The following is a 71,807-nucleotide window of genomic DNA, read 5'->3' on the forward strand; positions in this document are numbered from 1 at the left end:
TCTTTCTGCCCTTTTTTTCATGCAGAACAAAATAAGGAAGCGTGTGAGCCAAACAGTGTAGCTTTGGCTGTCGCACAGCTGGAGGTCAGGTCTTCTCTAGCTGTGTGGCCTCCAGCAAGTGACCTGGCTTTGTGGGAGCTCAGTGTGCTTATCTTCAAAACAGGCACTGTAATAATGACATTTTGGGATGACTGTCAAATCAGGGATGATGTATAGAGATGACAGACTGGCTATGTGCTTGCATATAGACCTACAAATACCACTCTTTTGAAAGGAGAGGGAGGAGCACGGGCCCAGCCCAGGGTGTGGGAAAGCCCACGGAGGGTTTAAGGTGTTTTATATTTTGGCAATGGAGAGCAAGGCAGTGGCAGATGGTATTACTCAACGCTGGCCCCAGCAATATTTCTGGCCCCACGTGCCCCTCTTGAACCTCGCCACCACCCATCATAAGCAGAGACTGTGTCCCCTCCCTTCATACCCCCGGAGGACTTTCGGGCTGCTTCAATGAACAAACTGTGGTGGAAGGGATGCTGCATGACGTCCAAGGCCAGGCCGTCGAGGGCATGGAACTTCTGCCCGATCCCTCGGGGCATGGGCTGCGGGTGACGGTGTTGAGCTGACGGTCAGAGGTCCAGCACCCTGAGGCTGCCATGCTGGAGAGAGCACGTGTCGAGACCACAGGGAGATGGAGAGAGATGCCTGAGGAGCCCTGGCTGCTCCAGCCCACATGCCGGGTGAGGGATCCAGGAGCTTGCATGAGCCCTGCCCAGATGGCATATTTGTGAGTAAAGCAGATGTTGTTGGATGTGTGTCTGAGGACTGTGGAGGTTTGCTACACAGCAACACCTGACAACAAAAGGTTCTTGGTCAGAGGCTCGGTCATGAGTGGGTTTCTAACATCTCTTCCCAAAGCCAGCTTCTCCCCTAGGGTCTGTGAGTGATTTGAGGGCCAAGCTTCCTGGCATCAAACTCTTCTCCCCACTGGTCTTTGCTGATGCATTCATCATGACTTATAGAATTTCATTCACTGGGCTGGGGCATTTTACTCTTTACCTAGAAAGTCATTTAAACTCTAGTGTGACTGACTGTGGGGTGATTTTTCCAAAGCAGGGGGCCCTGGGTGCCTGAGAAGAGAGTGAAGAGCCTGAGGGACACCTTTTGGAGCTCCTTCCTGCCCAGACCCCAGCCACAGTTGTTCTGAGAAAAGCCTCTGGCAGCTTGGGCTCAGGGACTGCCCCTCCTGCGGCATCCCCCTGCTGTCCTCTCACGGACATTTCCCCATGGGCCTGCTCAGGTTAGAGCTCTAGCTCTCTGCTGGTCGCCTTCAGACTGACAATATATTCACTCCAGGCTTCTTGCTTGTAATTTCTCAAGTGAGTTGCCATTCACACCAGCCCCTCATCTGCCTCACCAGACTTCCCACCTAATGCAGCCAGAGTGCCCTCTGCTTTGCCCACCACTCCAACAGAGGATGTCTGCCCTAAAGCCTGCAGGCCCTGTGCCAGGGCAAGGCAGGCCCTTTCTTCCACCAGGTACAATACAGAGTAGCATGCAGCCACTGCTAGGGAATATTTTTTGTTAAATTGTAGCCCAAGGGAGATCTGGGCAGGGCTTGAATACTCCATTCAGAAGTTTTGGCTGATGTGCCCTGGTAGGCATGAGTGTGGCCATGCTGGCGGGAAGCAGCTGCTGCTCGCTGTCCCAGAGTGTCCCCTGCCTCCTGACCCCTCCCCAGGGTTCCCATTCCTCCAGGGCTCTCTACAACCCAGCAAGGGCTTGGAGCCAGCTCCAGACTCCGTTCTGAGGGGCGGGCGCTCGTGTCCAGTCGGTGGTGAGTATTTTTCATAAGACCCCCGGATACAAACAAAGCCATGTCTGTGAAACACCATATCCCTTGATGGAAAGTCCCTTGAACTTGCTGCGGCCTGCTCCGTCCTAGCATGTGCAGCCCAGCCATTTCCACTTTGCTCCTGTAAGATGCCTGATCACGAGCCTTCACTTGTAGTTTCAGCGACATTCCTAGGATCATCACTAAAATTATTCATGTTCTCTTCAAATGCCAGCACAAAATAAGGTCACAGGCCCCTCACCTTTAGGGACTCTGAGAAGCCAAACTTTGAAAGGAAAGAAAAATGCCTGAGGTGAGATGATTGAGAAATTAAATCTGTGTGCCTTTGATCTGAGCCTTGGAATTCAACTGTGGCCATCTCCAGGAAAGGCATCCCCGCAGACCATCCACCCCTGGCTGGAAGGTAATGCGGTCGCAGAAGCTCAGGCCAAGTTCACCCCACCCCATGCATGCAGAAATAGTGCAGAAGGTCGGCCAAGACCCTCACTAATGGAGAGAGAAGGGCTAACACACACATGAGTAGGATTTGGAGATATGAACAAAAAGGTGGGCTTTGCAGTTTTTATAGTCAGAGACCATCTGGTCAAATTTCTCTATTTTCCAAATGGAAAAACTGGCTCCAGTGAGGTAAGTCTCTGGTTCAAAGTCACCCATTTTCTAAAGGTCCGGTCTGGATCTGAGATTGCTCCAAGCCCAGTACAGCTTGCCCTGTGTGGCATTGGGTCTGAGTGAGTCACGCACAGCCTAGCAGGAGAGACAGACTAGACAAAAGCTCCAGGGTCTAAAACCCAAGGCCAGATGGTGAGTCATGGGCCAGTGAGGGACATGATACACAGAGAGCAGCAGCCTGACTTGGAGAGGGTCTGTCTTGCAGGGACCACTCTGAGGTGTGTTCCAGACCATGCTCAGTGGTGCCCAGCAGGATGGAGCCCTGCTGTTTGTGGAGGCCACCTGCTCATGCACCCACTGACTCATGACTCCTCCCGCCCTGCCCTGCTTCACGGCCCTGCCCCTGAAGCCTGCCTCCTGTGTCCTCTCCAGATAAGCCATGTTCACTTGCATCCTTAACTGGACACTTCTATCCAAAGACAGGCCAGAGCCTTTGGAAGCTGACAGCCACAGCTTGGGGAATAGTGTGACCCCTGGCTTTCCTGGCATTCACGTCGAATCACTTGTCTAATGTCACACAGCATTTAAGAGGCAGATCCAGGATTTGAAGCAGATCACTGGGCCCTGGAGGCTACACTGTTCACCACCCTGCTATGATGCCTTCAGAAGATAAAACAGGCACATTCCAGGTAAATATGCAGGCTAACGCATGCATGGAAAAAATTTCCGGGTATGAACATGTACGTGAGTAGAAAAAGTTGCTTAAGACCTATGATGCCGGAGAAAGTGGGCATGACTGTGACTCAAGAGGTGGAGCTGCCGTGAAAAGAGGGGCAGGAACTGCATCCGCAGTGAGCCTCCCATGCATTCCTGGGGGCTCCAGCAGCAAAGCAGGATTTTGGAAATAAGGAAAGCCGCTTGTTCGAAATAACTTTCTTCTGTCAGTCCAGTCTTTACTTAGCCAAGGTGAAAACGTTGAACTAGGAGTCCCGAGACTTAAGCTTGAGTCCTAACCCAATCTATAAATTCGCTGTGTGACCTTGGGAGGCTTGCATAACCTCTCTGAGCTTTCACTTCTTTGTAAATTGCACAATATTACCTTCAAATGTAATCACGTGAGAAAGAAACTGCAGCTGCTTCTTGGGTTTAGAGCTGCAACATCTGTGTGTGTTCTCAGAAGTACCATAGCCCTGACTATAAATTATCTCATAGCCAAGAGAACCACCTCATGAAACTCAAAAGTAGAAATTCACTCAGACTGGGTTTTTTATATTTATTCTGGGAAACTTTTGGGGAAATGACTACAGTCAACCACTCTTATGCAACAATAAAGATGCAGACGTTTTTTTAAAGAAAACTGAGTTCTAGTCCAATTAATGCAATTAATATAAGTAATTAATTTATTGGAGAAGAATTTATCAATTTGGTTAGCCTTTTATTTTCATTTGGAAATTGAAATTACATTAGTAGAGATAAGTTGATGGTTTTAGTTTCATATTATGATATATTGCATTAAAAACAGTACTTTCCAGGTGACATAGATAGTTAAGAAAAAGTTAGAGGATAAAACCTCAAAAAGGGAACACTTTTACACTGTTGGTGGGACTGTAAACTAGTTCAACCATTGTGGAAGTCAGTGTGGCAATTCCTCAGGGATCTAGAACTAGAAATACCATTTGACCCAGCCATCCCATTACTGGTATATACCCAAAGGACTATAAATCATCCTGCTATAAAGACACATGCACACGTATGTTTATTGCGGCACTATTCACAATAGCAAAGACTTGGAACCAACCCAAATGTCCAACAATGATAGACTGGATTAAGAAAATGTGGCACATATACACCATGGAATACTATGCAGCCATAAAAAATGATGAGTTCATGTCCTTTGTAGGGACATGGATGAAACTGGAAAACATCATTCTCAGTAAACTATCGCAAGGACAAAAAACCAAACACCGCATGTTCTCACTCATAGGTGGGAATTGAACAATGAGAACTCATGGACATAGGAAGGGGAACATCACACTCTGGGGACTGTTGTGGGGTAGGGGGAGGGGGGAGGGACAGCATTAGGAGATATACCTAATGCTAAATGACGAGTTAATGGGTGCAGCAAACCAACATGGCACATGGATACATATGTAACAAACCTGCACATTGTGCACATGTACCCTAAAACCTAAAGTATAATAATAAAAAATAAAAATAAAAAAAAAGAATATACTCAAGGTATATATAAAAAAAAAGAGTAAGAATCTAAAAGTCTAGATCAGTGTTTTACAGAACTCAGGTTTTCATACGACTCCTTTGGGATAATCAACTTTCTGCAGTTATGTTATGTATGGGACATTTTTGGGTGACAATAAAGAAAAAGAGGTACGGGTCAGGCCTATGGGACTGGGAGGCCTGCTACGCAACTCAGAATGGCTGGGACTTCTCCAAGCCCGTGCTTCCATTTAGAGGGCCAAATAGAACCGTTTTCTTTGTGGCAGATAAAACCATGGCTAAGTGCAGTGGCTCACGCCTGTAATCCCCAAACTTTGGGAGGCTGAGGTGAGAGGATCATTTGAGGTCAGCAGTTCAAAACCAGCCTGGCCAACATGGTGAAACCCGTCTCTATTAAAAATACAAAAATTAGCTGGGCATGGTGGCAGACACTTGTAATCCCAGCTACTCAGGGGGCTGAGGCAGGAGAATTGCTTGAACCCAGGAGGCAAAGGGTGCAGTGAGCAGAGATCTCACCATTACACTCAAGCCTGGGAGACAGAGTAAGACTCTGTCAAAAAAAAAACACAGAAAACAAAAAGGACCCAGAAGCAGTCCTTCAGGTTAAATGATACTACCTTGTCATATGAAGGCCACATGGGCCCAGTGCCCTGCTGGGCAAATGGAGTTTCCCAGTAATTCGGAATTGGGGGAATACCGAACCCCAAACCAACACTGTGAGCCCCATGGCGCTCTGAAGACTGAGACTTGGTGTTAGCTAGGAACTGTCCTTTGGTTGTTGCATTACATCAGTGTGTTAAATTGAACCATTCTGGTGTTCTAGGCTTGTTTTATCATATTTGTAAATGTTTCGGTTTAGTAGTTACAGGAGAGTTAGAGCATATGGTGATGTTATCTGCTTTGACTAAAGTGCTATTTAAGGATAGCAGTGGGAAATATGGCCTGTGAGAGCCCAAATGTTTCAGGCTACAATTAAGAGTCTAAAGAGAACCTTGCCTCTCAGACTCAGCAAGTGGAATTCTTGGTTCAAGGGCTGGTTTGCCCAGCATGTGTCAGTGCCCACATTTGGAGCAACCTGCCAGCACCAGGATGGGTCCCACTGGAGGAAGCAGCAGGCGATGCTCTAACGTGGTGGGAAGAACAAGGAGCAATTCTGAAAACAGGAGTGTCAGTCACCATCCCTTCTCTTGGTTCCTGAGAATCCTTGGCCAGAAGACACAAACGCCTGCCTTCCTTAATCCAGGAACCAGAGAGATGGGGTAGACCTCAGGAAGTCTGCTCAAGGACAAGAGCAGTCAGCGGCTTCCAGAACAGCTTCCAGATTGTGGGGGAGTGGGGAAGGACTGGTCTGGGAGCAGGAAGAAGCTCAGTTCTGCCGCTGGCTGGCTGTGTGCCCATAGACAAGGAAGCCTCTTTCACTGTCCAAGCCTGAGTTTCTTTAAAATAAAATGTAAAGTTAAAATAAAATGTAAGAATGCAGTGGCGCCCTACATGTAGGCTGTGTGTTTCTCGGCACAGAGCAGGTGCACAGCAAATGCCAATTCCTTCCCAGTGCCCAGCCCGCCGCAGGCCCACGGGGGGCTGCCTGGCCTCTGCGCCCGGCCTGAGACTCTACACTGAACTCAGGGGCCATGATTTCCCCTCAAGGTTGCCCTACTTGCACATCATCTGATTTCATCAGGACAGAGAATGGTGGAGGGAGGTTGAGGCAGTAGGGGAAGTAAGTATCTGTGAGATGACCAACAGCTCTTCTGGACTTCGTAAAAATGTAAAGCTCTCTGAAGGACGTAGCATAACAGGCACAGTTTTCCTCAACTCGTTGAAGTGGTTCTTGGCTTTCCTGATCTAATGCAACTCATGGGACAAATGGCTGGTTGTCCTCTATCCTCCGTGCCCTCTGAGTCATTCTCCAGCCTGGCTCGGGCCTGTGCACCGGGTCCTGTGCCTGCTGGGACCTCTAAAGCCATCCATGTCTCCAGGTCTCTGAAACGGCTGCAGGATTCCAGTGGCAAGCTGATAGGAGAAATTTAACAGGGCTTTTCCTGTCTACCTTGACTGGATTGTTCTTATTTTTATTTGCAGAAACCAGAGAGTAAGGCAGCCCATCCATCAATCAACGCCTGCTGCTCCTCATGCCCCCATGGCAGGTATCAAACTCCTGACGCATTCTGGGGCCTGAGGAAGAGTTGCAGATGCATGTGGAATGGGCTGAACTCTGAACCCGTATATTCATGTGGTACGTTTGCCAGGTAGCTGCATACTCCAGCTACTGCTCTAGGTACTAAGGATGGATTAGTCACACATCAGGCAAGCCTCTGCTCTTGTAGAGCTGTAAGGTGACCAGTGCGATGAAGGAAGATGGGGAGGTAAGACCTGGGAATGTGGGGGAGGAGGCAAGTACCTGCAGAAGCTGAGTGTGTGAGCTATGAGGACAACACCACAAGGAAGAGTATCCAGGCAGTGGGAGTGGTGAACTCACAGTTTCTGAAGTGGCCTGTGCTTGGCATATTCTAGAAAAGCCAGGGAGCTAGTAGGGCCAGGAAGGAGTGCTTTGTCTTATTTTGTTTTTCAACAAATGAATGAACACATGGGAACAGTGCATGCTGGCTGATTACCATGTAAACTATTCACCTGCTCTTGCTGGTAGGATGGTAACGCTTCCTGAACAGAGGTGTCCAGTCAGCCTGGCTCAGCATGCCCTGCCTACACAGGGACGGTAAGCCATCACACAGCTTGTGGGTCTGAGCCACACTGCACAGTTCCACCAGACACAGCAGTCATGCCTCCAAGGACCTGGGCAAGACCAAACTCCACCTGCAGGAACCACACGGTTGTTATAGCTGATGTCCTGGCTTCCTGTGCTGGGAGGAGCTGTCTGGGTCTTCTGGATTTTGGAGCTGGACACATCTGAGTTGTGACATTTTGCTGTAGTTACTGCACTTCTCTGAGTATCTCATTAATTTCTAAAACAGGCGTAGTAATAACTAGTAGCATGTAGAGTTTTGGGGAGGAAAATCAGATCATGTAAGTGATACTGGCTGAATTGTGTCCCCAAAATTCATTTGTTGACGTTGTCACCCCAGCACCTCGGAACTTGACCTTAGTAGGAGAAAAGTCCTTTAAAGCAGTGAGTAAGGTAAGTGAGACCCTGGGGGCTAGCTGAAACCTTAATGCAATAGGACTGCATCCTTATGGAAGAAGAGACGATGACGCAGACACACACAAAGGGAGGACTGTGTGCGGAGCAGGGAGGAGAGGGGCATCTGCAGGCCAGGGAGTGAGGCTCAGAGGAGCTGGGCCTACCCACACCTTGATCTTGAAACTGCAGCCTCCGGAGCTGTGAGAAGACACATTTCTGCCTTTGCCTCTGCCTGTGGTGCTGCCAGAGCAGCCCAAGCTGACTAAGTCAGCTGGTGAGGACCCCCGGGAATGCTCACCTGTGGAATTCGGCACACGGACTCCAGGGAGGCCCCAACAGTCTGTGGAGGCAGATTTGGAGTGACCACAGGCTGGATGTCCTCACAGCTCCTCTGCTGTTTTAAAAAAATGTGACACTGACGTAGCTTAGAGGCTGATAGCGCCAGGGCCATTTCACTGTTTTGGCTTAAATGTGTTTGCCATTTTTACACCCTGCCCCAAAGCCCCTTGCTGTGTGCCAGCCCATGGGGCGGGTGTCTCTGGGGGCAGGGTGTGAGCTAGAAGTGGATTTCGACAGGTGCATTGGGCCCTGCCCTGCCGCCTCACCCTAGTGGCCCTGGGTCTCAGGGTCCTCATATGTGAGCACAGGGCAATAACAACGCCTTCAAGAACCCAGCCAGTTCCTGCAGGATTCTAATGTGGTGATGGGGCGGGGGGCACTGATGCTCCTCTCCCATCCCTGGCTCGCCCCAAGCTCAGAGCTCAGCTCACAGCCTGTCCTCACTGACCATGAGTCCCTCAAGCATCAGCACTTCTCTGTCCTTAGCCTGAGCAGCAGCACATGCAGGGCAGCTGGGAGCGCCAGGGCGTAAAAGCTTCAGGCACCCTCTGTGGTGAGGGGCAGGAGGAAGTTGCTGGCATGTCAGCTCTTGGGCGTTTCACACCTGTCCCTTCAAGACTGTGCTCCAGCTCCCCACAGAGCACCAGTCTCGGGAAGCACCTGCCCTGTCTCCTCTCACTTCCCCGTCTCCCTTCCCCCGACCCCACCTCCCATGTTAACCACCTGCATCCAGGTCTTTGTCTCAGGGTCTGCTGTGGGATCTCAAACCATAGCAAGGAATGAAGCAAAAAGCTTCATGAATATCATTGCTGCTAAAACATCATGCATCTCTGGATCCAACTCTCGCTGGTCCCAAGCCTGACTTTGAGTAACTCTGTATATTGCAAACTATAGACATGCTCTCCAGTTGCCTCAGGCTCTGAGCATTTATTGGAAAAACACAGGCACATTAACCTCCAGGTTAAGCACTTCTTAACCTGGAAGTCTCGCTAAAACCCAGCGTTCTCATTCAGTGGACAGAGTTTGTTATGGGTTGAATTGTTTCCCCAAAAGGAGATGTTGCAGTCCTAACCCCGGTGCTGTGCATGTGACCTTATTTGGAAAAAGGGTCTTTGCAGATGTAACTAAGTTCAAAGGCAGGCACACTCAGGATGGACCCTAATCCAGTGTGACTGAGGTCCTCATAAGAAGAGAAAAGAGAGACACAAGTGTAAACACATAACGGGGGCAGATGGCCATGGGAAGATAGAGACAGAGCTTGGAGTGATGCAGCCATAAGCCCAGGGACACCTGGGTTTCCAGGAGCTGAGAGGAGCAAGGAGGGCTCCTTCCCTAGAGGCTTCAGAGTGAGTGCAGACCTGCTGACAACTTGGTCCCAGACTTCTAGTCTCCAGAGCTGTCATTTTAAGCCACCCAGTTTGTGGTACTTCGTTTTGTCAGCCCCAGGATATTAACCCAGGGGTAGGAACTTTTCTTTCCTTCCTTCCTTCCTTCCTTCCTTCCTTCCTTCCTTCCTTCCTTCCTTCCTTCCTTCCTTCTTCCTTTCTTCCTTTCTTTCCTTCTTTTGAGACGGAGCCTTGCTCTATTGCCCAGGCTGCAGTGCAGTGGCGAGATCTCAGCTCACTGCAACCTCTGCCTCCCAGGTTCAAGAGATTTTCCAGCCTCAGCCTCCCTAGTAGCTGGGATTACAGGTGCATGCCACCAAGCCCAGCTAATTTTTGTATTTTTAGTAGAGACGGGGTTTCACCACGTTGGCCAGGCTGGTCTCAAACTCCTGACCTCAGGCCTCTGGCTCTCAAACTGTTGGGATTACAGGTGTGAGCCAGTGTACCTGGCCAGAACTTTCATTTCTAACAAGATCCTCCATGCTGCAGATGCTACTATGGGGAGCTCACTTGGAGGACAGCTGGCCCAAGTCATGCCTGCCCCTCCCAGCCTGGCCCAAAACACACATGCACTTGGAGAGAGTCTGAACTCCACACCCACAGCCAGCCACCTTTTCAGCTTCCTCTCCACCAGACCCTCCTTCCCATGTGCCCTCCTTGGGTGTAAAGGGTCCTGTCACCCCTCTCCTCCGTGGTTTTGCACATACCCGTCACTCTGCCTACATCCCTCCATCCTAGTCTAGACAGCTCCAACTCCACAATTCATAGCAGATGCAATTTCCTACAGAACTTCAGAGCAGTTTGGGTCAAGATTGTTTCAAATAAGTTCCTGGACACTTAAAATTAGCTTCACCTTCTGCTTCCCCCACCCCAGTGTTCAGTGCAAGGATTTGTTTATTATTGTACAGTCCTGGGGCGGTGGGCAGTGTCCTTGGTTTGAGCAGCATGGAGGACTTCAGCTTCCTCCCATATCTGGCCGAGCCCACCACACAACATACCGTGATTGCTAACAAATACCTTGGGTGTGTTGCCTGCCCCAGCAGGTCCCTCCAAGTCAGGAAAATGAAGAGCAGAGATTGCCGTTGTTTAATGAACATAACTCAACTTTCCCGTGATCTGCCTGGACCTCAGGAGAGGGTCCAGTCTTTACTCAGCAGGTGGCCACAGAGCCTGAACTGGCTGCATTCTACCACAAGCCACACTAAAGTTCAGTAAAGGGAAAAGCAGGGGGAGACAGCCCGGTTCCCACTGGACGCCAAGGCCAGGGCTGGGAACCACTGCATCCACCCTTTGGCTTCTCCTCTCTGGTGAGTGGTACATTCTAAACCCACTGGAGGTCACAGCAAAAGCCTAGAAGCTTGTGAATTCTCAAGATGCTTTGGGGAAGTAAACACAAAGGAATTCAAGGTCAAGGGCACTGGGAGCCCATTTTCTCTCTCAAGGAGTGGGGCAGACGTTTGCCGGAGAACCTGCCCCAAGGGCCACATGTGGTCTCTGAGGTAGGTCAGTAAAGCACAACAGAGGAAGCCAGAAAAGGGGACTTTCAACCCCAAAGCCATCCTTGTGTGGCTGAACTCGTGCCAGATATGGAACAAAACTGCTGACTTTGTAAGAAAGAGGTCCTCTTGCAACCTCTGGTCCCTGGACGTGCCAAGGTGCTGACCAGAGCTGCAAAACAGGCAAAGTCACCAAATTGCTCCAGGTCAGGAGCCCGCATGCAAGTTTCTAGTTACACCTTCTCATTTTCCTTCCATTTTAGGAATTGTACTTTAATACAGAGATGTTTTTGGAACCAAAATGTCATCCATAGTCTACTACCCAGAGAGGCTCGCTGCAGGCAGGTCAACAGGTTTCTGCAAAGTTTTAGATACAGTTGAGGTTACTCTGAAGAGTTTCAGATCTTGGGTTTCTCCTACTTGAATGTTTAAAGATAAGCATTGCCTTGTATATGCACAAACTCATTGCCGACATAATTTAATTGATGCATAACACATCATGTGGTTACATGACAGTTTACCTAATCATACTATTATTGTTGAATTGGTACAATACTTTGTTTCAATAATGGTTTCATGATATTAATGCAGAACACTGATTTCGTAATTAAGATGATTTTCTTAGAATGGACTCTCTTAAGAGCAAGGATCTGGAGAAAACAGATTTTCTACCTGTGCACCTACGTGCACACATACCACACTCATACACACTTACACACACACATACATCATAGATTTTAGTTTGGCTTCTGTCGCTAACCGGATGTTTCAACATGGTCAAGTCACTTAACCTTTCTGGATCTGATTTCTTTGCATCTGTGAAATGAAAGGCCGAAGCAAAAGGCCTCTGGTTCCCTCCAGCTGGAGCATGGGATGATCGTTCCCAAAAAGATTCACGTGGCTCTTTCCAGGGTAAGCTTTAATAATGAGGGAGTCCATGTCTGCACCCAGGCTTGAGCGTATTTGAGTAGGCTCCTCTATCTAAACCATTTGTTTTGTATGTATCCCTGGTGGAATCCATATATTAATGATGTATAAATCATGATTTTTCAGTTAGAAAATAACACAGCCACCAGCTTGTGTGCCCTGCCATGTGACTTTAGCAGGGTTGACTTCTTCTAGTTATTCCTCACATCAAGTATTAAGACTATGGGTAAGAGAAAGGAAGGTGGTTTTAAAATCACAACTGAAAAGCATGCAAACAAAACTCCTAACTCTATCACACTCTCCAATGTAAGAGATCAACTTAGGCCTGGTCTGGTCTCTTAAAACCTCCCTTTCCCATGGACTTGAGAGTACCATCTGGGGATGGCAGGTGATCAGTTATCCAAAATTCCCCAAGCACCTTTCTTTAAACCAGGGAGAGAAACCAATAGTTTAAATCACAAATAATGTACAAGAGCTACCAAGTATGAGTGGGCTTTTTGGATGTGGATTTGTCAATATTGATTTGTGGGAGCCTCACTGACCAGCTGCAGGGCAGGGAGCCCACAGTCCAGTAACATTCAGGAGAGGTGGGGGATTTCCATGCTTCTGGGGATTTGGCATAATTCCTCCAAACTCTGGTCTCTAATCATCCACCACATGACCCCTGGGACCTTGACATCCAGTCTGGACTTGACTGTCTTTAGATTGTTCACCTGCAGCCAGTTCTGGGACTGAAGGCCGGGGCTACCTTCCTTCCTGCAGCCCTATGGCGCCATGAGCTCTCCAAGTTGCTTTGCTTTATATCCCCATGAGGCTGAGTCCCCCTAATAGCCATGTGCCTGCTGGAAACTGATGGAACCCACAAAAGCTTTTCCAAGTGATGGGATATCACCAGGTCACGGTGAGAAAAATGAGGTCTTTGGAGATTCAATAAGTTTGCTCCAGGTCAAAGCAGATGATGTAGATGTGGACAATGCTGAGGCTGAGGGTGACTAACAGGTCTTAACACACAGAGTGTGAAAAAACTGTTCACATCTTGCCATTTTTACTCTTATAGCATCAGTGAGATAGAGCTTTAATACCTTAAACAAGTATATTTGAATACTGAGGCTCACAGAGGAAACTAGCTTCTTCCGAGATTTTAAAATTGCTACCAGCTTTGCGATAATGCAGCATTCCCGATTCCTAATCTAGTTGTCTTTCTGAAAGTAGGTTTTAAACGAGCAATATTTGAGAAGAGGAAAGCAGCCTCATGCAGGATGGGTGCAGCCCTAAGTTACTACAGTGCACGACCCCAAAGGTCAGCTTAGAGCAAAGCACTCAGGCTGGGCCATGCAGCCCCACTGCTCACACGGCAGGTCCTTCTGTGCATGAAACTCTAAAGAGGCTCTTGGTCTGTGAAACATGAATTTTTCTAGTTTCTCTCATGGGCTTTGCCAGCACCTCCCAGCACAGCCTCTGTTCGATTGTTCTTGTGGTCAGCAGCGCTCCACAGACAGCAGAACGGCAGGGCGCCCAGCAAGGCGAAGCTGGCCCTGCAAAGAAGCTGAGAGACAGGAGCCGAGTGTGATATAAAAAACAGCTGACAGGCAAGGCTGACACAATATCCTGGCTCTTGATTCTCATAGAATAAATAATTTGACAAACTTCCTGAAATCCCTGCCCTGCACCACAGCAGCAGAAGAAAACACTGGACTTCCTTATTAGGCTTGGAGCATAGCTGGCCGGTTGAACTGAAGTCCTTCTCCATTCTTTTTTTTTTTTTTTTTTTTTTAATTTAATTTAATTTTTTTTTTGCACACAAAACAATAAACATTTTCTAAAAGTACAGACAAACAAAAAGATGCATATCAAACATATTAGGAAGGTTGCACATGGGAAGACGGGGAATAGAAACGGGGGGGAATTCAAGAAAATAAATGAGAGAGGGACTTTGTATGGATCAATGATAATAACTCAATCCTCTATTTGACAAAGAAGGAGAAAGAAGAGGAAGAAAAAGAAAGTGGGATAAAGGATCAGAAAGGGAGGAAAATAGAAAAAAATTAGAGTATGACTCCAGGGTAGACCTGTTTTGTTGTCGCTTGGTTCGTTGGTTGGTTTGACAGTTGTATTTTTCATATGTTTCGCCATGTTGGCCAGGCTGGTCTTGAGCTCCTAGCCTCAAGTGATCAACCCGCCTCAGCCTCCTAGAGTACTGGGACTACAGGCGTGAGCCACCACATCCAGCCCCCACATTGCTTCTGGCCTCTGTGGTAGACCTCCCACGGCCGCGCCGTCTGGGATGTGAGGGGCGCCTCTGCCCGGCCACCCCTTCTGGGATGTGAGGAGCGCCTCTGCCCGGCCGCCCCATCTGGGATGTGAGGAGCGCCTCTGCCCAGCCGCCCCGACCGGGAAGTGAGGAGCCCCTCTGCCTGGCCGCCACCCCGTCTAGGAAGTGAGGAGCGTCTCTGCCCGGCCGCCCCGTCTGGGAAGTGAGGAGCACCTCTGCCTGGCCGCCCCGTCTGGGATGTGAGGAGCGCCTCTGCCCAGCCGCCCAGTCCTTCTCCATTCTATCTGCAGGGGTAGAACCAGTGATTGCCCAGCATCCCCTGACACTAACGTTTGAAGGTTTTATCGTTCTACGCTTAGGCAACGTAACTAAGCACCAGGGTTAACCCTGACTTCTTTTCATGCTACCCCTTCTCTGCCCAGATTTCCAGAGCTGGAGGCCTCACACCTGGTGGTGTACGGGAGCCGGCCTGGGCTGACTTAGGCTTGTTTGCAAGAGCAGATTGTGAAATTTCCAGGAATCTCACAAGCTGGTTCTTAAACACAGTCATTATTAAAAATAAACTTTGTAAACCTACAGGTAAGTAAATTATATTTTTTAAAAGAATAAATAGTAAAACCTGCATGCCTGATGATTTTTACTGCAACCAGTGCTTTTAAGGTATCTGCATCTGTGGAGCCTGCTGTTCAGCGGCGGGCTGCTCACACCTCCTCCCAGCTCCATGCTCCACACTCCACAACATCATGTGGAGACTGAAGCTGACCCTGGTAGAGGTATTTATACCATGGCAAGAGGCAAGTGATACAAATGGGTTATTTTTTTTTTTCCTGAAAACCTGTAGTTAATAATTTGCCAGGCCCACTGCTCACAGGTCATTGCTATGCCGTCTAGCAACCAGCAATGGGCTGGGTGCATGGAGACCAGACATTCTCCAGATGTTCTCTTCCAGAGAAGCTCCTTGGAGTTTCTCTGAAATCTCTTACTGTGGAAGAACTTGCTGAGCATCTTTGAGAGCAATGCTGGCTGAGACACTTGGAGACCCACCTCCAGCAGAATGGTGACCACATTGGCTCTTTCCCCGGCCCCTGACTGCTTGCCCCACATTGCTGGACCTTCTGCTCCCGAGATCATGGCACAGGCAGTGTAGGGAAGTCAAAGAGCCTGGAGTTTGAATCTCACCTTGAGCACAGCCTTGGCACAAAAACTTGGTCTCTACATAGTCTCCTTGTCTGTAAATTGAGATGATCACAGGGCCCTCTTCCCAGCGTTGTTATAAAGCTCAGGAAGCAGGAAAAGTCAATAACCAAATATGTCGTTCCTGGTCCTACTCTTACCCTGGCATGCAGCCCTGGTTCCCCTCACAAGCACTTCCTCACCAGCCTGAGCCAGCCTCACCTGGCTTGCAGGGGTGTGACAGGCAGTGCTGGAGCAGAGTGGGTCCAGGGTCTGTGCACACTGCAGGGGCTTCAGGGTTAAGTAGGAGACAAGGGTCAACTGCAGGACAGAATGGGTCCCTGAATCTGGCATCCATAGTGGACTTCAGCAGGCCTGGACAATATCACAGCTAAAAGTCACGGTCTGATCAGAAAACTGGAGGAGCAAAGTGTCAATCACATGGTCCCATGGACACTCCCGATACCGGTTCCAGGCTGACAGGGCCACCTCCCGGGGTATCTGGAGCAGATCAGCACAGAGACCCTCTGTGTTAGTCAGAACTCTCAATGTTAACCAGCACATCCTCTTTCTTTATTCTTTCTCCACCCTCCGCCCTCCTCCCCAGGATCCTGACCTCACCTCACAGTCACCAACTCCCTCGGCCCACTTCTGTCTCTGCTAGTTTCTGTTCATCAAGGAGTGACAAGTCATCAGGCATGGGAATCAGCACTCAGCACATAAACCAAAGAAAACAGGAGAATTCAAAAACACCTTTTCACTTCAACAAAGGCTCCCTTTATCCTGAACTGAGGTTTTGTGGAGGTGCACTGTTATTCTGCAGGCCATTATATAAAAGTCACAACAACTAAATGAGCCACAAAGAGAAGAGAATCCTGTGCACAATCATTACTTGATTCTACACCAAAACCATTACTCAGTGACTCCTCTTGTATTCATGTAATAAATTTCTTGTAGTCATGTAATAAATTTCTAGTGCAGTTTGTCACTTAAGATTTCTTAAAGCAAGTTTGATTTCTCTACTAATTTCTAATTTCCTGCTACACCTCCTTCCACTCCTTCCCTGAGAGAGACCATCAATCGCCACTCTCGCATGCCAGACTCTGGCTACATTTTCTGGCATTACATCGATCAAACTTGGCTTTGGAGTTTTTAACTTGTCTGTGAGCTCCCTGAGGGCAACGCTGTCTATTTTATCCCAAACCCAGTACCTAACCAGGTCTTCAGGCTGCCTGTGAGTGGTTTGTAGGGAAATGCATGCGGAGGACCTCTAAGGAGTTGTAAAGACATCATGACTCAGACATACAATGATGAAGGCAGCAAAATGTGTCCCAGTTACCTCCCCTCTGCCTTCTGCTGGGATGAAAGGCCCCTGGTGCTTGAGTGTCCGGGAGTCGATAACAACCTTGCGGAGGCCCCTCAGGGAACTCCCCTGGCTAAGAGCAGTGGGGTGAGAGTGATGCCCGCAAAGCAACCTGCCTGGAGGGAAGCCTTTCAGAAAACTCAGATGGATCACAGGGAGTGGTGGGCCCTTCTCTGTCTCCCTCAAATCAAACACAACAAAATCCAGAAACCATCTAAATCTCATCAATAGCAGAATAGATTTGCAAAACCACGGCATATTCACAAAGTGGAATACTCAGCAGTGAGATGAACAACCTGCAAACACACACAATGAGGATGAATCGCCCAAAGACGCCAGATACAAAGAGCACACACCCTGCGATGCATGGATGCTCAACAGCCCAACGTGCCCATCGCTGCTGTCAGAGCGGGGAGCGTGGAGCCTGGGGGAACGACCCGGGGTTCTAGGGAGCAGAGAATGTTCTGCTTCTTGATCTAGGAGCTGGTTACGTGATGGGTTCAGTTGGTGAAGATTCCCCGGGTTGCCGAGCATGACATGTGCGAGGTAACTGGGCACAGAGGAAGTCACCTATCCCACCTTCACAGAAAGCATCTGCATACATTCCCTCCCCTACCTGCAAGGAAAAATTCTCCAAAGACTCTTCTGAGTGGGAGTTGGCATCATTTATAGGAAAAAAAAAAACGAGCTGATGTCACATCTTTTCTTGTTATTTTAGCTTGCCTTTCATTATTTTTTGTTCTTTTAAATGAGCTCCTCCACTTTTTTTTTAAACTTCCTTCCTGGCATTTGAGTCATTTCCCAATGTCTTTGTGTGCTTTAGAGAAGGAACTTGGTAGCCCACATGGTCTGTGAGTTCTACTGTTTGTTTCTCCAGGAGTCTTCCACCCAGATACAGGCAACAGCTGGGCAAAAGATTTTTTTATTTTTATTTATTTATTTTTTTTGAGACCGAGTTTCACTCTTGTTGCCCAGGTTGAGTGCAATGGTGCGATCTCGGCTCACCACAACCTCCGCCTCCTGGGATCAAGTGATTCTCGTGCCTCAGCCTCCCAAGTAGCTGGCATTACAGACATGCGCCACCATGCCTGGCTAATTTTTTGTATTTTTAGTAGAGATGGGGTTTCTCCATGTTAGTCAGGCTGGTCTCGAACTCCCGACCTCAGGTGATCCACCCGTCTCGCCTCCCAAATTGCTGGGATTACAGGCATGAGCCACTGCACCCCGCCTGGGCAGAAGGTTTTGAAGAAATAAGGCATGAGAACAATGGCTGGATTTTGCCTTAAGGCAAGACTGTGAAAGATCACCTTTACTAGAACCCCTAAGGCAGATAAAGATCCCATTGTCTAGTGATGAGAGCTCACTGTCACACAACCAAGGGAAGGCACTTTCAATCAGCCCCTAATTTTCCAGCAAGACTGGGCAGGCGTGAGTGCTCTATTAGGGCAGTAGCTAGGCCAGCCCTGGGTTTCTTGCTGCATGAAGTGTTTTCCTTTCCTGGTGCACAGTCTTGAGCTTTGACCTCGGCAGATTCAGGGTGAATTAACATACCCTTAGCTGGCATGAGGGGGAGAAAGACCCAGACACCTTCACCGTTGACATCAATACTGATGGCTAAAACATCTTGCCCTATTTTTAGCTTATTCCCATTTGGCTCTAAGGACCCCTTACAGGGCCAGTGTGGGTATCCAAGCTGGTCTTCAGCACCATTCCCAGAACCCCAGGCCCTTATCCGGCCCTCAGCTGCCCCATGCTTCCCTTCAGTTAGAAAGGTCCACCTCTGAACCCGCTAAGAGGTATCCATGCACCCTCAGTGGTGGCTGGGGCCAACAAGCCCTGCAAACTACAAAAACATCATATAAAATAATGGGAGGGGTGGGCAAACTGCAGCATGTGGACCAAACCAGCCTGTGGCCTGTTTCTGTAAAGAAGGTCTTATTGGAACACAGCTATGCCCACTGCTGTACATATTGTCTATGGCTGCTTTAAAGCCTCAAAGGTGGACTTAAATAGTTGCAACAGAGACCAGTGGCCTGCCAAGCTGAGAATATTTACTGTATAGGCCGTTACAGGAAGTGCTGCAGATCCCTGATGTTATGACGGTAGTGGTGTTCCTTTGCCTCTGCAGTGTGTTACATTTGAACAGAACTTTCTGGAGACAGTGCCTGCAGAGGACTGGCTATTGTGTTGACAGTTCCAGCGTCTTCTTAGGATGGTAGAGGCTGTAGGGCCCACTGCACCGTCAAAGCCCTACTGGATGGCTTCCTGCACCTTCTTGGCGCAAAGCTGGTCCCCACCCCTCCCAGGGCCTGAAGCTCTGGCCCCACTGAAGACCTCAGCCTTGCGGGGCTGGGCAATGAGCACTGGCCTTTGGTTCATGAGATCCAGATGGATGCTGGTGGCCCTTTGGATGGGTGTGACTTTCCTGCAGCAAACAGGTGACAAAGCCACTTGCATCTAGTTCTTATGCAATGTATAAATAAACTTCTGCCCTGAGAATCTCTCCTGTTTTTTTTAATAAAACATTTTATTTTGAGATATTTGCAGATTCACATACAACTTATGAGAAATAATACAGAAAGATCCCATGTACCCTTTACCCAGTTTTTCCTGTGATAGTACCTTGTAAAGCTATGGAACACTATCACCACTAGGAGACTGACCCTGTCACAGAGCACAGCACATGTCTGTCACCATGAAGATGCCTCCTGCTGTACTTTTTTAACCACACTCACTTGCCCCCTGACTCCACCCCACCTTAACCCCTGACAACCATTAGTCTGTTCTCCATTGATAGAATTGATAGAATATCATTTTAAGATTATTGCATAAATGGAAGCATACAACATGAACCTCTGGGTATGGCTGCTCCAGTCAGCATAATTCTCTGGAGATGCATCCAGGTAGATGTGTGGATCAATCTATTACTTTGTATTACTGAGTAGTATTTCAGGGTATGCATGAGCCACTTTCAACCATTTACCTGTGGAATGATAAAGGATAATTGGGTTGCTTCGAGGTTTTGGCTATTGTGAACAAAGTTGTCATAGACACTCACGCAGAGATGTTTGCATGAACATGGAATTAATACAGCAAAGCCTGACCAAGAGAGGGCAAAGGAGTTTGGCTGTAGATTCCCTTTTCTGGCAGGCTCCATTTCTGGAGGTGCATCAGGTCAAAAAGGAACATAAACTCCTTCAGTGGATGCTCCTCCTCATGTCCCTACTCTTTCTACTCCAGGTCTGAGTTAGGGTCCTGGCTCCTCCATCGCTCCTGGCTCCTCCCTCATCACTCCTAGCTCCCCTATCACTCCTGGCTCCTCCCCATCACTCCTGGCTCCTCCCTCATCACTCCTGGCTCCCCCATCACCTATCACTCCTGGCTCCTCCCCCATCACTCCTGGCTCCTCCCTCATCACTCCTAGCTCCCCTATCACTCCTGGCTCCTCCCCCATCACTCCTGGCTCCTCCCTTATCACTCCTGGCTCCCCTATCACCTATCACTCCTGGCTCCTTCTCCATCACTCCTGGCTCCTCCCTCATCACTCCTGGCTCCCCCATCACTCCTGCCTCCTCCAACATCACTCCTGGCTCCTCCCCCATCACTCCTGGCTCCCCCATCACTCCTGGCTCCTCCCTCACCACTCCTGGCTCTTCCCCCATCACTCCTGGCTCCTCCCTCATCACTCCTGGCTCCTCCCCCATCACTCCTGCCTCCTCCCTCATTACTCCTGACTCCTCCCTTATCACTCCTGGCTCCCCCCTCATCACTCCTGACTCCCCCATCATTCCTGGCTCCCCCATCACTCCTGGCTCCTCCCTCATCACTCCTGGCTGCTCCCCCATCACTCCTGGCTCCTCCCCCATCACTTCTGGCTCCCCCATCACCACTGGCTCCCCATCTCTCCTGGCTCCTCCTTCACTCATGGCTCTTTCAACCCTCCTTGCTTCTTCAACATCAGTCTTCCAGGTTTGACCTCGGCAAGGCATCAGCTTGCCTAACAGCTGAGAAAACTGCTGTTACTCATCTCACATGAAACTGTGGAAGGACCTGTCTTGCAGGTTGCTAGGAGGATTAAGGGGACAGGGTAAGGGAAAGCGTTTAGAACTCCTAGTTCCCATACATGCCCATACATGCATACTTTGCTCAGAATTCCTTGGGCTCAGCCCAAGGCTCTGTACTCCACAGTACACAGAGATCCAGGGAAATGCAAACTGACAGGAAAGCAGCCTCCGTGAAAGATGCAGCTGCGCAGCTCCACTCAGTGCATGTGTGTGGATTCGTCAGAAAGCACCAGGCCCTGTGTTATTGGACAAGAAGGGCACCACGGGAGCAGACAATAAGGGCACGACAGGAGCGGACAATAAGGTGCACGAGACACAGCCCCTGGCTTCAAGAAGCTGGTGTTGTAGTTAAATGACCTAAAGAAGAAATATCCTTTAGGTTGCAGTCATTTAATAACTTTTATCTCTTCTGCACAGAAGTCTGGGCTGAGGGTCCAGGGCCATTCGGGCCTCCCTGAAGTCCCCTGCGGTGCCTGTGCTGTTACTGTCCTATGCTGGGGATTTGGTGTGCACAGCACAGTGTACAGGCAGAGCTGAGGCTTGCTCTCCCTGCACAAGGCGGGTGGTGAAGCATTGGCTGTACGTGGCAGAGAAGCTGCAGTTTCCAGATCTTCAGGCACGCTGGCCACACACTGACACTTGGGGAAATAAAGCTAGTTAGAACATCTGGGACTCTTCGATTTGGCCTTGGGGAAAGGAACAAGGAACAGTGAAGATTCACGCTGTGACATCAATATTCATGCTAGCAAGCTCTCCACCTCTCACTTCCCAACTTCAGTGCTTCTCAGAGCTGGTGTAAGAATCACCCGTGTGTGTGTGTGTGTGTGTGCGCGTTCGCCTCACCCACAGCAAGTCTGATATAGTTGGTCCAGAATGGGGCTTGGTACTATGGTTTGTCCCCCACCCCAGGTGATTCCCATGTATGGCTGGGATCAAGTAGTTACTGATCACTTGCTCCCTATAGCAGGCACTAGGGAGCCAGCAATAGACAAGAGGGATGAGTTTCCAGCTCTGACTGTCTCACAGTTTACTGCTGGGAGATCAATTTCACATATACAAAGTTACCACTACGCTCATTTCTGGGAGGAAGAGGAGCAAGGTTGAGAGGTTTGCAGTGAGAGCACATAACCAGGAGGCTGGATCTACAGTGGGCAGATGGGCAAAGCTCCCCAAGGCCCAATGCAGTTAAAAGAGTTCATCAGTCACCCAGTCTGCATGCATGTTCACACACGTGTGTGCGTGTGTGTGTATTGGCCTTGTGGAAGGATTGGGTGGCCCACAGAACTGTGGCTGGGGAATGTGGACATGAAAATAGGAAGGATCGGCTGGGCACGGTAGCTTACGCCTGTAATCCCAGCACTTTGGGAGGCTGAGGTGGGTGGATCACAAGGTCAAGATATCAAGACCATCCTGGCCAATATGGTGAAACCCTGTCTCTACTAAAAATACAAAAATTAGCTGGGTGTGGTGGCGTGTGCCTGTAGTCCCTGCTACTCGGGAGGCTGAGGCAGGAGAATTGCTTGAACCCAGGAGGCGGAGGTTGCAGTGAGCTGAGATCGCGTCACTGCACTCCAACCTGGCGACAGAGTGGGACTCTGTCTCAAATAAAATTAAAAAAAGAAAAAAGAAAACAGGAAGGACCAAAGTCCCAGGCCTAACAGGTCCGTGTTAGAAATCTGATTTTTGGCCTGGCGCAGTGGCTCATGCCTGTAATCCCAGCATTTTGAGAGGCTGAGGTGGGCGGATCATTTGGGGTCAGGAGTTTGAGACCAGCCTGACCAATATGGTGAAACGCCATCTCTACTAAAAATAGAAAAAATTAGCTGGGCATGGTAGTACATGCTTGTAATCTCAGCTACTTGGGAGGCTGAGGCAGGAGAATTGCTTGAACCCAGGAGGCGGAGGTTGCAGTGAGCCGAGAGTGAGACTCTGCCTCAAAAAAAAAAAAAAAATCTGATTTTTATCCTATGATTAATGGCAAGCCCCAGCAGCATTTCACTGTGGTGTATGTGCTTATGGGGAAAGAAATGATCAGGCTTCTATTTCAACATGATCTCACCTTACAGCATGGAGCATAGGGGATGAGGCTGGAACCGGAGGCTGGTCAGGACACCAGTGCTGTGCCCACCCATGTGAGAGGCAGTGGAGGTGGCGCATGGGAGGGGAGAAGGAGGACTGGTGCAGAGCTTGGAGCCAGATCATCCCTAGAGGCTGGGAAGGTGGGAGGAAGGATGCCGCCTGCACATCGTGGGTCACAGGATGGATGGTGGGCTGGGGGAGGAAGTGAGAGTAGTTTGGGTCTTGGTGACTCTGAGATGTCCTGGGAAATAGTGGGCAGCTGGGTGCTCTGATTGGGAGACGAAAGGACGGGCCTGATGTGGACAGGCACATCCATGAGGCTGCAAGATGGGGCAGTAGGAGACGTGTGGGGAGTGGATGCGACCATGCAGCAGTGAGTGGGGCCCAGGAGGGAACCCCGTGGAGGCCAGAGCAGGGAAGAGGCCCAGGGAATGTGGACCACCTGGTGCCCACACTTTGGACACTTCCAGGAGGGATGCCAGAGGGTCAGGGAGCAGAGGACTGATGGGGCCCATGTGGTTGGCCTGCAGAGGTCAGAGGAGGCCGACGTGAAAGCAGCCCCAGGACACCAGAGAGGCAGAAAGGACAGCCATGAATGAAGAAGTGGGCAGATGGAAAGCAGTGGGGGTGTATGCACAGTGCTGAGAGCCTGGCTGCAACAGGAGGAGAGAACTGGGCTGTGCTGGCCTGTACCTCAGATTTGCCAGGAGACTCCCCCAGGACCCGTGCAAGGATCTGGCAAAGCTGAGGCTGGACCTGTCCTGTGGCTGAGCTCCCCTCCCCTGGGCTGAGGAGAGCATTAGTTTGAGTGAAGTGCCTACTGTATGTTTCTTTAGGAATCAGGTTGCTCTATTACAGGGAGATGTCGACAGTAACCCTCAACCAGAGCAGGACTGCTTTCCAGCTGCCTCCCACATTCTTGATGCTTTTATTTGATATACAAGTTGTGCCGTTTCCTAATACTACTGTGGTTCTGCACCCCCTCCAACCTGCCCATCACTTGAGACTGAGTTGAATGGAAATGTGTTTTATAATCTTTTGTGCAATAAATTGGTTTTGCAGTCCTGAAAGTGCTCATCATTTTCAATTATAATTTTTTAGCTCAGAGATAAATTATTAAAGCACATCAAAATTGTTCCTGAAGATAACATGCTCACATGGAAATTACTCAGGTAAAATGCTGGTAGTTCCCGGGCATTCTGGCTTCGCCTTTCTTAGGAAACCATGCAGAACTATCTCTGTATGATGCAGCGGTGTCACGTTTTATCCTGAGTAGGCAAAAGATGGAGCCTGCTCCCCTTGTGGGTCTGAAACGGCTTCTGCAAGTTGGAGCCTGAAGTGACCGAGTATCTCACCCTGCTTTTTGCCACCCAGTTTGTTCCCACGGGAAACAGGAAGGTGAGGGTGCCAGTGCATGGGTGTAGCTGCCAGGTTTCCTGACAGCTCCAGCGTGTCTGCCTTGCCCTGGCCATGCCATCTACTGCTGCTCGCTTCAATGGACCCCAATGTATGGTGCCGGCTGTTGGAGTATGAACAAACAGACAAATAAAGGCCAGTCTTCCCCAGGTGTGGTTGTCAGCTGTTCTGAGCCACCAACTGGAATATCTGCAGGTGGAAGTAGCCACTTAGCTGCTTCCCTCAGTGTCAGCCCCCAGGAAGGAAGGTTACTCTTTTACCAGAAACAGCTCAGCTAGAAGACTCTTCTGTCTTCCGGCCTAGAACTGCTATGTAGAAATGAATCTGATTCAGCAAACAGGCCAAAGCTCTGCAGGCCTGAGAGGGGCTTCAGGGCCTCTGGGTCAGCTCTTGTGTCAAAGAATGAAATTTTTAGGACTCAGAAGTCTGGAGAAAATGCTTTTGGCTGCAAGTAACAACCAAAGTGTAACTGCTTAAACAATTAAGAATGCGAATAATTTCATATAAGAAGTGTCAGGTGGGATCATTTCAGATTTGGTGAATCCCACAGTTCCAGGAGGCTTTTGGGGACCCCAGCTCCTGCCCTCTTTTTGCCACTTTTCTGAGCCAGCTTCTCCTGACCACAACAGCTTTGCACACCAGTCCTCAGAAGATCACTCAGAGGACAGGCTGGCCATTTCTCCAGTCTCTGTTTAAAAGCAACGGGGACTTTCTCAGAAGCACCTGGAACTTTCCCTTATGCCACATGGGCCAGTCTGTGTCAAGTGTCCCTCCTGAGCCAGATGTCAGCTGAGGACAGAAATGCCATCATTGCTCAGACCTGTCAGGGTTGTACCCTGAATAGGGGAGTCTCCCAGCACGTCCCAACGCTTACTAGCATCAGGTGCACAGTGGAGCTGGTCTTAAGAAGAATAAGGGAGAGTAACAATTGTGGAGTCTTCAAGAATTCATAAGATGTTACAATTAGAAGGACCCTCCCCGCTTTATAAAGAGCAGAGACGTCCAATCTTTTGGCTTCCCTGGGTCACATTGGAAGAAGAATTATCTTGGGCCACACATAAAATACACTAACACTAACGATAGTGATGAGCTAAAAAAAAATCACCAAAAAACTCTCATAATGTTTTGAGAAAGTTTATGAATTTGTGTTGGGCTGCATTTAAAGCCATCCTGGGCCGCATGGGCCCTCAGGCTGCAGGTTGGACAAGCTTGATATAGGGAGAATCCTGGATAGATCCCAGTTAACTTTCATTTGAAGAACTGTCATGACTTTTGATAGAAGATGCGTAGGCTATTGTGTTATAGGTATTTAGTGATGTTGAGGCTCCCACGGCTGCAGGAGCCAGCCTGGCGGCACTAAGGAGGAAGCTAATGCAGCCACTGATTGCCATGTTGGCTGTTAGAAAAGCCAGAAATGCAAATCTTTCTGTAAAATCTCACATTTCTTGGATATGCACAATTCACTGAAATATTTAAAACACTGTGTGGGTCTAATACTAAATGATGAAGAGCTGGACCCAACATGGGAGCCAGCAGCTGACCTCATCCAGATGAAGAGACCCGGTGTCTGGAAGCTGTCCTGAGGCTTTGCCTTTACTTTCTCCAATGACCAGGCACAGCATCCAGCTTGGGAGACACAAGACGTTCCAGTGGAGGCCTTGAAGAGCACTGCCATGTTCTCCCGCGCTGGGCTCAGGTCACTTTCCAACTTTTACCTTCTAGAAGGAACTGGAACGGAGGGACGAGATGAACCAGGGCTCTCAGGGGCAGTAGATAGGAATGTGTCCTGCACAGAGGAGTGCTTTTCTTATAATGCTAGAGAAAGGCAGGGCGTGGACAGTGTGATTCATAGTTTCGAGGAAAACCAGACAACATTCAGAACTTCTATGGGAAATGAAGCTGGATGATGAAATGTAGCCACTGGTAAAATAAAACCAGGCAAAGAAACCCCACTATGGGCAGACAGATACACACACGGGCACCTTCATCAGCGGAACAGGCCAGAAGTGGGGGCGTGGGTGGATGCTTATGGGGTGAACAGCTTTCTGTGCTAAGATCTGGCATGGAAACATCAACCATGCCTTTGTGTATTGGGGAATCCAGTCGTGATTTGAATGCCTAACGAGGAAGGGTTCTTCTCTGTCATTTCACCAGGAGCAGACTGGGCATGTGCCCTACCCATGCTCCTTGCTCCCCACTATTTTAGTGCACGGGGACCTGATGTCACAGCCAGCACCTACCTGGGGGCTTTCTCTGGCTGCTGGGGCCATGAGACAGCCATGTTCCTCCCCTCCTGCTGGTCCCCCCACTTTCTAAGAAATAGAGACATCCAGACTGAGAAACAAGGCAGGTATACACAAAGGTAAGCTATTTGTCATTTTCAACAAAAAGGATATCAAAAAGCAACTTTGCTTATTTTCAAAATGACTGAATCAAACCCAATTCTGTCAGCTCATTCTTTATAAGATGTCAAAACCCAAGCACGCTTCATCCACATGTCCAGTAAGGAAACACCATAATCCGGGTGGCATCGTGGGCTGCATTCTCAGCTTGCCCTGCTCCTCTCCTTCTTTGCCCGAACTGGCTCTCACCAATGGATGACCAAGGACCCTGGAGAGTTGAATTACTCTGCTGAAGCCACAGAGCATGGGCCAGCAGTGAGAGGAGAATTCAGACGGTATCGTGTCTAAAACACAGGACTTGGCTTCTCACAGTTCAGGACAACAGGGAGAATTCCAGGTTTCTGCGGAGCGACTGAATCCTACCATCAGGGCACACAGGGAGCTCCACAGACAGCCCCCTGCAGAGAGGGAGACTCTGCTTTGCTGATGGCTCTGAATGCTTCTGGCTCCCCTTCAAAGGGGTCCCAGCTCATGCCCAGCTGACACATCTGTGCTTTGGAGGTCAAGGCATAGGAGCCCACAGACTGGCATATTTGAGTGAGAGTTACAGAGGGACTGCACCTGCCGTGTCCTTTATCTGCACCCCAGCAAGGAGGATTAGGTCATCAAAGCTGGGAAGTGTTCTTACAGGGAAGCTGCCTTGTGCCCACTGGGAGCTGGCAAGTCCTGAATGCCTCAGACTAACTTGAATGGCTCTGGGACCCCAGCAGCGGGGATGATGGATTGGCATAAAGATGCATGGCCAATTGACCACATGGTGCCGAAACCTTCGGGCAACACCTCGATACCAGGATCCCATGGCAGGTAGGGAAAGCTCTCAGGGCTCAGGTCCTGGTGCTGGGCATGAAAACACACACACACCACCCTAAGCCCTACACATGTTGCCTGGATTCTTGGATTAGAGCCACTGTCTCTCTCCTCTGATGACGTCTCTCCAGCAGCCTTTCTTCTCTGTGTGCAGGTGGGGTCTATCCAGCATTGCTTCATCTCTGGGTCTTTGCAAGGGTGTGGGGACCCAGGACATGCTAGACATTTCTTCCTTCTGGAGTGTTCCTGGTGACTTCCCTGCCAGAGAATCAACTAGGGCAAAAATAATAACCATAATCATTAGAACTGTTATTCAGTAAATGTGAGACTGTATTCATACCACTAATCGTGGAACCATGGACTTATCATTTACTATGCCAAGTGCTTTACTGAGTCATCTCATTTAATCCTCGTGCCTCTGTGGATGTGACACCATTTACATGTAAGGAAACTGAAGCCCGGGAGGAACAGTGTTTGCCCAGGGGCACGTGGCTAGTAAGTGGTACATTTTGACTAGTGGTTGAAACTACAGAAGACGGGGGTTATTATTCCCATTTTGTGCTAAGTCAGTGGAGCTTGGGGATGCCCACTGAGACATGGCAAGGCAAAGACAGCAGTCCTGGCCTCGGGTGACTGGGCTGAGACCCAACGCTTCCTCCTGCTCCTGGGCAGTCTCCCTGGTTGCAAACCCTCATCCCAAGGGTTCCTGGGTATAGATCTAAATGCACCTAGCACTGGAAGCTTCTCAACCAGTGCTTGCGAGGTCTTCCTTTCCAGTTCTAGTCTAGACTTCTCAGGAATCTTCAGGATTCCCCAGTCAGCTTCCCAAAGGAAACTAAATTTTCTCGGAAAAGCAGGCTCATCTATTCAACTTAAATGACTTCTTTTCAAACAACTGTGATGTCATTGTTCTCATTTTTATGAAGAATTAAATCTTGGCATGTTAGGCTAAATAGATCATTTTTATTTCTATCAAATTATATTGTCTAAATATGGCTAAATTGTTACGACAACTTACTGGAATCACTGAGGATGTTGTTAATGTCGAATGGAACCTGAAATCATCCACACCAGCCATGTGAGCATAATTTAGAGACTTGTATTTCATGCTCAGAGCTGTCCCTGGAGATTAAATGTGTGAACCGATCCTGCTGAAAACTCTGTTTCCCTCCACAATTTATCTCTTTCCAAAGGCTGGTGAGTAGCCTTTGCTTATCACGGCTAGTGTCAAGAGGTGAGCACGAGTTAACCTCAAAAACAACATTCAGCCCAGCCAAGTTTTCTATAAATATGGTACATGATTAATTATGTCAGAAGACTATTTACTGAATGTGGAAAAATCAATAACACTCTAAGAAGAATGTTTACCCAGCCTAGGATCCAAACAAAGACTCTAAAGCCAGGGAAGTTGTTGAAAAATGCAAGCTCCGTGTCTCCAGCAAACATAAGGGAGGTTTTGCTCCTTTTCATTTTTGCCTTGGCAGGGATGGGCCCTGGGGGTGTGGGCTCTATCTCTTTCTGCTCATTGCAATCAGAGTGACATGACTGTTGTCCACTGATGTCGGCCACATGCCAGCCCCTGCAGGAAGCACTTACCACTAGGATCTCCTTTAATTTAATCCCACTGACAGGACAGCGGCATCATGACTCTTATCCTCCCTGTTTTGTAAACTAAGAAACCAAGGCCCCAAGAAGTGAAAGTGTTGGTCCCAATCCCCAAGCCAGCAACTGGCTGAGGCCCTAGTTCCAGTTGCGAGAGTAGAGTCAGGGTGGTCTCAGGCCACCGTCTCCTGGTGTGATAGGAATTCACTATTCCTGCCAGGTGCTTTTCTGAGCTTCTTTTAGGTATGCACTCTCTTAGCCCTCACAAAGCCCTGTGAGAGCTGGAGACAGCTGAGGGTGTGGAGTCACAGATAGTTGTACCACATAACAGTGGACAGAGTGGTTCAGTTGTGACCTTAGTCACACAGCTGTAAGTCACAGAGTGGGATTGTAACCCAGTGCAGACAGGTTCTAGCCTTTCTCCTTTTTTTTTTTTTTTTTTTTGAGACAGGGTCTGGCTCCATCATCCAGGCTGGAGTTCAGCGGCATGATCACTGCAACCTCTGCCTCCCTGGTTCAAGCGATCCTCTTCCCACCTTAGTCCTCCGAGTAGCTAGGACTACAGGCACACACCGCCACACTCCACTAATCTTTTTTCTTTTTTTAAGTAGAGACGGGGTCTCGAACTCCTGGGCTCAAGTGATCCACCCACTTTGGCCTCCCAAATTGTTGGGATTACAGGCGTGAGCCACTGCCCCCGGCCTCTATCCCTCTCAATGCAGGACAGATGATCAGTTGATGAGCCTCCCCCGAGAGGAGAAGGGTGTCCTCAAGTGGGGTTGCCTGCAGCAATCCTGGCATCTTTGTGCCCAGGGTGAACCTTGTAGCACCCCTCACCTCTGTACAACACAATGACTTTCAGAAATCATCATGTCATAATCAATATTAGTGATTTTCCTAGTTTTTTGTTTTAAAGCAAATGATTAATAAAGGACAAATTTCAATTTTACAAAAATGTTATTCAAATTCCGTTAAGTGCCTCATGTATGAACTAAAATTTGTACTGACAAACAAAAATATCAGGTCTCACAGTTTTCACTCTGTTTCTGTTTTAAACTTTGAACACAAAATCCCTAAGTGGTCCCATAGAATGACAGGTCACAGTGACTCCAGTTCTATTTCATTTCCTTCACCACCTCTGTGCCACTGTTGCTCATTGTGAGTCTACCATATACCGTGTTGTGCCAGGAAATACGCAGTGTGCTTTGTTTCCCCCTTTTAATTTAATTTTTAGTTAAAAAAAAAAAAAAGGAAAAAGACAGGCCGGATGCCTGAATGATCCACAAACCAATTAGTCTGCTCCCAAATAATTGAGATTAAACTCTCCCCATATTTGAGATCAGAACATTCCATTCCAGCATCTTGCAAAGTAAATTTTTAAGGCAATTTAAAAAGAAATCTCAGAGTACTCATAAAGACTGCAGAATACACACAGATGGTGAGGAGCCTTTTGCTCAGGGTACATGCCATGCTGTTAGGCTTGCCATGTTTCTAGAACACCTAACTTGGCTTCCGTCCAAAGATCTGACAAGAAAAACTTTTTCCATCTCCTTCTGCTGATTCCTGCTGTTTAAGTATCAGTCCTTGGAGAGGTCTGGTATAATCTGCTCTCTAAATAAAAGGGGATGAATCACCATCCATGGAGAATTTAGTATGTGAGGTGCAGAATTCCCTCACAGTTTGTATTCAGACTATCTTAAATTCTTTGAAAACTCCACCAAATCCCTCCCAGGAAAAGCAAGCTCTTCCTTCTCCCCCGCTGAGTTTGAAGCATCATGCCCTCAGCCTCTACGAATCCCCTGAACCGCCTCTAAGGAGTGTCTCCTATAGGTGGGAGCGGACACAGAAGGGTGGGGCTGGAGCTAGAGAACCCAGCTGTAAGTGTCCCAGGTGAATTAACCCACCTGAGCCCAGCAGGGAGCAGCCAAAGGGTGAAGGGACAGAGTGGAAGTCAGATGTGGGGGACGAGGAATAGGAAACTTACCCTGTGTCTTGGCAGTCAGTGGGTCAATTTGGGATGAAATTGTGTGTGTGCAGCTTAGACAGAGGTTTGCTTACATGTGCAGTATGTCGAGGGCTCAGCAATGGTCTCAGGGTCCATTCGCTTCCCAACTTGCTTTCTCCCTAATTCCAGAGGGGAGAGTTAAGCATGATTTCACTTTTATTAATGTTAGAGCAGGAAAGTTTCCAGAGGCCCTGTTCCCACCTCTGCATTTATAGATGAGAAGTGGGGCTGAGTTAACCAAGTTACTGAAAATAATAAAGTAAAATCCAAGGATCCCCAGGGCAAGGCAGTTTCTGCATTTTACATGGCCTTTCTCACTGTCGGTGCTTTACAAATACTTCCAGGGTTAATGGATAAAAAACAGAGTATATGTCTTGCTAGTTCATTTTCTTCTTTAAGATGTCATCACTTGGCTAAATGAACAGTAATTGGTTTGAAAGTTCCCACATGGAAGATGAATAACTTACACCTAAAGAAGATATCTTGAAAAAGATCTAGGGTCAGAGTGGCTAAAATGCTGAAAGTCACTCATTTAGCCCATATCCTTAAGCATCAACTAAGTAGAATGCTGAGCGAATGCTGCAGATCACAATCTACCTCTGAGGAATCTACCTCTGAGCTGCACAAACAGGGGCCTAGACTCCCTGCTATGAGTGGATGCCAAGGCTGCAGGATTGATTTTACAGAATGTTAAGAAGTTACCTGCTTGTAAATAAACCCTTAGAAATGCAGCTTCTCCCAGGCAGAGAACAAGACTGACCCTTGCCAACCTCAAATGCATGGCCAGCTATGTTGGCTGGGAGGCAGGGACACCAGCCTCCCCTGGACCCCTCACAGCTGGCTACTTACCCAGCTCTGGTGGCACACTTAGTGTCCCGAGGAGGCAGGTCACAAGGACAGGGGGTCTGGGAGACCCTGAGCCCCAGGAGGCAGTCTCCTGTGTTCTCAGAACCAGGTACCTCCAGCGGACACAGCCTTCCAGGACCCCAGCTCCCGGCAGGAGCCATGCAGTCCTTCTGCGTGCCCGGCGCCCTTCCCCCCACCTCCACGCAGCCCCGAGAACGTCTGACCTGGACTCCACAGCCTGGAAACCTGCGGCCACCTGCTGAGGGCCCCCCCACCCACTGACCAGTCCCCTTCCACATGTAGGCCTCAGGCCAGCCCTCAGTGTTTTCCGGTGGATTTCAGGACGAAGCCCTAAGCCTTCATTACTGGGGTTCACAGGGCTCCATCTTCCCCTGCATCCTCCCTTCCACTGCCTGGGCCTTGGTCTCCCTGCCCTTCACTCACTCTCTGTCCCCAGGGCTTCTGTACATGCTGTTTCCCCATCCCGACACCATTCCACATCGGAGCTGCTTCTCCTTTAGATTCCGGCTTTACTGCCTGTCTTCTCCAGAGGAGTCTCTCCTAATTGCCCATCCCCCAGCCACGATGCCACCCCTGTATCAACCACGACCTCCGCCCTCCCCTGTGCTGCCTGCAATAAAGCTATCAGTGCTGTGACTTGTTCAAAGTTGTGCACTCTAACAGGACTTGAGGATCACGGAGGCAGGGATCCCCTCCTGGAATCCAATGCCTTGCTCAGCGCATAGCAGGGTCTTAAGCAACAAATGTTAGATGGGTGGATGGACGAACAGATGGATGAATGAAGGGGCACAGGGAGGGTCTGGTGGCTTCTGTGGAGAGTTCCCAAAGTGTCTCAAATATCTTTGCTAAAATGCAAGGACTTAAGGCACATTCTTAGGAGGGTATCCAGCTGGAGTCAGAGATGGCCCCTTGTCCCTTGGGGAGCCAGCGAGCTCTTAGCCCCGGGGACACCTCAACATCTCCATGGAGGCCACTGTGGTGGTCGCTGGTGCCAGGTCCACAGGTGTTCCCTGTGTTCTCCACCATGGCGCTTCTTCCCCCGGGGCCCTCATGGTCAGTGCAGAGCACCAAAGAGTTGCCGCTGTGTAGTGAATTCTTATAATTGTGCATTGCATCCATTTTGAATCTAATTTGGACCCTCTCCTATCAGAAGCAGAGTTTATTGCCCTTGACACGGTGTCCAGGGCTCCACCCCCTCCCAGTTCCTCAATGCGGCCAACCCAGATATCTGCCTCGTACACCCGCCTCCTGGTGACCATTTCCCTGTGGGACAGGCAGATACAGCCCACTTGATGGCCTCAGTGACTCCATACCCCACAGGGACTTCCCAGACATGCCGCCATGCCCACCTCTCAGCCACAGGGACCCCACAGAGCCCGTGTCTGTTTGCTCTAAACGCACCAGTGATAAGTCCCCGAGGGAAACCTGCTTGGGAAACACCCTGGACCCCAGTAAAGGCTTAGGCCCCAGGTCCCTCTCTCCCTTCACCTGCCTCCAGGTGAGCGTTTGTGACCCAGACAGCTCCCCACTTTTTGCTGGCCCCGTGGGGCGCGCTGCCCTCTCCATGGAATCTGTAAGTGACACGGTGCTTGTGTTGCTTCCTGTGTCTTCTTGTGCTGCCTCATGCATCTCCCCTGACCCACACCCCAACCCAACTCTCCTCCCATCAGGGATCTCTTAGGAAGTGGCTTTCTTGATAGGAATGAACTGGACATGGGTCAGACGATAGCCACAGGGTGTCTGTCCATAGAAACAAGTTTTATGTGAGAGAGACCCCTTGTCACTGGGCAGGGCTAGAATTTATAGTCAGTCTCTCGGTGAGAGATACAGCCTGCTACCAGTGACAGGGGACTTGGAGAACAGCGGAACCTCTCCCTCAGCTGAGATGGCGCTGAGGTGTGGTCCCCTCAGGCCCCCAGAGTGTCCTGGCACTGGCTCCAGCAGCCCGGGGTCACCTGCTCAGCAAGTCATCATGGGTTGGCTTCCTCCTTGTCTGTTTCACTTCCCCTCCCAAATAAACTAGTCTCCCCAAATCCTGTCTCAGGGTCCCCTCCTGGGGGATCCCAACCAATGAGCAAAGGTCTGTGGCTGCAGGAAAAGCACCCTGTGAGTGCCGGGCTTTTGCCGAGTCGCGGTGTCGCGGGAGGGCCTGCCCCGGCTTCGATTCCCACTCCCTGCCCAGATTTCCGGCCCTTGCTAGGAATCCTGAGCCGGGGGAAGTGAGCCTCCAAGCCCTGCGCCACGAGGCCAGACACATTTTCATTTTCTTTCTGATGCTTTTTGTGACCCTGCCACCTCACAATGCAATATTTCCACTATGAAACATCCAAAACTGCCAAATTTCACCCAATTTGGATTAACATTATCGAGGAGCTTAACATTATCGAGGAGCTTGGCATTATGTTGAAAACCCAGACATTCCCACGACCCGTATCCTATGTAAAAAATGCCTGTCTATTTAAAGTTCACGATGGGAGGATAAAAGAAAAAAGGCTCCCAAAGTCAACAGAGAACATGAGCTAGGCAAAAGGAAAGTCCAGTTTGCTTCTAAAAAAGGCTGAAAATTATAACCATCCATGGCCTTGTGTCTTAAGTCTCAGAATTTTTTTTCTCTTTTGGTGGTTTGCAAACCAAAGTGGAATTTTATTATGGGTTACTAAGGGAGCTTCCTCGAGTTCCTAGCCCCCAAAGCCTCTGCGCACTCCATGGCATGCCTCCGAGGCTCCTCATGCCATGAGAAAGAGAAGGGAGCCAAAATCAAGCCGGCAGTATCTCGGGGCTGTAACGTCTTCCCCCCGTAGCTGAGTTTCCACAGTGCTGAGCCAGGGACCCGGCAGAGCTGCCTGACTCCTTTTATGAACAACAGCACCGTGATGAAGGCAGCAGGAGTCAGAGAACTATTCATTGCAGGAAGCCCCAACATCCGGTGAGAAATAAGAAGTACAACAGTACAGGATGCGCCTTGGGTCAGGGGAACGTGGAAAGCCCGCAGCCTTTGTGTCCTTCTCTGGGCCGGAGTGGCTACAGCTCACGCCTCAGCTCCCCTCAGGGCCCAGCTGGGAGCCGAGATAGAAGCTCCTGTCGCCGCTGGGCTTCTCGCCTCCCGCAGAGGGGCATACGGAGACCGGGATGGCCACCTCCATGGGCCTGCTGCTGCTGCTGCTGCTCCTGAGCCAGCCCGGGGCCGGGACGGGAGCTAACACGGAGGCGGTGGTCTGCGCGGGGACCGCTTGCTACACGGCCCACTCGGGCAAGCTGAGCGCTGCCGAGGCCCAGAACCACTGCAGCCAGAACGGGGGCAACCTGGCCACTGTGAAGAGCGAGGAGGAGGCCCAGCACGTCCAGCGAGTACTGGCCCAGCTCCTGAGGCGGGAGGCAGCCCTGACGGCGAGGATGGGCAAGTTCTGGATTGGGCTCCAGCGAGAGAAGGGCAAGTGCCTGGACCCTAGTCTGCCTCTGAAGGGCTTCAGCTGGGTGGGCGGGGGGGAGGACACGCCTTACTCTAACTGGCACAAGGAGCTCCGGAACTCGTGCATCTCCAAGCGCTGTGTGTCTCTGCTGCTGGATCTGTCCCAGCCGCTCCTTCCCAGCCGCCTCCCCAAGTGGTCTGAGGGCCCCTGCGGGAGCCCAGGCTCCCCTGGAAGTAACATTGAGGGCTTCGTGTGCAAGTTCAGCTTCAAAGGCATGTGCCGGCCTCTGGCCCTGGGGGGCCCAGGTCAGGTGACCTACACCACCCCCTTCCAGACTACCAGTTCCTCCTTGGAGGCTGTGCCCTTTGCCTCTGCGGCCGATGTGGCCTGTGGGGAAGGGGACAAGGACAAGAGTCAGAGTCATTATTTCCTGTGCAAGGAGAAGGCCCCCGATGTGTTCGACTGGGGCAGCTCGGGCCCCCTCTGTGTCAGCCCCAAGTATGGCTGCAACTTCAACAATGGGGGCTGCCACCAGGACTGCTTTGAAGGGGAGGACGGCTCCTTCCTCTGTGGCTGTCGGCCAGGGTTCCGGCTGCTGGATGACCTGGTGACCTGTGCCTCTCGAAACCCTTGCAGCTCCAGTCCATGTCGTGGGGAGGCCACATGCATCCTGGGACCCCATGGGAAAAACTACACGTGCCGCTGCCCCCAAGGGTACCAGCTGGACTCGAGTCAGTTGGACTGTGTGGATGTGGATGAATGCCAGGACTCCCCCTGTGCCCAGGAGTGTGTCAACACCCCTGGGGGCTTCCGCTGCGAATGCTGGGTTGGCTATGAGCCGGGCGGTCCTGGAGAGAGGACCTGTCGGGATGTGGATGAGTGTGCCCTGGGTCGCTCACCTTGCGCCCAAGGCTGCACCAACACAGAGGGCTCATTTCACTGCTCCTGCGAGGAGGGCTACGTCCTGGCCGGGGAGGACGGCACTCAGTGCCAGGACGTGGACGAGTGTGTGGGCCCGGGGGGCCCCCTCTGCGACAGCCTGTGCTTCAACACACAAGGGTCCTTCCACTGTGGCTGCCTGCCAGGCTGGGTGCTGGCCCCAAATGGGGTCTCCTGCACCATGGGGCCTGTGTCTCTGGGACCACCATCTGGGCCCCCCGATGAGGAGTACAAAGGAGAGAAAGAGGGGAACACCATACTCCCCGCTGCAACAGCCAGTCCCACGAGGGGCTCCGAGGGCACCCCTAAGGCTACACCCACCGCAAGGAGACCTTCGCTGTCATCTGACACCCCCATCACGTCTGCCCCACTGGAGATGCTGGCCCCCAGTTGGTCCCCAGGCGTCTGGAGGGAGCCCAGCATCCATCACGCCACAGCTGCCTCTGGCCCCCAGGAGCCTGCAGGTGGGGACTCCTCCGTGGCCACACAAAATGACGATGGCACTGATGGGCAAAAGCTGCTTTTATTCTACATCCTAGGCACTGTGGTGGCCATCTTACTCGTGCTGGCCCTGGCTCTGGGGCTACTGGTCTATCGCAAGCGGAGAGCAAAGAGGCAGGAGAAGAAGGAGAAGAAGCCCCAGAATGCGGCAGACAGTTACTCCTGGGTTCCAGAGCGAGTGGAGAGCAGGGCCATGGAGAACCAGTACAGGTAAAGGGGGCCCTGAGTGACCGGGGGAGGGATGGACAGGCATGGGGGCACTGACCACAATACAAAGAGGTGGCAGCAGGAGCAGGCCCAGGTTCCCTGTGGGCAGACACACCCTGGTCCTTGCAGCTGACCCCTCAACCTCCCCCCACGCCAGGCACTCCGGCCCCCTTAGAGCATACTGCCCAGCTGCAGCACGGCCGCACGTGGGGCTCTCTCCCAAGGTCCAGACGTGTAGGTGGCAGAGGCGCCGTGGCTTCCAACACTGTCTCTTTTGTTTCCCATAGTCCGACACCTGGGACAGACTGCTGAAACTGAGGTGGCCCTAGAGACACTAGAATCACCGGCCACCATCCTCAGAGCTTTGAACTCCCCATTCCAAAGGGGGACCCACATCTTTCTGTAAGACTGGACTGGAATCTTAGCAAACAATTGTAAGTCTTCTCCTTAAAGGCCCCTTGGAACATGCAGGTATTTTCTACAGGTGCGTGATGCTCCTGAAGTGGAAGCTGTGTGTTGGCGTGCCATGGTGGGGATTTTGTGACTCTGTAATGATTGTTACTCCCTCTCCCTTTTCAAATTCCAATGTGACCGATTCCGGATCAGGGTGTGAGGAGGCCGGGGCTAAGGGGCTCCCCTGAACATCTTCTCTGCTCTCTTCGACCATCTAAGAGGAAAAGGCGGACTGCTCATGCTAATTAGGATTGAAATGATTTGTTTCTCTTCCTAGGATGAAAACTAAGTCAATTAATTATTCAATTAGATAAGAAGATCTGGTTTTTTGGTCAAAGGGAACATGTTCAGGCCTGGAAACATTTCTTTACATTTGCATTCCTCCATTTTGCCAGCACAAGTCTTGCTGAATGTGATACTGTTGACATCCTCCAGAATGGCCAGAAGTGCAATTAACCTCTTAGGTGGCAAGGAGGCAGGAAGTGCCTCTTTAGTTCTTAAATTTCTAATAGCCTTGGGTTTATTTGCAAAGGAAGCTTGCTCGGGCGTGGCACAGCGGGGAATCCAGGGGTCACAGTGTGGGGAGAGGTGCACCCTGCCACCTGCTAACTTCTCACTAGACACAGTGTTTCTGTCCAGGTGACCTGTTCAGCAGCAGAACAAGCCAGGGCCGTGGGGACGGGGAAGTTTTCACTTGGAGATGGACACCAAGACAATGAAGATTTGTTGTCCAAATAGGTTGATAATTCTGGGACACTCTTGGAAAAAACTGAATATATTCAGGACCAACTCTCTCCCTCCCCTCATCCCACATCTCAAAGCAGACAATGTAAAGAGAGAACATCTCACACACGCAGCTCGCCATGTCCACTCATTCCTGAATTTCAGGTGCCGTCACTGCTCTTTCTTTCTTCTTCGTGATGCAGGAGGACAATTCCCACAGATAATCTGAGGAAAGCAGAAAAACCAGGGGGGGCAGGACAGTTATCACCAATGCATTAGAACTTGGTGAGCATCCTCTGTAGAGGGACCCCACCCCTGCTCAACAGCTTGGCTTCCAGGCAAGACCAACCACATCTGGTCTCTGCCTTCGGTGGCCCACACACCTAAGTGTCATCGTCATTGCCATAGCATCATGATGCAACACATCTGTGTGTAGCACTACGACGTTATGTTTGGGTAATATGGGGATGAACTGCATGAGGCTCTGATTAAGGATGTGGGGAAGTGGGCTGTGGTCACTGCCAGCCTTGCAAGGCTACCTGGAGGCCCGTCTGTTAGTCAGTAGTGGAGGAGCAAAGCTTCAGGAAGGGCCAGCCTCATGCCATCTTCCCTGCGATCAGGCAAAAAAGTGGAATTAAAAAGTCAAACCTTTATATGCATGTGTTATGTCCATTTTGCAGGATGAACTGAGTTTAAAAGAATTTTTTTTCTCTTCAAGTTGCTTTGTCTTTTCCATCCTCATCACGAGCCCTTGTTTGAGTGTCTTATCCCTGAGCAATCTTTCGATGGATGGAGATGATCATTAGGTACTTTTGTTTCAACCTTTATTCCTATAAATATTTCTGTGAAAACTAGGAGAACAGAAATGAGATTTGACAAAAAAATTTGAATTAAAAATAACACAGTCTTTTTAAAACTAACATAGGAAAGCCTTTCCTATTATTTCTCTTCTTAGCTTCTCCATTGTCTAAATCAGGAAAACAGGAAAACACAGCTTTCTAGCAGCTGCAAAACGGTTTAATGCCCCCTACATATTTCCATCACCTTGAACAATAGCTTTAGCTTGGGAATCTGAGATATGATCCCAGTAAACATCTGTCTCTACTTTGGCTGCAAAACCCATGGCTTAAATCTATATGGTTTGTGCATTTTCTCAACTAAAAATAGAGATGATAGTCCAAATTCTTCATATATTCACTAATCAAAGACACTATTTTCATACTAGATTCCTGAGACAAATACTCGCTGAAGGGCTTGTTTAAAAATAAATTGTGTTTTGGTCTGTTCTTGTAGATGATGCCCTTCTATTTTAGGTAGAAGCTCTGGAATCCCTTTATTGTGCTGTTGCTCTTATCTGCAAAGTGGTAAGCAGTTCTTTTCAGCAGATTTTGCCCACTATTCCCCTGGGCTGAAGTTCTTTGCATAGATTTGGCTTAAGCTTGAATTAGATCCCTGCAAAGCCTTGCTCTGTGATGTCAGATGTGATTGTAAATGTCAGTAATCACTTCATGAACGTTAAATGAGGATGTAAGTATTTTTAAATGTGTGTATTTCAAATTTGTTTGACTAATTCTGGAATTACAAGATTTCTATGCAGGATTTACCTTCATCCTGTGCATGTTTCCCAGACTGCGAGGAGGGAAGGCTCAGAGATAGAGCTTCTCCTCTGAGTTCTAACAAAATGGTGCTTTGAGGGTCAGCCTTTAGGAAGGTGCAGCTTTGTCATCCTTTGAGCTTTCTGTTATGTGCCTATCCTAATAAACTCTTAAACACACTGGTTGTGAACTTGTTTTAATATATTTCATGACAACTCGAAATACCTGGCAGAACTTGCTTTCAAGGTCATTACATTTATCCATCTCCCTTTTCAAAGAGTTGTTAAAAAGAAGGTACCTTGTGGCTGAGTTTCTGCACCTGCACCTGCTGGAGGCAACAGGGGGCGCTGGGCTCTGCCCTCCTTCATTACCTCAGCAAATGTGTACCCTGCCCCTCAGCGTGCTGCCCTTGGGGACATGGAATACAGAAGGCTGGGCCGCACTGTGCCCAGTGTCCATGGCAGCTGAGTCCACTCATCCATGGCCCCCTCATCACTCTTTAATTCCCTGCATCTTGTAAATTACATGGGTGATGCCTGGCGCAGAATTAAACATGTCCAATGGATGCGATGTGAAAACACTGTTCTATAATTATCATTGGAGCATTTATCACTACTTTGTCAGCAAAGCCCTTTCAGTTTATTTAACTAATTGGACAGGCAGATCAGATCGCTGGTTGTTTGGCTGCACAAATCTCATGGTGATTCCAAGTCAGGAACAGCAGATGGTGGTCAGTTCTGAGTCAGCCTGCTTTTAAGATTGTGCAAAAGGCCGTGGCAAAGGCACAGGACTTAAGAAGAATAAAGGATTCTGCTCTGTTATGCTAATGGTACAGAACACTTGCAATAAATATCCATTATTTAGGGTTAAATGCAGCTGATCCTGTTAGAAGTCTAGTCATTAACAACATACACTTGGAAATTATTCCTCGATATGAACAACCATGGCTGTTCCCCCAACACACACACACACACAGAAACACACACATGCATGACACAGAGACATGCATCCACAAACACACACAACACACACCCACAAGACACACACCCACAAGCACACACAGTTCTAACATCCTTCTGTCTTGTACTGAAACACCTGAGGCCAGTGTTTCTCAATTTAGGAAAAGCCTATGGAAGAAAACACCAACTTGTGATGATTACTTTTCTTGGTGACTTTTGCTATCTCACTAAAATTTATTAAATGCTAGGTAAATCATTCCCAAACAAATAATTTGCCAAGAAAAATTAATTTGCACACATATCTGTTGCACAATGCAGAGTACATTTGTGTTGCTATCATCAGACAAAATGCAGATTACAATGAGAGACTCAGACATGTACTATGTACCTTCCATGGGATTGAACATGCATTGAGTGAGCCTATGAACTTCTCAGCTGGCTCTTGTGTATATTCAGCAAGAGGAGATACAGAAAGCAGAGATGATAAACTTGAAAACCAGAGAAGTCGCAGTCAGCCTTTCCCTGAATTATATTTGACATTACAGGTGCTTAGAAAGAGAATGACTAATGGGTTTACCCTTCAGATCCTCTGAATGCCTCCTAACTCTCCCTTTTCAGAGGAAATTATGAACAGCTCAGCAGTGAAAAAGTGAAGAAAGAGGCAGAGAGAGTAAAAGGTACGGATCAAATGCAATCATTTTTCCAGAACTGTGATTGACTTAAGGATGCTCAGCATGCAGCTCAGGCACAGGCTCTCTCCTGAGTCCCCAGGGGAACCACCACCGAACTCTCCATGAGCGGTTGCCCCTCTCTGAGTTCTAGTAGTTGGGTTCTATTTGAGGTTTGTCATTATTGACTTGGATGCTGATGTTCTCTTGTGGTTAAAATTGGTTCATAGAATTCAACTGAGTGGAAGAAAGGACGGAAGGGAGGAAGGGAGGAAGGGAGGGAGAGGGAGGAAGGGAGGGAGAGGGAGGAAGAGAGGGAGAGGGAGGGAGGGAGAGGGAGGAAGGGAGCGAGAGGGAGGAAGAGAGGGAGAGGGAGGGAGGGAGAGGGAGGAAGGGAGGGAGAGGGAGGAAGGGAGGGAGAGGGAGGGACGGAGGGAGGGAAGGAAGGAGGGAATGAATGGGAAGGAATGAATGGGAGGGAGGGAATGAATAAATGGGAAAGAGAGGGAAGGAGACATGAGGGAGAGAAGAGAGAGAACACAAAAGGGGGTAGAGGAATGTCCCAGGTGTGGTGGTCACAATCAGGTCTCACAAAGCTGGGCTTGGAGCCTGAGAAGGAAGGGCTGAGTTTCTCAGGCCATGCCTGTGCGAATTTCAGGCCACTTTGTTCTGCTGGCCCTGGTGAGGCCCAGCACCCTCCTGTCACCTTCCTGTAAAGCCTGCTTGCCTTTGCCACTGGCCTTATGCCTGTCCACATAGTTCATATCATAAGATCTGAAGCCAAGCCTCTGACCTGTCTCTGTGGGGCTCCTACTGTGTTCAAGTATCATGAAATAATGAAATTTGTGAGGTGGAAGAAAATAATTGGTACATCTACCTTCTTTCTCCAGGGTCTGGCTTTCCCAAAAAGGTTATGTCACAAATATTTTACTTCATTGTTGAAATCGCCACCTCCCGTCCCATGTGTGTGTGTCTGGGGTGTCACGCCATTGTCTGCTTTCCTTCTCATCCGTCCTGCAAGTCCTCATGCCCTGTCCTCCATCCAGGCCCTCATCCCCCATGGCTGTGGCTTCATCAGCTTCTCCTCAGATTTCCACCAGTTTTGTCTTCTATTTACAGCCGCATGGTGAAGGGACTAATATGTGTTTGGCAGATTTCGTCCTTCACCAATAAAAAATACACCTTTTTGAACTTTTTCACTTCAAATTATATTATATATGACTTTACAACTGATATACCCGACTCATTCTGCTGCATCTGATGAATATCTGATATTTTTTCCCTAAATTCAGCTTTCTGGTGGCACCTCATGTTTGTCTCTTGTAAACAACAAAGCTGGATTTCACTTTTTAAAAAATTTTATTCAATCAAAAGTCTTTGTCTTTTAATGGGAGAATTCAATCTATTCACATTCATTAAGGTTACTAATAAATTTGTACTGAATTATTTTATATGTTCCATTTATAATGATTCATTGGGATTTCTAGTCTCTCTCTCTTGTCAATTATTAGATTGATTAAGTTTTCTTTGATCTACTTTTTCCCTTAATAATTTGGAACTGATATAGACTATTTGTATTCTTCAAATAGTCTTACTTTTTCACCTCACATACTAAAGCCTATGTCTTCCTATCAATGTCTTATGTTAATTAATAGCTATCTTCTCCCTCTATCCCCCAAAATACCCAGCAATCTGTTATTTCTATTTCCTGTCCTCTCAAGTTACCCAAATTCCCACACCACTGCCCACCTGGATTGCATCTGAATTTTATTTTTTGATTGTTATACATTTTTACAATCAAAACCTACTTGGATGCCATGAGTTTTTCTTGATTTTTTCTCATCTTCACCTCTGATTCCCAATACTGTTGGATTCAGTTCTCATGGGAGTGTTTTGTTTCGAGTTGTGTCTTTTTCTGAGGTCATGCTTGCATGACCGGAAATGCCTTTCGCTTCCCCAAGTTCAATGATGCCTCACCTAGACATAGATTTCTAGGCTCTAAACTGTTGTCCTGCAGAACTCTGGAGATATCCAGCCTTTGCTTTCTTGCATATATTGTTACTGATGAGAAGGTTGATGTCAAATAATGTGTTTTCTTTCACGGACCATTTCTTTTTCTTTTTTTTTTTTTTTGAGACGGAGTCTCGCTCTGTCACCCAGGCTGGAGTGCAGTGGTGCGATCTCGGCTCACTGCAACCTCCATCTCCCGGGTTGAAGCGATTCTCCTGCCTCAGCCCTCCTGAGTAGCTGGGATTACAGGCACATGCCACCACGCCCGACTAATTTTTTTTTTGTATTTTTACTAGAGACGGTGTTTCACCACATTGGTCAGGCTGGTCTCGAACTTCTGACCTCATGATCCACCCGCCTCGGCCTCCCAAAGTGCTGGGATTCGCCCGGCCTTCTTTTTCTTTTCCATTTTTCCCTGAGTGCTTTGGCGATTTCCTTATTCTCTGTTGGGTTCTGAGATTTCGCTTCAGGTTGCAGGTGTGGTTCTTTTCTGGTCCCATCTGCACTAGGTGAGCTCTTCCAAGCACAGGAGGGCACTTCCTTCTGGCTGTATTCTAACCTAAGCATGTGTCTGAATCCTCTGGAACCTCCTGCAGGGCCCCTTAAAATGGAACCCCTCCCTCAGAGCTTCTGACTTGGCCAATCTGGGGTGGAGCCCAAGACTGCATTTCTGCTGAGGCTGCTAGTCCAGGAACCGCCCTTGGAGAACCGCTGCTTCATTTGGTCTTGAGTAATCTTCTCTTATTCTTGTTAGTAAACCTTCTTGTTCATTGTCTTGACTGTCTTATTTTGGAAACAATTTTAGATGGTTCTTTCCTTCCTCACTTTGTACCTGTCTATCTTCTCCCAGTGGGCTATAAGGCTGGGCCTTCTCTACAGCACTCCCAGCGATCCTTGCTCTGCTCTACTGTTTTTCCAAAACACCAATCACCTTCCACCATGGTGTATGATTTCTGTTTGTACACTATGATTGATTATTTAGTATCTGTATTTATTTACTAGAGTGTAAGAGCCACCAGGGGCACATTTTGTCTTTTGGTTTCTGATATGCCCTAGGCATCTAGACCAGGGCCTGGCATACTGTGGTGCTCGGTAAACACATGTGGAATGCATGACTGAGCTGGGGGTTGGAGCACTGTATCAGGCAGGGTGGGCTAGCACACCCTCCTGGTAGGCCTGTGTGAGCCTCAATGCTGTCCAGGGCCTCTTCCTCCACCATCTGCCACCTGTCCCCTGTCTCTGGCTCATGGCACTGCCTGCACTCAAGTCTTCACTATTGCTGATCTGAATTGTGGCCACCATATCCGTCTGGTCTGGGGCTCTTTGCACTCCAGCTCCCAGAAACAGAGCCTGAGACAAGGACTCACCATCCTGTGGTTCACTGGGAAGCACAGGGAACAGTGGTAGTGGCATCAAGTGCTGACATCACTGTGGAAATCCTGGGAAATGGTGCAAAACATGCCAGGGTCATCGCATCTGAAAGTCAAGGGAGCGGTGTGTAGATACCCATTGATAATGAGTAGGGGGCTGCCCTGGGTGGTGGTGGTGGGTAATTCCCAGCACTTCCAGATGACCACACATGTGGGCAAAGTGGCCTTCCACACTTAGGATGGGGAAACCTTCAGTTATGGATGCAGGCCCTGGCAGGTGTACTTCACCTGAGCACAGTGAAAAGTGTAAGCGCGATTTGTTGAGCACTGGCAGCCTCCAGCACATAGCTGTCCTCTAAACCCAGTGCAGACAGTCCTCCCTGCCTCTAGAGGTCATGCCTCCATTCCCCCAGGAGGACCCGTATCCATGGGGATGGATTTCTCCCTCAGGAGTTTCCTGCTGGCTTTCATCACTTTATTCCTTTCATGATAGGTCAGTGGCTACATGACTTGTGTCTTCCTGAGAGACTGTAAGGCACTCAAGAGCAAGGGGCACATCTGTATTGTGCCTCACTCACAGTCAAGCTTCAAAAGATTTTTTAAATACAAGACCCCTGGATATGTTATTTTATACCGCATATGTTATTAAAGCAATGAAGAGGAAAAAAATCACTGACCTTTTACTATGTACCAAATGGGAAAATAGTATTTGCTATTGAGAAATAGGTAGTATTAACATCTCCATTTTATAGTTAAGGAAATTGAGGCAGAGACAAGATGAGTGGTGAAGTAGATGAATGAAATCTTACACTCTCACTCTTAATCACTAGGCTTCCCTGCCTCCCATTAGACATGAATAGGAACTGCAATTGAAAAAGTGTCAACCAGCAAAGAGTGGGGAGATGAGTGGGCCTGTCAGCCAGTTTCAGATAGGAAAAGCAGAGCGCTAAGCAATATGGGTATTTTTAATAATATGTTCAAATAAACTTACTTGGGCTTGTGTATGTACCCCCCAAACACACACACACACACACACACACACACAGACACATGCACACACACTGGGGTAGAACTACTCAAAAGCTCTCTGATCAGAGAGATTGTGCATCCTGAGACCTGCCTTGCCTGCTCTGAGGGCAGATCCCAGGGAATGCACCTTCAAAGTCTCCCCACATGGTCATCCCCAGTCTGCCTTGGTGAGAGCAATGTGTTTGAATGCAGTGGGACAGGAAGGGAAGTGGGAATGTGCAAATCACCCCATGGTCCCGACCTGCTCAGAGGCCACTTCCCAGCTGGAACTCTTGCACAGGGTAATAGAAATGTAAATGGTACAACTTCTTTAAAAACAGATGGTTTCTTTCTTAGAAAGTTAAACATACACTTACCATACAACCTGACAACTCTGCTCTTAGATATTTATTTAAGGGAATGAAGCCATGATCTACATTGTCTTGGCCATAGATATTCACAAGGTTTATTTATACAGCTTCGATCTGGAAAGAACCCAGACATTAGGTAGCTGGGTGAAGACTGTGAGTCATGCACACAATGGGATATCCCTTATCAAGGAAAAGGAGCAGGCATCTGAAATACACAATGAGCAAGAAAGCCAGACATTTCTGTGACATTCTAGAAGAGGTAAAACTAATCTGCAGTGATGGATGGTAGTTCAATGGTTATGTGAGAGTGGGGGTGAGGGTTGGGAGCAAAGGACCTTGAGGGACCTTCGTGGAATGATGGAAATACTTGTGTCTTGATTGGGTGTTGGTTACATGGGTGTTTGCATTTGTCAAAACTCCTTAGACCATACACAGAAAATGGGTACATTTTATTGTATGTAAATTAAACCTCAATAAAATTGATTTTTAAATGCTGCTAATCATTGTTATAAATTAAACAAAAGATTTACAAATTGTGACCTGAATATTTTTCTAGAAGTGGGAAACATGATTGCTTTGGACGTCGTCATTTCAGTGGTATTAAAAAGTGAATGACTATTGTCGGCTGAAGTTAGTTTTGTGCTTTCTACACTTTATCCACTGCCGGTTGCTTCACCAAATCCTCTGCTCAGCACTGGGGACTGGGAAGACATCTGTCTCTGACTGTCCCCCTCCACCTCCCACCAAAGCACCACAGGGATCATGAATATCCCTAATTATACCAGCCTCCATCAAAACACACATCATGAAGGAGCGGTCACCTCTGTGTGTTCCAAGGCCACTTTCCTCTCGTCAATCCTGAATATTGACTTTTTAAACTTGCGGCTTTGGTTTTTTTTGTGTACCCATTTTCCTTTGAATCATCTGACTACATTTGTTTCTTAGAGATGGCCACAGTCAAACCCTGCTTTTTGGCTGCAGGTCTTTTGGCTAGAGGCCCTTCAGTTTTAGGAAAGCATCTTTTACTGTGGAGACAACATTTCACATTATTTAACTTTATGAGTTAAAAACAACCTCGGAAAATCTTCTGGCAGAGATTGCAGATGCCAAGTTTGAAGTGGAGTTGGTGTCAACAATAAAGTCATGGCCCTTCATTAGGAGGTTTTTCCATTGCACAGGAGAGACCAGATGCCCAGTTTGACTTCTTTGATGTACACAGCGACTGGATTTGATGCTTGATGGGTTTGTGACTGCAGTGAAATGCCATTCATTAACTTTTGTTATGTGTTGAATGGTCTTCAGATGAGGTATTTATCCTTTTTGAGCAAAGAAAAAAATAATTCACTTGGGCCTTATAATTTCAAAATTTGGAGTCACATTGGGTTGGAATTAATACATCCATTAGCTTAACAAACAAGAAACAAACCAAAAACAGAGAGAGATAAAAGATATGTTGGGGAAATGAGGTTCATAAAAGACTTTAGCTGTGCTGTTTAGCCTACTAAAAATTCATCTTGTAGGAGCACTTAGCTCTATGTTTATATCTATTCGCACAAAGCAGATATGAATTTTAAATGATTATTACATAAATGCAAGAAAATCAGTATCTGTTCTAGATATGTTATTCTGGTCCTGTTTATATCTAAATATGTTAATAAACTTAAAATATTTAGCAGTAAATTTGCCTGTGCATAATAAAGCCTGGTTAACATAATGCTTATTTTTCTCTCATGACAAGAAATTCAGAGGTGGGAAAGCCAGGGCTGCTGCAGCTGCTTTCGGCTGCATTTCTTATTTTGGTCCTCCAGCACCAGCGAGCATGTGGCTTGCATCCTCGTGCCTACAGCATGGCTGCTGTGCCTACAGGCCTCACACAGAAGTCCTGCTCACCAAGGAAGCATTTTTAATCCTTTTTAAAAAGTTGAAGTAAGATTTATATGCAGAGAAAGGTACTAATCCCAACTGTACAATTTAATGCATTTTGATAAATGTATATACCGTTGTAACCATCACTTTGGTCAAGATGTGGAATTATCCATCACCCCTAGTAAGTTTCCTATGCTCCTTGCAATCAAGTCCCACCCCATAGACAAACACTGTTCTGCTGTCTATCACCACAGATTTGTGTGGCCTGTTTTAGAAGTACTCGTAGATAGAATCAGAGTTTATTGGGGTTAGGCCTGTTATTCGGTTCTTTTTCTACCCTTCCCATCTTCCTCCTCCACCTCCTCCTCCTTCTCTCCCTTTCAGTTCTCTTTTCCTGTTTTCTCTGGGATTATTCAAATATCCTTTTTAAATTATTATAATTTGATTTTTGAGAAACGTTAGGTCTACAGATGAATTAGGTAGAAAGTACAGAAAATTCCCGTATATGCCTCCTCCAATCCTATCCCACAAGATGTTTTAACAACTTGCAGTTGTGGGAGAGAAAACATAATTTCCTTTCTTTTCCTTTTTACATTATTAGGTGAGAAACTCTCCTGAAAACAGATGTCAAATTAACATAAGAAAAACAAGCAGAAGTTTATTAATTTATGTAGTACCCATCACACAGGAGAAGCCTTAGTCCAAAGGTATTTCTTTTTTTTTTTTTTTGAGACAGAGTCTCACTCTGTCGCCCAGGCTGGAGTGCAGTGGAGCGATCTTGGCTCACTGCAAGCTCCGCCTCCCAGGTTCACGCCATTCTCCTGCCTCAGCCTCCTGAGTAGCTGGGACTACAGGCGCCCACCACCACACCTGGCTAACTTTTTGTATTTTTAGTAGAGACGGGGTTTCACCCTGTTAGCCAGGATGGTCTCGATCTCCTGACCTCGTGATCTGCCCACCTCTGCCTCCCAAAGTGCTGGGATTACAGGTGTGAGCCACCACGCCTGGCCAGTCCAAAAGTATTTCTGAAGGCAATGGCTTAGGGGTCCTTGGTTAAATAGTATTTCAGCAAAGAGCCATAAATCCTATGTAGTGACAGAACAAAGGAGAGAGCAGTTCTTATCTTTTAAAAGGCAGGAAGATCTGGGAAGATAGTAAAGCCCGCTTCCAGATGTCTCTTGTGCTTGCTGAGGCCCTCTCTGGGCTGGGAAGCGAGTGCTGTCTTCAGTAAGGAAGGGCTTATGTGCTGCCGTCAGCCAAACAGTGGCCGAGGCCAAGTGCTTCCCTGTGCTTGCGCATTTTTAGCTTAACAACCCTCAATATTTTGGGAGAAATAATTTGGTTTCCCTCATGTTGGTGTGGTACATTTGTTAAATTTTGTTGATGAGCTAATATTGACATACTATTATTAACTAAAGCCTAAAGTTTACATTAGGGTTTATTCTTAGTGTTGTACATTTCATGGATTTTGACAAACATGTAATGACTAATGATGTGTTCCACTGTCACAGTGTCATGCAGAATCGTTTCTCTGCCCTAAAAATCCTCTGTGCTCTGCCTCTTCTTCACTCCCAACTCCTGGCAACCATGATCTTTTCACTGTCTCCATAGTTTTACCTTTACTAGAGTGTCATATAGTTGAGATCATAGAATATGTAGGCTTTTCAGATTGGCTTCTTTCACTTAATAATATGCATTTAGGTTTCTTCTAAACATTTTCATGGTTTGATAGCTCATTTCTTTTTTGTGCTGAATAATATTCCGTTGTCTGAATAGAGCACTGTTTATCTATTCACCTACTAAAGGACATCTTGGTTGCTTCCGAAATTTGGCAATTATGAGTAAAGCTGCTATAAATATTCACGTGCAGATGTTTGTATGGATATAATGTTTCTACTCATTTGAGTAAATACCTAAGAGTGCAATTTCTGGATGGTAAGAGTATGTTTAGGTTTGTAGGAAACTGCCAGACTGTCTTCCAAAGCATCTATCATTTTGCATTCCCACCAGCAATGAATGAGTTCCTGTTGCTCTACATCCTTGCCAACATTTGGAATTGTCAGTGTTCTGTATTTTAGCCATTCTAATAGGTATGTAGTGATATCTCATTGCTGTTTTAACTTGCAATTCCTTAATGACATGTGCTATTGAGCATCTCTTCAATACTTCTTTGCCACCTGTGCCTCTTTTTTGGAGAGGTGTTCATTTAAATCCTTGGCCCATTTTTTAATTGGGTTTTTTTTATTGTTGAGTTTTAGGGTTTCTCTGTATATTTTGGATATTAGCCCTTCATCAGATAAAGTCATGCACTGCATAATGACATTTCAGCCAATGACAAACCATGTATATGAAGAAGATCCCATAAGATTATAATACTGTATTTTTACTATACTTTTTCTATGTTCAGATGTTAAGATATATGAATACTTGCCATTGTGTTACAATTGCCTCTACTGTTCAGTAGAGTAACATGCCGTACAGGTTCGTAGCTTAGGAGCAATAGGCCATACCACATAGCCTAGGTGTGTAGTAGGCTATGCCATCCATGCTTGTATAAGTACTCTATGATGTTCACACAATGACATTGCCTAACGATGTATTTCTCAGATGGTATCCCCATCTGAGACTGTATATATTTCACAAATATTTTCTTCAAGTCTGTGGCTTGTCTTTTCATTGTCTCCAGAGAGTCTTCTGCAGAATAGCTGTCTTAAATTTTATATATATTTTACTGTTGCATCTTAATTCCTCTGTTGGGTGTCAGGAGTTCAGCTGGGCAGGAGAGAGAGAGAGAGAGCTGAGCTGTCAGGTGTTGGAGTAGCCAATTAAAGCAACAATGAGCCAAAATGAAAGTACTGGTGAAGCCTTTAATCACTTATTGCAATGGTACAAGCAAGAGTCTCAACCAGAGAAAATGCTGACCCCTCTTGTTTGTCTTTGCCCATGGAACTGTAGTGCACCAATCCAGGGTCAGGTTGTTGGGGTCCTCTCACTGTTGACCGAGCCCCAAACAAAAGGCTCCAGTAGCTTTATGGGCCCTGGGGTCAGAGGGAGGGTGAGTGGGGAAGGGCCAAGAGTAGGGAAAATGTCTTTAAGCCCCTACCCCATAAGGAGGTCTTTGGGGATCATGAATACGTCTAATTATACCGACCTCCATCAAAACACACACACATCATGAAGGAGCGGTCACCCCTGTGTGTTCCAAGGCCACTTTCCTCTCATCAATCCTGAGCATTGACTTTTTAAACTTGCAGCTTTGGTTTTTTCTTTTACCCATTTTCCTTTAAATCATCTGAATACATTTCTTTCTTAGAGATGGCCACAGTCAAACCCTGTTTTTTGGCTATAGGCCTTTCGGCTAAAGGCCCTTCAGTTTCTAGGAAATGTGCTTGAGCACATTCTGTGGGCCTAGCATTGTGCTAAGGACCTTCCTCTGTCGTGTGCCAGCCACTATGCATTGTGCCCATTTCACAGATGGAGAAATAGAAGCTCAGAGGTATTTCAACAAATTGCTTAAGGTCACACAGCAAGCAGCTGTCAGAACCAGGAATGAAACTGAAGTCTGTCTGACTCCTCAGAATCATGCTCTTATTCCAAACTTGTCTCCAGAGAGGACAGTGGTGGGCATCAGTCTGCTGGGCAGGTGGGCCGTGGCCACCTCCACTGCTCCCCTCAAGGCTTCCTTTCACTATTCCCCAACTGTGACAAAGGTGAATCACTGACTGGCACAGAACACCTGTGACATTCACTGTGGCAGTGTCAGATTGAGATCACCGCTGGTCCTGAACAGGGCAGGTGAGTCTCCCTCACATTTGGGGAAATGCAGCTGCACAGAGGAAAGAGACTGGACTCCACACGCAAAGTCTTTTTCCTAATATTTTGCTACAAAAATTTACAAACGGTGAACAGCTATGTGGATTCTACCTAGGTAGAATCCTACCACTTAGATTCGAACACCACCTAGGTTCTACATTTCTAATATGTCACTTGACTTGCTCTGTCACATCTTTCCATCTACCCAGCCATCAATACAGCTTATTTGTGATGCATTTGAGTAAGTTGTAGGCATCAGTACACATCCCCCGAAACACATCAACCCATGTCATTAACTAGAGGCCAATATTTGTTATGATTTTCTTTCGAGATAAGATTTACACACAATTAAATGTACAAATTTTAAGTGTGTCATTCCATGAGTTTTGACAAATGCAGACATCTGTGTAACCAACATCCTGTCAAGATAAGGACCCGGACCATCACCCTAGGAAGCCTCCCCATCCCCAGTCTCAATTTTACCTCCTCCCCAGCTAGAGGTAACCACTGTTCTGATTTCCCCCTATCATGGATTATTTAGCCTGTTTAAAAACGTCATATAATTCAAATTAGACAGAATATACTCTTTTATGTAAAGCTGCTTTTATGCGGTGCAGTGTTTTTGAGATTTGTCTATGATGTGCGTTCACTCTTAATTGCTCCTAGAATTCCCCTGAGGAGCTTCAATAACAATTGTGTATCCATTTACCTGCTGATGAACACCCAAGTGTTACCAGTGTGGGACTATTGTCAACACACAGCTGTGCTTCTAAGTCTTTCTGAAGCAACATCTCATAAGACTGTTTGAACGGGGCCTTGACACATCTCAGAGGCAAACCCACACATGGTGCATAAAACTATAAAGAACACACGTTTCCTCTCATTTGCTTCCTTTTGCTTAAATCATTTCAGGGATTGAGATGTGGTTACATGCTGGATGTCAGAGTTACACAGACTTGCAGTTGAATTCTGGCTTCACTGCTGCCCCATGACCTTGGCCAGGCTAATTTTCCTAAATTGATTTCATCTTCAGTAAAATAGGGATAATAAAAATAATTTGTTGTGAGGATTCCACGTAATGTGCTTAATGTGGCACCTAGCACAAATAGTCGGAAAATGGCATGAATGAACAAAAAAATGACATGCAACCAAGTTCCAATAAATAGTCAAAAAATGCAAATGCTGGCACCAAGAAATGTGGTGGAGATTCTAGAGCTTTCCATTAGACATATACAGAATAACTGCTTTCATGTTTTATACTCATCCAAGGAAAGTGGGTCTCCATATCCTGCTGAAAATAAAAAGAACTTTCCAAAACACCTCCAGTTGTCCAGCAAGTGGACTATGTATTTCAAGTCTTCAAAGGAAACTTTGCTCTTTGCCTTGAGGGGTAATACACGGCAACATGAGTTTGGCCAGCCTGGGAATCAGCATTCCTGGGAAAAGGAATGCCATTGTTGATCTAGCTAAAAAGAAGGATCTGAAGAAGAATCAGTCTGAAAGTCACTATTGCCATGAACTGTACATACACACCTCATTTTATCAGAAAATTCAGAGCTTAGGTGCCCATACTGTTGATACAAAGCTTCAAGGCAAACAAATCCACCTCCAGCTCAGGCTCCACAGGCACTGTGCTATCCACTGTGCTTTCTTTTAAAGGGATACAACACGTAGATGGCAGAATCTAGAAAGTGTTTTCTTTTAATAACATTATTGGTGCTGACAGTTTTATTACTAGGCACTCCGATGGGTGATGTTCCTGATAATGGGAATTTTCTTTTCCTTCCATTAGATTGCTAAAGCAAATAAAATCCCTCCAAACATGAAGGAGTGTTACTCCTGTGGTGCTTTCCTGCTTCTAATCATTTCTTTTCACTATAAACATTGTTTAAGTTTGACAATAGGGCTTTGTGTGCACTCTGAAACTGAAGGAGGAACTGACAGCAGCTTTTTACATTTTCTGTTTCAGGTTATAACAGGGTTCAAGATGTGTACTTTCATGGAAAATGATGTTTCCATCTTTTCAATGGTTGTTTGGCTCAAAGGGGTGGATCAAGAACAAGGAACATTAATTGGTAGAGAGAAAGAAAAAAAAGTAACCATTAAAGAATCCCCTGATCACTGTGTGGGCTGCAAATAGCTGGGATTGGACCACCCATCCTGCTGTGTCCGAGGCTCTGTGACTCCTGGAGGCATGGTATAAACCAAGTCTGCAGGGAGCGGCACATGCACACGTCTTTAATTTCCATTTCCTCATTATCGTCTCTTATATTCTACTGCTCAACATGAAAAAAAAAAGAGTGTGAGATATTGCTAATAAACTGATCCTTTCAAGCTTAGAATCACAGCCCGGACGATCAGAGTTCTTAAAAGTTCTTGCTGCTAAATCCAGGTGAGTTTTGTTTAAATGACAAAGAACCGATGCTCTACTGTGAGGAGTACGGTGCCAGAAATACAAATGACCAAGACATTCTTGATGAAGAGGATTTATTACATCATCAGGGCCATCTACCCTAGGAATCAGCAGACAGGACTATAGTTTTAGTGAGATTTTAAAAATTTAATAAAATTCAGAAATGAATTTCTTAAGTGGAAACACTAAGCTCAGTTAAGCAAGAGATGGTTGATTGTTTTGACTGATTTCATTCACAAGCCATTAAGATTTCATAAGACGCAGCCCAAATGCTATATTTGCTCATGTGCTAAACCAGAAATGCTAGGGCAATTCTGTCAAAGGATTTTTTTTCCCTTTGGTTTTGTTATTAATCCTTTATTGTCTTTTGCCTCTGTGACTTCAGCCTGGTTGGCCCAGTGCAATCACAGTGTCCTTAAACGATGGAATATCAAGGCAGAAGGGTTAGAGATACGACACAGAAGCAGAGGTCAGAGAGAAAGGTGAGAAGATGCTGTGTATGCTCTTGGCTTTGAAGATGGAGCTAGGATCCTCAGGTCAAGAAATAAAGGTGATCTCTGGAACAGATAAGGAAATGATCCTCCCCTATTTTCTCCAGGAGGAGAGCAGCCCTGATGGTGCCCCAGTTTTGGACTTCTTACCTCCAGAGCTCTAAGATGATACATTTGTGTTGTTTTTAACCACAGCAGCAATGGAAAACTAATATACTCCATCACAGAAAATACTAAGCTGCTCACTATAAATGACAGATATTTAAAGTTTTTTAAAAGTATAACAATTCTGTAATATAAAAGTAATGAAGTTCTCACTGAAGAGCAGTCAGAACAAGTGTATGCAAAATGGTGTGTAAATGAGTGCAGTGTCTGTAGGATGGTGACCACGGCGACCATTTGCCACTTTTATATGAACTACAAATTTTTGAGATGGAAACACCTTCATAGCAGAATAAAATGACCTGGAAGATGAAAGGTGTTGTTCCTTCCTTGGGAACTGGGGAGCCTGGAGTGTGGAGGAATGTCAAACACATTGACTTATCAGAAGGTGCATGATACCGGAAGCCAAGAATCCAATAGGCCTGGTCTCAGCCAAGCTAACTCTGAGATCTGTGGTGCTACCGGGGAGTAAGGCGGAAGCGTTTTTCTCTTTAACTGAAAGAACAGAACCACGTTTTTCTCTCTCCTTGTAATACGAAGCCTGTGGTCATTTCAGTCCTCACTCTGCCTTCTAAATCTCCTAAATACTCACTGTATTTTGCTTTTCCTTTCTCTTCTCTTCCTTCTTAACACCCCCTCTTTCACTCACCATAATGGCACAACAGTGACAAGAAACATCCACAACGGACAGAAACAAGACAGAGAGGGTTCTTCCCACCATTGTCTCTTGCATTTGAATACAATGCTTCTTAGTGGTTGGGTTTTTTTCTTCTCTATATATATCTTCTTTGAAGTAGAGAAAGCTTTCATAAGCAAGTCCTGCATCTTCTAAGATTTTTTCTTCATTAATGTGTGTAGGGCAGGGTTTGGAAAACTATGGCCTGCAGGCCCACTCTGGCCCACTGCCTGTTTCTGTATGGTGCGTGAGCTAAAAATGGCTTTTTTGCATTTTTTTAATGGTCAGAAAAAAATCAAAGGAAGAAAAATATTTCACAGCATGTAAAATTATGAAAATTTCAAAGTCTGTAAACAAAGTTTTATTGGACCACAGCCACATTCATTCATTTATATATGGTCTGTGGCTGCTCTCCTGTTACAGCAGCACAGACCAAATGGCCTGCAAAACCTAAAGCACTTATTCTCTCTGTTTCTTTGCGGAAAACCGTATGAGGTTGATAGTCTGGTTGGGCTATGAATTCTTAATACTTTTAGCATCTTGGATTCCTTCAGTCTTCCTCCTTTCCATCCTATTGCATGACTTTCAGCTTCATGATAACAATGTCCTCTGCACCTCCTGTCTTTGTGGAAAAATTCTACAAATTACATTTATCTTGGCTTGAAGGTGGAGTTCCACTACCCCATCAGGATAAGGTTTGTGATACCTGTGCCCATGCAGGTAGAAACTGTAGATTCAGGGTCCAAGGAAGAGTTGTTAGAGCCAGGACCCAAGATGGAAAGCCCAAGAGGACGAGATGGGGTAGTGAGGATGTGAGCAGAGCCTCAGAGGCCACTTCATTCATGCCTCACATACAATGAGCCAGTGTTTCTCAAACCTGTGCATCAGAATGCCCTGAAGAGCTTGCTAAAACCCAGATGGCTGGGCCCAATCCCCAGAGTTTCTGATTCAGGAGGTTTGAATTAGGGCCCAGGAATCTGCCTCTTCTGACAAGTTGGTAAGTGATATATGTGTTCACAGAGAGAAGATAAAAGCTGATGCTGACAATCTTGGCCACTCCTTTTTCATACTCCTAGAGAGGATCATTGAAACTGTGGTGGAAGGTAGGGGAAAGCAGGTAGAATCCTGTGCAGGCTGGTCTCATTGAGGCTATTGGGTTGTGCAGGGGAGTGTGTGTGCAGCAAATTCCCCAATACCCTTTCCCCCAAGACTGTGTCAACAGGCAGATTCTGATGCAGGAGGTCAGGCGTGGGGTCAGAGGTTGTGCATTTCTAACAAGCTTCCAGGTGCAGTGACACTGCCAGTCTGGGACCACACACTGAGGAGCAAGGCTGCAGGGGACTGCCTTGGTTTGCATACCCGTCTTCCTCAGCCTGTATCACAGCAGGAACATCCTGTTTTTAATGCCAGCTGCCCTTCAGTCCACCAGAGGCAGCGGTGCTCCAACATTCTGGGGCCGTGTCCACATCTTTATCATTTCTACTGAGCCCGGGGGACTGACTCATTTAAATGACATTTTCAACTCTTTGGAAAAATGTTGGGCCAGAAATGGAAACAGCAGCAAACACTTTCTGGGAAACAGGAAGCCAAATATTTGGTTCTTGACAACTATTTTCCCCCCAGATTCAGAGCCTGCTTATTTCCCAAAGAAATAAAACTTTTAGATATCAGGATAAAATATGAAAACGATGTCCATGCTCAAGACCACAGGATGAGAGCAGAAAGAGTGCACACCAGGAGAAAACAGAGGGCTATAAAGTGTCTCTGGCATATTTCAAGTTCTGAATTTACTTATTATCAGCTGTTTGTGTTTATTCTGCTTGCAGTAGAACCAGCTGGAGTTTTAAATTTGCACCGTGGGTGATGCTGCCAAAATTATCCCTTGCAGCTGTTGGCTCCATGCTTCTTCAGTGGCCAGCTGGTTGTCAGAAACATAAACGTAACTACCAGTCCCAAGGAGGAAGCAGTCTGCCCTATTGTCTATGGAGAACAGACAATGCGTCCCATTGCCCTTCTTTCCTGCAGGGCCCTTTAAGGGACCCGGAAAGCTCCCTCTTGCCGTATGTCCCAAAAGTCCTTTCCAAAGGAAAATAAACCCCAAAGAGGCATTTTTGCCAGTGCCTTGCTGGGATCTGGCTTCGGAATTGTTCGCGGTCTGAAAAATCTTCTCGATGATTTGGACGTGGACTGAACGTTTCCCCATCCTTCCTTCTACTTTTGAGCACCCATGGTGGGTGGACCAGCTATGGATGGAGGTAAGCGAGGTCTGAGGCACCCCCAGTTGGAAGCCACTCCCTTCTCCCAGAGCCAGATGGAGCCTCAGTCACTGCCAGGCCTGTGGGTAGAGGAGGGATTTCTGAATGATGGGATCAAATATTGGCCACCCCTACTTCAGAGTAAAGTCCTCTCCAGCACCCTGCTCTCTGTGACATCTTCACTCCTGGAAGGTTGTTCTGCCCAAGCTGAAGATGTCCTCAGACAGTTTACCCAGAGCTGTCAAGCCATCTTGCAGGCTTGTTCTCAGCCACCAGAAGTCTAGAGTAGCTAGTCTGCAGTTTTCAGTACTGATGGAGCTAGATATTGATGAAAATAAGACGTCTGCCTGCACCAGCTTCTGCAAATCACCAAAAGATCTCTGTGCAAATTTTCCAATAATGACTTGTCAGATAACGAGGGTTTCAATATTCATTGCTCTCATCACTAAGTTTTGGGGAGGTTTGCTACTGGCAGTAGATAACCGCTTTTGTGGGGCTCCACCAGGCCTGCTGCTTTCACACAACAAAGGCAGAGTTCAGTGGTTATGACAGAGGCTGAAAGGGCTGCAGCTGAAATGTTTACTCTCTGGCCCTTGACGGACATGGCACGTCCACCTTGCTCTAGGGCATCCACAGAATTCCTCCAGATATCTGGGTCTTAGCAGACGCTTTTGTTTATCTGTCCTTCCACACCTTAAACCAAGAAGCCAAAGATTTAGCATCTCAGTAGTCCACTGGTAATAATATGGGGTGAGTTGGGACGGGTCTCTACTGCACAGCCCGGCTGAACCCATGGGATAAAGTCTATCCTCTTGTGAAATGTGTTTTTGGGGAAGCAATCACTGAACTCAGAGGGTGCAAAGACCTCAGCCTTCTCAAGATGACAGGAGCAGCTCTTTCAGGCAGCAGGCTTTTATTAAATTCTTGAAAATTAGTGAGCTACAAGGGAGTCAGAATAGCTTCTGTTTTGCAAGAGACTGCAAAAATGCAATTGTGTATTACCAGCCACATTACTTTGAACTGACTAGTTTTCAATTATCAAAAAATAATTTTACCTTTTTTTTTCTGTGTTTCAGTAGATTTATTCAATCAGTTTCAGTTTGTTTATTCAATCAGCTAAGTAAAACATATTTTTCTCAAGTTGGGAGAATAGCATATGACTCATCATCCATATGTCATGTTTTCCTCCTTTTAATATAGAAAAGTTGTGTATTTGATGGAACTCTTTAAATTTCCTTTGGTGTCCCATATTTACTGGGTGGTTGCTTTTCTGATAAACAATGAAGAGCTCTATGCTTGCTTTAGAGTTCTTAATTTTCTACAAAATTCTTTAAGGAATGAGCTGAAACAACTAAACAAGAACAAATTGAAACTCATCTTGTTCATGATGCTTTTGTTCATAATCCTGCTGCTGCTTGGAAAAAGGGCTCCTTTGTTTTTCATCTGGTACAAGTATTCATGTGTCTTTTTCACTAGAGTTTTGAGTTCATATGTCTACACACTTATAATGAGGTAATTACTCTGTTAATTTGGCTTATTTTGACTTTTACATAATTCTCAAAATTTTCACATTGACTACACATGTATTTGTCTGCTTTTCATATCTCAAAGATAGACAGTTAAGGGCATGTATGTAAACCATATAGAACAATTCATGTGTCTACACACAGACTTAATGGGTGATACTTCGAAAAAGCTGATACATCTATACAAACAAAAATATTACCGGGCAGGGGGAAAAGGAAACATTTTTGCGAGGCTTATATTGTTGTAGGATTTGGTGTTGATTAAAGATAACAAAACTCACCTGAGACCAAATAACACAAAATGAAGCAGAATAGAAAAAATAAAATGATGAAGCAAACAGTTATCTTATTAATCAGATATAGAAAACAGTGATATACATCTAGTAATGTATTTAAATAAAATTTTAAAATATTAATCTGTAATATTATTATCTAAAGTCAATTCACTAACATTTCACAACTAATTCTATTACCTTCATTAATTCATGATAAATGTTATTATTATTACCAGCATGTTATTGTTGATAAAGATATATAAATAGTCAGTGGGATATCATAGTTCTATTTAACTGATACAGAAAGCAATGCTATATTTAAATGTCAATTATTAATACTGAATAGAGGAACATTTAAATTTGATTTGCTTTTGTTAAATGTAATTGGGTATTTAAAAACCTTAGTAACCCATATATTATTTTGTTTGGCCTAAAAGTACACTTTATGTTCTTTATTAATTTTTCAAGCACATTGGCTGATTGATGCAGATATTGAGCTTTTGCCATGTTAAAATTACAATGTAATCTTATACCTAGGCTTAAGTTTAAAGTAAATACAGAGGAAAGAAGAACAAATCAAACAACACCTTCAAAAAACAGTCAGACAATTCCAAACTATGGGACATTCTATAAGACAAATTAGTATAAACTGTACAAGAGATCAATGTCACTTTGAAAAGTAGAAACTGTTCTAGAGTAAAAGACAAAACATATTTGTGAGTATCTTGATTAGATAACAGTAGAAACGAAAAGAAAAGCTTCAGAAAAGAAACTTATGACATATTGGGTATATTTAAATTTCAATTTGATAATAGAGGACATTAGGGAATTACTGTTAATATTTTTCATTTTCATATTTTTTTATTATTATACTTTAGGTTTTAGGGTACATGTATACAATGTGCAGGTTTGTTACATATGTATCCATGTGCCATGTTGTTTTGCTGCACCCATTAACTCATCATTTAGCATTAGGTATATCTCTTAATGCTGTCCCTCCCCCCTCCCCCCACCCCACAACAGTCCCCGGAGTGTGATGTTCCCCTTCCTGTGTCCATGAGTTCTCATTGTTCAATTCCCACCTATGAGTGAGAACATGCGGTGTTTGGTTTTTTGTCCTTGCGATAGTTTACTGAGAATGATGTTTTCCAGTTTCATCCATTTCCCTACAAAGGACATGAACTCATCATTTTTTATGGCTGCATAGTATTCCATGGTGTATATGTGCCACATTTTCTTAATCCAGTCTATCGTTGTTGGACATTTGGGTTTTACCTTTTTTTAATGAAGGAGTGGAGGCTTTAACTTATAAAATAAATGCATGTAGAAAATATAAGAAAGAGAAGAAAGTAAAAATCATGCTGCTTCATCTCAGAGATAATGATGTTACCAGCAGCAAATCCGTACGGGCCTGCAGCAACCTCAATTCTTGCCTCCTCAGAAGAAAGAATTCAGCTGAGAGCAGAAGGAGAGACTCAGGCAAGCTTTAGAGCGGGATTGAAAGTTTATTACAAAGCTTTAGAGCTGGGAAGAAGGAAGGAAAGTACACTTGGAAGAGGGCCAAGTGTCCAACTTGAAATACAAGTGTGTGGTTTGCCTTTTTCACTTGGGGTTTTATGTTTTGGCATACTTCTGGGGTCTTGCATCCTTTTTCCCCTGATTCTTCCCTTGAGGTGGGCTGTCCACATGCTCAGTGGCCTGCCAGCGCTTGGGAGGGGAGCATGCACAGTTTGTTTACTGGAGTTCTACACATGCTCACTTCAGGCATTCTTCCCTTGCCAGTCAAATGTCCCTAGAAAGTCATATACCAATTAAACTCTGTCCTTTTGCATCTTAATGCACGAGCTTGAGCCCACTCACCCAGCTCCTGAGATCTTATCTGAAAGCTGCTGATCCCCAGTTTGAGATTTCTTCTATTGATAGGGAGACTGCTTTCCCTGGCACTGGCTGCAACAAATTATTTTAGAAAGACAGTTAACAACTGCCTGACCATCATCTGATGGTTGCCTGACATTCCTGGTGGTGGAGGAGCCCTCTCCTGCCATACTCAGGCCTGACTAGCTACCTACTGTAACAATTATATATATATATCTCCTATACCATAAGTAGCATTTCTTTCTATATTAGGTGTGTTTACTTCCATAGCTTTCCATCCACTGGATCTATCAGTTATAATTTGATAATAAGTATATTAAATATACTTACTGTGCTAACAAAATGTTCAGATCTCTAATTTTCACAAAAGGTTAAAGGCAAGCACTAAATATTTGCAATTATATTAATGATAGATATTTTCATTGTTCAATTTCTCACCTTTAATGCATTTAAAGAATATATTAAAATATACTTCTGTAAAATAATATTAACATATATAGTTCCAATTATCTTATTTTCCTGCCTAAATAGGTTTTGTTCTCTGCACATGCTCACTTTTAAGCCTCTTGTCCTTCATACATTTAAGGCCTGAACAGGAGATGTGTGCCAACAGCTGAAGCATAGTTGACGTTTCTCAAATAACACTTGTGGATTTCTTGGCTCCTTTGTGAGGACTTTGTCTTCAAGGGCAGTGTTTCTGAGTGTAAGAGCATTTCTTTCAAATATGCATTGTTTTCAATAAAAATATAATCTGCTATGAATAAATATTTTGTAGAAAATAAAGGGAGAGTCTAACATGGCGCAAACGCACCTTGACACGACAACATTCTAGAGGCTTCTACTTGACTGACCGAAATAGTTCTGTGTTCTAAGTGAATAGTTCTTCATTCAGGGGTTTCATCAGCTTGAATGGAGAAAACATTACTTCTATATTTTCACTAATCTGCACCTGAAACAGCATATCCTTTCCTTCCAAAAGGAAAGAAAAGAAAAGGCAAGGTAAATACCAAGAGCAGTGTTAGCAGGACCAGAGACTGTCATCGCTGTAAATCACAGACACTTCATTCCACATTACAGTTGTCACAGATCTCTCAAAATATTGTCTACATTGATTACCACTTTGAAATTATGGCATTTAGGTGATGCACCATGAGAACTTGTCTTTTAAAATATCCCAAAAGAGGCACCTATATTTGATATCACATATTTGCTTCTTTTTGAGATTTTGATATTTCATTTCAATATGACTGGATTCCTTTGTAATTCTGTGTGTTTTATTTGGTACATTTATTTAAAATATTATTCTAGAAAGGGGTCTGTGGGCTTCAACCAACTGCCAGAGGACCCATGGCCCAAATGCCTGTTCATCTCTTGCTCACCACCTATTGGCCTAAGCAGAGATTACCAGGTCCAGCCAGATACCTGTTCCAGAAAGAGACATTGCCCAGCAGGAAGCCTCTGGGGCTCTCTTGCTATTTTCTGTGGTCCTCCACTTTTCTCAGAAAACACCTCTTGAGAGGAGGGGATATATCAGGACACCTGAGTGAGAAGACCAAGGTAGTGTCCCTTGAATCTGCTAGACACAAAATTCTCTTTGGCCTCAAAGTGGGCCACCCTGGATGACTGAGCCCGAATAGATCACTGGGCATTCCCCAGCTTCCTTTGGCTCCATGGAAATCCACTAGATGATAGATCCAATGCTCTGTGTCAAGGTAGACAGCTATTGGTATTCTATCCTCCCTCATACGATAAGCCCCCGGCTGCAGGAAAAGGCTCAGAGGTGCACTGGCAGTTCATCACTTAAGCTCTCATGCTTCATTCACTGGGGGAACATATGTTCTTCTTCTTAAAAACAGCTATACTGAGATATAATCCACACATCATACAGTTTACCTATCTAAAATGTATAATTCAATGACTTTTAGCATATGCATAGAGTTTTGCAAATTAATTCTAGAACATTTTAATCACCCCAGAAAGAAACCCTGCAGTCATTAGTAGTCTTTTCCTAATTCCCCCTTACTCTCAATCCCTAGGCAACCAGTAATGGACTCTTCGTCTCTCTAGATTTGTTAATTCTGGACATTTCATGGAAATGGAATCTTACAATATGTGGACTTTTGGGACTGGCTTATTTCATTTAGCATAATGTTTGCAAGATTGTGCATGAATCAGTACTTCATGTATTTTTATTGCCAAATAACATTTCATTATATGGACAGGACATGCCACATTTCATTAATTCATTCAACAGCTGATGGATATTTGGGTTCTTTCTACTCTTTGGCTATGAAGAATAATGCTACTGGGGCTGGGTACAGTGGCTCATGCCTGTAATCCCAGCACTTTGGGGGTCCGAGGTGGGCAGCTTACGAGGTCAAGAGATTGAGACCATCCTGGCCAACATGGTGAAACCACGTCTCTACTAAAAATACAAAAATTAGCTGGGTGTGGTGGCGTGTACCTGTAGTCCCAGCCTCTCGGGAGGCTGAGGCAGGAGAACTGCTTGAACCTGGGAGGCAGAGGTTGAAATGAGCCAAGATTGCACCGCTGCACTCCAGCCTGGCAGCAGAGCGAGACTCCATCTCAAAAATAAATAAATAAATAAATAAATAATAAAAAAAATAAAAATAGAATAATGCTATTATGAACATTTGTATAGAAACTTTTTTGTGCAAATATGTTTTAATTTTTCTTGAATATATATACCTAGAAGTAGAATTACTAGATCATATGGTAACTATTGTTTAACATTTTGGGGAACTGCCAAACTGCTTTCTAAAGTGGTTGCACCAGTAAACATCTCCATCAGCGCTATCTGAGTGTTCTTCTCTGTCTTTTGATTGTAGCCATCCCAGTGGGTATGTATTGGTATCTCATTGTGGTTTTAATTTTCATTCCCCTAATGGCTAATGATGTTGAGCATCTTTCCATGTGCACAGGATCTCTGTCTTCTCACTTGGGTGTCCTGATGTATTGGCCATTTATATACCTTCTTTTGACAAATATCTATCCAGATCTTTTGCCCACATTTTAATTGGGTTAGTTGTCTTTAATTATTGACTTGTAATAATTTCTTATATATTCCAGAGAGACCTTATCAGGTACATAATTTGTAAATGTCTCCTACCATTCTTCCATTCTGTGGCTTGTCTCCACTTTTTTTTTTTGAAGCATAAAAGTTTTAAATTTTGATAATGTCTAACTTATCTACATTTTCTTGGCTTGCTTGTGCTTTTTGTACCATATTTAACAAACCAGTGCCTTATTGAAGGCCACAAATATTTATACCTATATTTTCTTCTAAGGATTTTCTAGTTTTAGTCTTACATTTAAGTGTTTTGACCATTTTTAGTTAATTTTTTATTTGACATGAGGTAGAGGTCCCACCCTACCACAGGTAGATATGCAGTTGTTCCAGAATCATTTGTGGAAGACACTATTCTTTCAATTGCCTTGGCACCCTTGTGGAAACCAATTTACCACAAATGTGAGGGTTATTTTTAGATTCTCAATTCTATTCCATTGATTCATGTCTGTCTTTATCCCAGCACTATATTGTTTTGGTTCTGGTGCTTTGTGGTAAGTTTTGAAATCAGGAAGTAAGCGTTCATTTTTTTTCTTTTCCAAGATTTCTTTGGATTGTTGGAATCCCTTGAACTTCCATGTGAATGCTAGGATCAATATGTAAATTTCTGCAAAGAAAAAAGCTGAGATTTTGATAGGGATTGCATCCAATTTGTAGATAAATTGTGGGGATATTTCCACCTTAATCATATTAAGTCTTCCAATCCATGAGCATAGGGTGTCTTTCCATTTATTTAAGCCTTTTAAAGTTTCTTTCAGCAATGTTTTGTAGTTTTAAGAGCAAGTGTTTTGCATTTCTTTTGTTAAATTTATCCCCACGTATGTTATTCTTTTTGATGCTATTATAAATGGAATTGCTTTTATAATTTTCATTTTTTTGTTGTTATACAGAAATACAAATTGCTTTTTATGTGTTGATTTTGTATCCTGCAACTGCTGAACTCCTTTATTAGTTCTTAGTTTTTTAAAAAAGTGTTTTCCTTAGGATTTTCCATATACGAAAAAGGTAATATCATCCACAAATAGAGATAGTTTAATGTGTTCCTTTCAAGCCTGAACTTTTAAATTTCCTTTTCATAGCTAACTACTCTGGAATCACCAGCATAATGTTAAATGGAAGTGGTAAGAGCAGACATTCTTGTTTTTTTCCTGACCTTAGGGAGGTGGCTTTCAGTGTTTCACCATTGAGTATGATATTAGTGGTATGGTTTTTTGGATATGCAACATATTTTCTTTTACAAATAATAGACAAATAAAGTCTATTCTAAAGAATGGACTAACAAAAAATTGTCCATTTTTACCCTGTTTCTTTAAGAAAGCTTGAGTAAGAGGCAAAATTTAGCAAAATACTTGTTTTGCTCTAACATGCTGCAGTTATTAGATAACATTTGCTTAACAGACAGTTATTTTTCCATCCTTGAGTTTATATATTGCTACATAGCCATAGAGACTTAATTTTTATGTTTGCATTTTAGTATTGTTAGTGTATTATAAATATGGCTAAGGTATGTATGGGGTCAGCATAATGCCATTGGGGCCCCTTTCTGTCTGTGGACTCCTTTTCATCTCTGTTCTAACAACATTCACACATGTTTGCTTTCAATAAAAATGGCTAAAGTCTGTTCACTGCCCAGGTATTTGGTTCAGCCTCCTCCACAGACATCAAGCAGAAACTCTTATCTAAAAAGCTGGGCTTGGCTGGGCATAGTGGCTCATGCGTGTGATCTCAGCACTTTCGGAGGCTGAGTGGAGGATGGTTTGAGCCCAGGAGTTCGAGACTAGCCTGGACAACATAGTGAGACCCCATTTCTACCCACACACACAAAAGAAAAAAATCAGCTGGGTGTGGTGGCACTTACCTATAGTCCCAGCTACTCTGGAGGCTGAGATAGGAGGATCACTTGAGCTGGGAGGTCAAGGCTGCAGTGAGCCATGATTACACTGCTGCACTCTAGTCTGGGCTACAGATTTTGAGACTCTGTCTCAAAAGTCAATCAATCAGTCAATAAATAAATAAAAAGCAAGACTTCCTGGATGGCTACCAGTGACCACAGGGGTCTTTGATAAACCTTTTTTTTTTTTATATAGCAGTAATAACAACTGTATTTGTTAAACAGCTGCTGTGTTCCAAGAAAAGTAATAGTCATTGTATGTACCTTTTCTGTTTTGATTTTACATTAATCCTACATATTAGATATTATATCTCCAGTTTTGGGGAAAGAACACCAGAGATTGAAATAACTTAGCCAAGTCAGCCAGTATGTAGCAAAACGGGGCTCAGACACACTCCACATTGTAGTTCTTTCGTCCTTACTACAGGCCGGTGAATCTTTGTTTCACCACTTACTAGCTGTGTGGCATTGGAGAGTCACTGATTCTCTCTGGCCTTCAGCTTCCACACCTGGGCGATGGGGATAGTCACTATGGATGTCTCTAGGGCAGATGGGAAGCCTGAGACAGGACATGCTTCAATTTCTTCCCTATGCCTCCATCCCTGATTTTTTTCACAATTGCTTATTGTTATTAGTGGGAGAAATGCTTGGCTGGAACAAATTTAATCCAAAAGACATTTGGTGAGTCCCTACCATGGACAAGAAACCATGCCGGATGTTGAATACAATCAGACGCCGAATCCAAATTCCAGGGACTTGAGTGTTTTCTTTTTTGCTAAAATTTGTTGAGAGCTGACTACGGCTCCTCTGTTCTAAATGCTTTACATGTATAACCCATTTAATCTTCATCCTAACACTTTGAAGGAGGGACTATTCCCACTACACAGTCAAGGAAACCGAGCTACAGAGAGGAGGGGTTACTAGTCAAATCTTAAAAACAAACAAAAACTTGTGAATGCTGGAGCTGGGTCTCCAGTGCAGCCAAGCTGGCTCCAAAGTCCACACTCTTAATTCACCCTGGGGCTCTGAGGGCCCCCATTCTTGTCTTTGCAGGTGAATGTGAGAAAATCACCCTGGAGAAACATCTACCACAGGTGCTCCAATAAGCTCTGGGCACTGTCTAGTTACAAAGCGTGCTGTTAGGCGTAAGGGGATACAAAGATGTGTGGGAATCTGGAGTCTACGTGCAGCCAAAAGTGTGGTATATGCGTGATTAGGTACAGAGCAGGGAGGGAGTGGTGAGTACTAAAGAGCTGAGAGAATGACCTGTCTATGGGGTCACAGACTGATCAGTTCTGGTTGGGTTATTCAGAAAACTTGCTGATGGGGAAGCTTGAACTGGGACTTGAAAGAAGGGAAAAATTTCAGTGGGTGAAGAGCCTGGCAGATGAGAATGTTGCTGGCAGAGGGAGAGACATGAACTACAGGGTGGAGGTGAGCAAACAAGGTGCTTCTCTGACAGTGAGCAGGAGCCTCCCTTGCCAGGACGTTTCGTCATTCATGGAGACCAGCAGAACACTTGTCTTTGAAGCCTTGTGAGGTGGAAGGGGTGCAGGCTCTGGGTCCAAATTCCAGCACAGCCCCTTGAGTGCAAATTTTCTCATCTGTGGTCACAGAGTAGAGGCACTATCGCGAGCATCTTCAGTGTGGAGGGGAAAGAGCATGGGCTCTCCCAGCGGGCGGGAGCAGCACTGAGAGAGTATGAGGATCAGAGTAGCCTCAGCCACGGTGGAGAGCTGGAAAGATAAGCAGCAAGGAAAAGAGCTGGGGACCCAACTGTCTCAGCATAAATTGAGAAGGCAGGAGCAGTGATCAGGGCAAACAAGACACAAAAACTGGGCAGTGGATGAAGGAGAGCAGAAAGTCAAAGGCAAATGCATGGTTTAAAACCTCAGTGGACCAACTATTGATACTGGGAAAGATGGGGTAAGGGTCCCTTCTGGAATACTCCCTCCCCAATCTCCTTGGACACTGCTATCACTGCCAGGGGAATGGGTAAGTTCACCAAAAGGTGGGTTGTAAAGAGATGATGAAGACCACCAGCAAAACCTTGAGAATGGCCACTCTAGTGAGTGGTACGAGAGGATCCCAGGGGCCTCCCCAAGGCTCACAGGAGAGGAGGGGAGGAAAACATGTGTCTCAAAAGTAATTGGAAGAGGAGTCTTGAGAATGGTGAAGGGTCACAAGTGCAAATGGCACCAAGGCTTCTAGAAGGATGGTTGAAAACAAGATTTTGGCAACAGTATTTAGGACCAGATGGGTGTTCTTCAAGGGAGCTGTTTCAGGAGTAAAGCAAGTCTGCAGGTGGGCCAGAGTGAGGGCGCTGGGTCAGGAACTGGGCCAAGCATTGGGAATTGGATGTGTTATCTGCAAAGGGATAGGAAGGAGTGGCCCACCCTGGTGTGCAGGGGGCACAGATAGGAAGATAGGGATGGGGCAAGAACAGAGACAGGGGGCCTTCAGTCACCAGAAGGTAGTCTAAAATATGCAAAGCCTCCAAGGTATTGGCTGGAGAGGAAAAACAAAGCGGCTGAGGGCAGGCCCCACAAGGCGAAGGTATCCTGAGGGCCAGGGGTAAAGCCCTGACAGGTGGGAAAGTGGGTCATGTCCACCCATCCTTCTGCAGGGCAACCCAGATACTGTGGTACCCCCATGGGAAAACGCTCTGCTTCTATCTGTTGTTGCTCTAGTTTCTTTCTAATATAGAAACATCCAACATCTGCACCTCCTCATATAGGGTTGATCCAAGTTTCACAGACATCACTGAGTTCTTAGTGGACTCAGCTACTGGGGCTGTTCTCACACTTTTTTTTCTTTGCAAGAATCAGTAACTGGTGCAAGTGGACCTGTGTAGGGCGTCCAGTGAAACATTATGTTGGTGAATCAACTAGAATCCATCCAAGAACTCAACCAGCCTGGTGTGGGGTGAGATCTGATCCTTGAATGTCCCTCAGTCACTTTTAGGGCTGGCAGGTTCAGAAGGGCTCTCTCATCACCTCCCGCCCCCCGCAGGGCACCATTCCTTGTTTAACACTTTGCCATCACAGTCTTGAATCCTTGTAATTGAACAATGGACCCCACATTTTCACTTTGCACTGGTTTCTGATTCTGTAACCGATCCTGTCCCCTCTCTTGTCTCATTCACTCTGGGAATTGTCCCCACATCCTGAGACCTTTCAGCAGTGCCCCAAGGAGGTTCCTGCCCTTATCTGAAGCTCCACCCTCACCCCCATGGCGGCACCCCAGGCAGCCCTGCTTTTGCGTCCCGGGTAGGCAGGCTGTGCACCCGAGTCACGACCCCCGATTCAGCCTAGGCAGCCACAGCTTGCCTGCTCCCACCGGACAAGCCCTACTGTCCTATCTGCCGCTCTTCCCTTCCTCTTCCCAGGGGGTCCGCGTCAGGGGAGGTGCAGCTGTGTGCATTCCGGGAGCTTCAGATCCCCGTGTCCAGCAGCTCCTTGGTTTCCGGGAGCTGGGGCAGCCTTCCCAGCGAAGAGCTCAGCTCAGCGGGACGTTTTAAAGCTCTCTGCCCCAAGGCGCTGGGGAGTGTGCGGTGGGACAGTCGTGCTTGCCCCTTTCACCTTCAGAGTGTCCACGCCCCACCCGTTTGGTCACTGCGGGTCAGTCCAGTCCAGCCCGGCCCGCCCCACCGGTGCGCGTCTGTCGCACGTTGCAGACGCCATACTCTCTGTTCTTGTTTAAAGTCCGGGATCTACTGGGCCCTGGAGGCAAGAGGTGAACGCAGCGGAATCCACGCTGAGCTGCCCGGAATGGAGCTTCCAACCCCAGAGGGAGGCCTCTGTGCTCCTACACCTTAACCCTTTTTAGCCCGAAACTTCTCCAACTTCCTTGGCTTTGTGTAGAGCTAGACAGCGCCGCCCCCTGGCGCTCGTTGTGAGGACAGTAGAGGAGAGAGGCAAGGGTGTTTTTAAACAGTTTGCCTCCCACCATTATGGGGGCGACCCGAGGGGGAAACCCACTCTTCCACATTCCCGGTAAGTGAACTACCGCATGAGGTCGAAAGTGACAGATTCCCATGTCCTCCTCCAGCCCTCCCCACCCTGCCCATCCACAGGACGGTGGCTCTTCAGTGCCCTTTGCCGAGCAAGTGGCATTTCTATGCACCTGAGTATCAATTCGGACTCTGGAAGAAATGGAAACCTCCTTAGCCGACTCGGGTGGGATCCGCTGGGATCCTGCAGCGCCTCCCCTGGGGGGATGCCAGTCACTCCGTTGGGGTGCGAGAAGCACCATCCTTCAGAAGCTGGGCCGAAACCGGCCAGGCTGACTCGCTCCCACGCGCCCTCCCCTACCCGGCGCCGCAGCAATTCACCTGCCGCTGCCTCTGAGCCGGGTCCGGACCTCGGCGCCCTGACAGTGTCCCCGCGACTTCCCCACCCGATGACATGGGGTCTGGCGTTAGCCAGTGCATGTCCAGGGACTCTCGGGTCCCTGGCCAGCCATGGGGCAGAGGGCGCTGGCGTTAGGCCAGTCTTCCCCGCCCTGTCCCGTCACCCCAGCCACACCCACTGTCCTGTGAGGCCAAGCGCGCTCGGCTGGTTTCCTGAGCCAGGCACCCTGGCCGCGGACAAGATCCAGCTGTCTCTCCTTGCGATCCTGCCTTTGGGGAAGTCCACGTCTTAGGCAGGTCCTCCCAAAGTCCTCTTGGTGCCGACCACCCCTCCCAGCGTCCTGCAGGTCCTGTGCACCATCTCCCCCACGCCCCATTCAAAGCCCTCTTCTCTGAAGTCTCCGGTTCCCAGAGCTCTTGCAATCCAGGCTTTCCTTGGAAGTGGCTGTAACATGTATGAAAAGAAAGAAAGGAGGACCAAGAGATGAAAGAGGGCTGCACGCGTGGGGGCCTGAGTGGCGGGGGCGGGGACAGTCGTCTGGCTACAGGGGTGCTGGCCTTCCCTGGCGCCTGCCCCTGTCGGCCCCGCCCGAGAGCCTCCCTGCGCCAGGGCAGGGTTTACTCATCCCGGCGAGGTGATCCCATGCGCGAGGGCGGGCGCAAGGGCGGCCAGAGAACCCAGCAATCCGAGTATGCGGCATCAGCCCTTCCCACCAGGCACTTCCTTCCTTTTCCCGAACGTCCAGGGAGGGAGGGCCAGGCACTTATAAACTCGAGCCCTGGCCGATCCGCATGTCAGAGGCTGCCTCTCAGGGGCTGCGCGCAGCGGCCAGAAGTGTCTGGGCTGGGACGGACAGGAGCTGCTGTCGCCATTGGCGTCCT

The 71,807-nt window shown here is 46.8% G+C and overlaps 2 protein-coding genes across 2 annotated transcripts in view; both read left to right on the forward strand.

Moving 5' to 3' along the window:
* Nucleotides 1-34,923: 34,923 nt before the first annotated feature.
* CD93 (CD93 molecule) lies at nt 34,924-40,036 on the forward strand. Its single transcript, XM_055266048.2, has 2 exons — nt 34,924-37,089; nt 37,374-40,036. Exons 1-2 carry the CDS (start codon nt 35,159-35,161, stop codon nt 37,396-37,398), a joined length of 1,956 nt encoding a protein of 651 aa, XP_055122023.1. The 5' UTR covers nt 34,924-35,158; the 3' UTR covers nt 37,399-40,036.
* Nucleotides 40,037-71,313: 31,277 nt separating this feature from the next.
* THBD (thrombomodulin) overlaps nt 71,314-71,807 on the forward strand; it is a 4,086-nt gene continuing 3,592 nt past the window's right edge. The window contains exon 1 of the mRNA XM_055266129.2: nt 71,314-71,807. This exon is cut by the window's right edge and continues 3,592 nt beyond it. Within this exon, the coding sequence (XP_055122104.1) occupies nt 71,718-71,807 (90 nt within the window). The 5' untranslated portion in view covers nt 71,314-71,717.

Source organism: Symphalangus syndactylus, chromosome 24 (genome assembly GCF_028878055.3).
Source record: "Symphalangus syndactylus isolate Jambi chromosome 24, NHGRI_mSymSyn1-v2.1_pri, whole genome shotgun sequence".
In the NCBI taxonomy this organism is placed as follows: Eukaryota; Metazoa; Chordata; class Mammalia; order Primates; family Hylobatidae; genus Symphalangus; species Symphalangus syndactylus.

What these genes read in the sequence shown, in the direction of transcription:
- CD93 (XM_055266048.2), top strand. Translation starts at nt 35,159, where the DNA reads ATGGCCACCTCCATGGGCCTGCTGCTGCTGCTGCTGCTCCTGAGCCAG. An exon ending in GCCATGGAGAACCAGTACAG is followed by an intron (nt 37,090 to 37,373) that starts GTAAAGGGGGCC and finishes TGTTTCCCATAG; the next exon opens with TCCGACACCTGGGACAGACT.